Raw genomic sequence first — 69,963 nt, forward strand, 5'->3', positions numbered from 1 at the left:
CAAGAAGTCAGATTCAACAAATATTCAGGAAGCAAAATCTATAGATAAGGAGGATTTTCTAATACTGTTTTCTTTAGCTATCATAGAAAGACACTTCAACCTTCTTCCACTGAGACTATAGGTTTCTTTTCTTTTCTTTTTAATTGCATTTTCTGCTTAAGTCGGCCATATGCTTTTTAAAAATTTGCAGAAGTGGCTGGGCTTGGTGGCTCATGCCTGTAATCCCAGTACTTTGGGAGGCCAATGCGGGCGGATCACGAGGTCAAGAGTTCAAGACCAGCCTGACCAACACAGTGAAACCCCATCTCTACTAAAAATACAAAAATTAGCTGGGCGTAGTGGCGTGTGCCTGTAATCCCATCCACTTGGGAAGCTGGGGCAGGAGAATCACTTTAACCCAGGAGGCGGAGGTTGCAGTGAGCCGAGATTGCACCACTGCATTTCAGCCTGGGCAACAGGGTGAGACTCTGTCTCAAAAAAGAAAAAGAAAAAAAAAAAATTGCAGAAGTAAGTTATTATAACTGCAGATAGTGAATCCCATTGGTACTAGCATGTACATTTTTATGACTATAGTCAAAGTTGAAAATACTTCTATCAGGTTTCATATATGAGCTATAAGATTACCGGGCATTTTGAGTTTTCTGTGCAGTGTCTAATCTTAATACTTCTCGAATTGATAGAAGCATTATCCAGTTTATCATGGACAGTCTTGTTGTAATAGTGGATTGAGTTTTATGTTGTCTTTTAGATGTTAGTATTTCATACCAAGTTATAAAATTTAATCTCAGAAAAGGTCCTAGAGGGTCTCCCTGTGACAAGCATTGACCCTTTTTTGCCAGATCAGAAGAAAGTCAGGGGTAGGGGCACTGTGGAGTCTCGTGTGAGCAGCTATTTACCAAGCAGCATGGAAGAATTCCAGTTTGTAATAATTTACAGGATTTTACCGATGTGTTCTAGATGAATATCCATTTCAAGGGCTTATGTATAACACAAACGATGGCAGAAATAAGCCCAAATATTTCTGCTATTCTTATCAATGTGAACTGGTTAAACTCACAAATCAGAAACAGAAACTCAGATGAACTTTTTAAATCTTGTAAAAAAAAATGTCATTTCCAAGAGATAAACCTAAGTAACAATACAGAAAGAGTAAGAAAGGAGAAATAAAATATATACTAGAAAAATGCAATCTCAGGATAACAATATTAATACAAAAAGTACCTGAATAAGTCATAAAAGGATAAAACAATGTTAATTTGTATGAGCCTAATAATTTGCTCTCAAAATTGTATGGCTGGCCGGGTGAGGTGGTACATGCCTGTAATCCCAGTCACCTAGGAGGCTGAGGCAGGAGGATGGCTTGAGGTCAGGAGTTTGAGGCTGCAGTTATAATCACACCTGTGAATAGCCACTGCACTCCAGCCTGAGAAACATGGTGAGACACTGCCTCTTAAACAAAAATCAAAAAACAAACAAACAAAAAAAATGTATAAAGCAAAATCAGACTAAATTAGAGGGAGAAATTGACAAACTAAAATAAAAGTGGGAAACGTTAAACCCACTCTTTCAGAAATCAATGGATTGAACAGGACAGAAAAAAAAAAAAAACCACAAAAAAACCCCAGGAGATAAAAGATCTAAATAACCTGATTAGATGGAGAGCTATAGAGAGAGAGAGAGAAAAAAAAAAAACACATTAAAAAGTGAAGACACATTCACAAAAATTGGGACAGCCAAAAAAACCTGTATATGAGGCCACAAATAAAGCATTAACAAATTCTAAAAGAATACATTTCCTCATGTCCAAGCAGTAAAGTTAGAGATCAACAATGAAATGATTGGTTTACTTTTATTTAATTTTTTTTTTTTTTTTTTTTTTTGTAGAGACGTCTCTCACTGTGTTGCCCAGGCTGGTCTTAAACTCCTGGTCTCAAGTGATCTTCCCACCTTGGCCTCCCAAAGTGCTGGGATTACATGCCTGAGCCACTGGGCCCCTCCCCAAATGATTATTATTAGTTTTTTAAAAACTGAAGTTTGAAAACAAAAAAAGAATGGAAAATATACTTCTAAATAGTCCATGAATTAAGCATACAATACTAACATAAAAAACAAAATATTGGCCAGGCACAGTGGCTGACACCTGTAATCCCAACACTTTGGAAGGCTGAGGCGGGTGGATCACCTGAGGTCAGGAGTTGGAGACCAGGCTGGCCAAAATGGTAAAACTCCATCTCTACTAAAAATATAAAAATTAGCTGGGTGTGGTGGTGTGCACCTGTAACCACAGCTACTCAGTAGGCTGAGGCAGGAAAATCTCTTGAACCCGGGAGGTGGAGGTTGCAGAGAGCCAAGATCGTGTCACTGCAGTCCAGCCTGGACGACAGCGCGAGACTCTGTCTCAACAACAACAACAAAATCCAAATATTTATAACTAAGAGATAACAAAAGCATAGCATATTAAAACTTGTGATATTCAGCTAAAGCAGACTTTTGAGGGAAATGATAGTCATATATACTCATTAGAAAACAACAAAAGAGGCCGGGCGCGGTGACTCACATAAAATAAAAATTTTTTTAAGAAACGAAGCTTTATACACCATACTACTCAGAGCTATATAGCAAGTCACCATTTTTTACAAGGCACTCACCTTCCCTTACCTCGCCTGATGTTTCTATGAGCCCTGGGAAACAATGAAGCAGGCGTGATTTTGTGGATTTTTATAGGTCACGTTGAAGATTTTATAGGTGAGAAAGCCGAGGCTCGGAGGATGCACGACTTTCAAGTGTCAGAATCAGAACTAGAATAGATCCCACACATTTGAACACCGAGTTTGGTGTCTTTTCCTTCACACCGCGTTCTCTGGGGGTGCCTGGGCAGTGACCCCTGCCATTGGCCTTGAGGATTAGGACCTCAGCTCGGGTCCTCTGCAGAGGCTCCTCAGTCCCTAGTAGCTTGCTGGCACCTAGCTGAGGCTAAACGCAGGTTTATTGAAAATTATAAAAGGGTAAGCCCAGGGGTAGCTATTCACCATTCTGGGTTTGAAGAGCTCTGACGCAGAAAGGTGTATACATCCAGCAGGAATTCCACCCTACGTGATTTATTATCAACTTGGTATTCTAGGTATTCGCTCAGCCACGGAGAAAAATGGGCCATTCAAAGACGCTGGCCTTCGCGGTCGCTGTGGGGCTGTAGAGCTGGCGCAGGCGTCCATGCAGGGGGGCTGGGTCGGCGCCAGGAGTCCTTCCCGGACCAATCCCCGGGCCCAGAGAGAGTGCCTGGAGACATTACCACTCCAGGAACTTCACCCAGTTTTTTGGAGGCTTCACACCCGCGCCCTCAGTCCTGCCATCTCCTACGCCGCAGCGGGCGCCGCCACCAGGGTAGTAACCCACTCTGAGAGTCTTTCTGGTGGTGTCTCTGACCCTCTACTCTTCAGTTCCAGGCGACGTTTTCTCCGAGCTGCTCTGGAGACTTTGGCCTGAATTTCACCCTCATTCGCGGACTCATGTCCAAAAAATGTGGTCCAGCCCCGAAAGAGAGCCGCGCCTGTTGGTGGGGGTCGGGGGTGTTGGAGCGGCCACGGAATATGACTGAGCGCTCAAGGCCGGTTGTGAGGCCGGGGCCAGGATGCCCCAAGGCAAGGCGCTGTTCCTGCCCGGCACCAGCACACCTGCCCAGACAGGGAGAAGGTCAGAGCCTCCCCTCCAGCCCTTCCCGCTTTTATTGTTTGGAGCGACTTTAAAACGCAAATCGGGCCGGACGCAGTGGCTCACGCCTGTAATCCCAGCACTTTGGGAGGCCGAGGCGGGCGGATCATTTGAGCCCAGGAGTTCGAGATCCGTGTGGCCAACATAGTGAAACCCCGTCTCTACTAAAAATATGAAAATTAGCCGGGCGTGGTGGTGAGCATCTGTAGACCCAGCAACTCGGGAGGCTGAGGAAGGAGAATTGCTTGAACCCGGGAGGCGGAAGTTGCAGTGAGCCGAGATGGTACCACTGCACTCCAACCTGGGCAACAGAGGGAGACTCCATCTCAAAAAAAAAAAAAAAAAAAAAAAGGAAAATCGCACCAGCAGCTTGTTTGTAACAGTCAAACATAGGCAACAACCTAAATGTCCTTCAGTAAGGAGCTAGGTAGTGAAGAATGGTGAAGTGCACGATGGCGCGCAGTGTGTAGCGGATGGGAAGAACTAGGTCTGTTCGGGAGCGCTTCTATGGAAAGACCCTCCAAGATACAGTGAGTAAAAAAACATGTTGCAGAAAAGTACTGCAATATTGTTTTGTAAACAATATGTTTATGTAAACACACACACACACACACAGAATATTGAAGGGAGATATTTTGGAAGGACAAGCCTAAGAGTGGGCTGGGGGAGTGGAGAGAAGAGTGAATCTCAATTTTTATTCATTTTTTGAATTTTTTATTTTTAGTTTTTTAGAGACCGGGTCTCACTATGTTGCTCAGGCTAGTCTGGAAGCACTGTCTTCAAGCCATCCTCCTGTCTTGGCCTTCCAAAGTGCTGTGAGATTACAGGTGTCAGCCACCACACATTAAAAAAAAAAAAAAATTGCATACCTACCATATATGCATATATTACCTATGTGACCTTTTAAAAATAAGCTTTTTTTTTTTTTTTTAGAACGTCTTTAGATTTACAGAAAAAGTGTGAATACAGGGAGTTCTCATAAACCCGAGTTTTTCCTATTACTAACATCTTATTTTGGTGTGGCGCTTTTGCCACAATGAATAAACCAAAACTGACGCACTAAAGTCCCTATTTTATTCAGTTGTCCTTAGTTTCTACCTACTGTCTGTCCAGGATCCCGTTCAGGATACCACTTTACATGTCATTTTTATATCTCCGTGGGTTCCTCTTGGCTGTGACCGTGTCTTACACTTTCCTTGTTTTTGATGACCTTGCTAGTTTTCAGGAGTACTGGTCATGTATATGGCAAGGGCCTCAATTGATTTGTGATGTTTTTGTCATGATTATAGTGGGATTAGGTGTTCTTGGGAGGAAGACCACAAGCGGTGCATGCAATCAGTATGATTTACCCCTGTCGAGGTCACCTTGACGGCTGGGTGGTTGGTCAGGTTTCTCCATGATAGTCACTGACCGCTCCCTTCCTCACATACTGTGCGTGACCTTCCCCCCTCCACCACCACTGAGTGTTGATATGAAAGAAATGTGTTTGACCTTTTCAGTGTAAAAAGTTTTCTTTACCTTAAAGAGAGTCACTAACGACGCACACGGGGCTGGAGAGGACTTAGGAAATGCCCACCCCTGCAGGAGGGTGAATGCGGCTCTGCGCTGCACCGGGCGCTGCAGGGGGTTAGGGGCGACAGAGGGACCTCCAGAGCCGGAGACGTCCCGGAGCAGCTGCGCAGCCGGAAGGGCGCTGCTGCTCGCGGGCCCGCCCTGCCCAAGCCTCCTCTCGGGGCGGGGCCGCGCTCAGGCCTCTCCCCTTCCCTGCCCTTCCCCCGGCGCCTGGGGCAACCGCGCCCGCGGAGTTTTCCGCCCGGCAGGCTCCTCCTCCCGCCCCGCCCTGAAGGCTGCGGCGCCCGCGACTCCCCAGTGCCCCGAGTGCCCCGCGAGCGGGAGTGGGACACAGCCCCAGGCAGAACCCAGGCACCGCGTCCGGGACGCCCGCGGAGAGAGCCACTCCCGCCCAAGTCCCATTTCGCCCCTCGCGTCCCGAGTCCCCGTGGCCAGGTGAGTGAGGGTCCCGGGCCGGCCGGGGGACTGGGACCAGGCGGCGGCAGTGCACCGCGGCACCGCAGGTGAGGCCCGGGGCTGCCCCGCGCCCAGCCCAGCGCGGCCCTGCTGCTTCCTGGTTGCATTACAGGCGTGGGGGTGGGGGACAGAGGAGGCGTCGGCTAGTCCCGGGCTGGCCGTGTCGGCTTGGCAGCCCCCTCAATAAGCCTCGGCGTCGGGGGCTGCCCCCTTCTGTGCGGTCGGGGTGCACTCGCCGGCCCCCCCGGGCTCAAGGGTCGGGGTTTCAGTCTGGGCTTGGGTAAGGCCGGGGGCCGTGACCCTGGGCGCAGGAGGCAACGGGTAGCTGGAGGCATGCCGGAGGCCGAGCCCCGCAGCCCCGCGGGGTCCTCCGGGGTGCCCGCGCTCTTTCAGGCAAGGCTAGGGGAGAGCAAGCAGACAAGGCTATCTTCAGGAACTTTCCTCCGTAACTGTAGCACGCACATTCATGGGAGCTGCTACCATTGCAGTTTATTTGTAAGGAACTCTCCCCAATGTTTGAGAGAATGCGGGAGCCATCCCAGATGTTGTGCCTCCCTTCGCCCCTTCCCCAACTTTGATCCCCAGTTTCAGGAAGGGATTCCTGTACTTGTATCTCCCCATGGGTGCAGGCCAGGCCCTTAAGACTTAGAAAGGTAAAACGGTCTGTTGGTTTAAAGGAGACACGCGAAATTTGTCACCTAGAGACTTTGGAGGGGAAAAGTTAAGCCAGCCAGTGCTAGCCCAAGCTGGAAACAGTCGGCCCGGGGCATTTCTGTCTCTGCCCTCCAATCAGTGACCTCTCTGTAGAGATTGGGCGTTTGCGGTGGTTCTCTCATTTGTTCTCTGCCTTAGGCATGGAGTGGAGCTGTGAGGCCGAGCCCCTGCCCACGTAACAGGGACTAAAGGTTTGCAGGGTATGCTCACCCTTCACTGGCTCTCTCATTGCTTTCCTCATTCCTTTTATGCGGCAGTCAACTGTCGGGGATTCCAGGAGGATTAACAGGCCCCCTTTCCTAAACGCATTCTTTGTGCTGCAAGGTGTTCCCTGACAAGAGAGGCCAGGTGAGGTGCCAGGGCAGTTTGTTGCCCTGCCATTGGGTGCCCACTACTTCAGGCTCCTGCATACCTTGCTATCTTGTCTCTGACTATTGTCTGTGCTTTGGTTTCCTCATCTGTAAAATGGGGGTAATACTAATCCCTGCCTCACAGGTTTGTTGTGAGATTCAGTGCATTCATTCATTTAATAACCATACAGCGCTCAGATACAGACCAGTCAGAACAGGTGGTGACTGCTGCACCACACTTATGTGTCCCAGATGGGTGTCACCCAGATTAGCCATAAAGTGTATGAGGCAGGCCTGGGTCATAAATAATCAAGTGTAAGGGTCAATAAATAGTAGCACTGGAAGGTTCAGCTAAAGTTGAAATGCGCTTCTCCTGAACCATCTCTCTGGCTTAGCTCATGCTAAGCTCATGCTCTCTGTCTTCCTGGAATGCCCTCCCTCCCGGTCTGGCCCAGGATTCTCCACCCTCCTGGGAGCCATCCCGGTGCCTGCTGCCCAGCAGGAGGGATGGGATATGCTCTGAGCTCACTCAGCCCCTCCAGCACTGACTCAGTTCTCATCTCTCGCCTTGTGCGTAGTATTTGTGTGGCCATGTGGCTTATCTCTGCCCTGTCTTCTGACTCTGGAGGGTGGAGGCTGTTTCTGACTTACCTCTTGGTGGTAGCACTCAGGATGGGCCTTGCCTAATGTAGGTGCTCAGAAAATTAGTTGTCGTTAGTTGAACAACAGAGGCAGCACAGGGAAGTAGTTTCCCTGTGGTTAAAATATAGGACCTTGAAGCTGGATTTGGATAGGCAGAGAAATGTGGGGAGGGTGAGATGGAGATGAATTGGAACTAAGAGGTGGGAGTGGAAGCCCCATCTGATGCCTTTATGCATGGTATTATAGAAAGGGCCCACCCTGGGTGGACATGTCTAGAAGGCCAGGATCGATTAGTGATGCCTAGTTCACGTGATTGGGGAGGTGATGTGTGACTTGGGATGACAGGAGTGGGAGTTGAGACAGAATAGGTTAGTGTGGGTTCTTCTTGGGAACTGTAGAATAGAGAAAAGAAACTGGTGTGGGCAGGAGGTGAATGTGGAACCAAAATGCATGCGAATGCTGGAACATCAGAGGTTTCAGGACCTTTCTGGTGCACCCCCTCCTTCCTCCTGGATTCACCCCTCTTCTTCCTCTGTCTTTTTTGTTGTTGTTGTTGAGACAGATCTCATTCTGTCACCCAGGCTGGAGTGCAGTGGTGCAGTCTTGGCTCACTGCAACCTCTGCTCCCTGGGTTTAAATGATTCTCCTCCTTCAGCCTCCTGAGTAGCTGGGATTACAGGCATGCGCCACCATGCCCGGCTAATTTTTGTATTTTTAGTAGAGACGGGGCTTCACCATTTTGGCCAGGCTGGTCTTGAACTCCTGACCTCAGATGATCTGCCTGCCTTAGCCTTCCAAAGTGCTGGGATTACAGGAGTGAGTCACCGTGCCCGGCCTCCTCTCTCTTCTTTGCCACCGTCTTCCCCCATAAGCCTGAAGCAGTTCCTGGACTTGGTCCCATGGGGAAGCATCTGTGCAAGGGTGTGCTTCATCAGCACTGCCAAGGAAACAGACTTTTCACTTTCTGTGGATTTTTCTCTGCAACACTCTCTGATCCCATTACCCCCAGAATAGTGGGAATTTTGAGTGATACTTAGATAGGAAAGCTCTTAGGATTCATGAAGAAACTGAGGTTTTCTTGGTGGGAGTTTGTGCTTTTAAAGGGAATTGTTATAATTCAATGGAACTCTCTAATAACCGCTGAAACTGTTACACATTAGGCTTACTGATCCTATCTCCGATAACCCATGAAATAAAGACCTAATAGTCACATAGTTGTTTGTTATTTGGGAGGATCCTAAAAGTACAGCCTGAACAGTGACCCAGACCACAGCTGGCCTTGCCCATGCTAAAGTGAGGAAGGAATGGGTGGGGGCTGTGCTGGGTATCCTGGGACAAGCCACCCAGCCACACTGAGCCCCCCACACACAGAACAGTTCTGGATAATAAAATGCCTGCCTGGAATGGAGAATCAGATGAGAAGATGTTTGCAAAGGAGTTTGAGATCAGTTAGGGGGTGGTGATGACAATGTTGATATAGTGGGTGTGTGACTTGCCAGGAGCTGTGAAGCAGGGGGTGGAGCATGCGGTGGTCAGAGCCTGGTTCTGGATCTCTAGTTTTCCAGGGGCTTAGGCTCCACCTTAGCAGAAAAGAAGGAAAGGAAATTGAGAGGGAAGTCAGATGTCCCCTGCCCCTCACACCTGGGGGTGGCTGACTTGGAGGACTTGAAATGGGGGGAAATCCAAGTGAGGGCAGAGAGGAGAAATGTGGAGGCTGCCCACAGGGAGGCTGGAGAGCATATGGCACATCCAGCCTGGGGAGTGGCACCGCTGGGGGAAAGGGTGCATGTGTCGGTGGGGAAGGAGCAGTGATAGCAGATGTGAGCTTGCTGTGTCCACTAAAAAGGTCACGGCTATTTTTAGGAAGTAAGTGACAAGGCATGTTCCGGTAGAACTGCTCATTACTGAGAACCCACTGTTGGCCTCACCCTGCGTGGTGTGCTTAAAAGGAGAGACCGCCCCCACTCACCCTAGAGTCATCCCCCTGGTGTCCCTGAGACATGGGACACTGGATGAGGACCAGGTTTGGAGGATGAAGAAGATCATGTATTTGGTTTTGGACATACTGTGTTTGAGGTATCTTTGAGATACCAAATAAGCTGGTGGGTCTGGGGCTCAGGAGGAGTCTTGGCTAGACAGACATTTGTCTAGGTTGTGTTTGTGTTTGAAGTCATGGGCACAGCGAGATGGAAAAACTCACCTTGAACAGCTGAGTAAAGGAAGATGAGCCTATAAAGGACCCAGAAAAAGAGCTGCCTGAGAGGGGCACAGAAAGCCAGCACAGAGTTGTATCCCAGGAGCCAGGGTGAGTCTGCTTCGTGGGATGGAGTAGTCAGCTTGGCATCGCGACTGTGGTGAGTGACACGGAGAAGATGCAGCTGCCTTCGCTGCTTCGGTGGGATGATGGGAGCAGAAGCGAGGTTGGAATGAATGAGTGAGGAGTCGCAGGACATGAGGATCTGATGATAGTAAGTTTAGACAGGCTCTGAAATGGTGGCTTTGAAGGCGAGGAGGATGTGTTTGACCCTGTTGCCTCGATTTACCCTCCTGCTCCCTTTCCAATCCCAGAAGGGAACATGTGGATGGCCTGCCACTGACATCCCTCCCCATGGTGCTTCGTGCTCAGGCAGACCTAGGTGCCTGCAAGGGTTTGCTCCTTTCACAAAATGGATTCATTTTCATGAATAAGTGAATGAGTGAACGAAGCATGTTGCCCAGGCTGGTCTCAAAGCCCTGGCCTCAAGCAATCCCCCCACCCCGCCTCAGCCTCCCAAAGTGCTGGGATTACAGGAGCCACTGCACCTGGCTGGTATTAAATTTTCTTTGTGGCCAACTGCATGATAAATATTAACATGTTTCATGGGCGTGAAAGGAGAAAATAGGTACTCTGCGGGACACTGACTTTAGATAGATCTCTTAACTTCAGTTGCCCTTATATCCCTGCTTGCCTGGCTGTCAGATTCTGAGAGGTATAACAAAAACTCTCACTGTAGTTTTTTAAAGTCCAGCTCTATTTATATTTGTGGGAGTTCTAGCCTTTTTAATTTGGCTTTCATATTTCGTGTATACAGGCTTATCAAGCTGATCTTCCTACCTTGTGTCATTTGCCGGTTATTTAATGCCTTTGGTCTTTGGCCTTAAATTCCATATTGTCTATGTTTTAGGAGAATACATGGCCAAGGATCTGGAAGAATCTCTTTTCTTTACAGTCTTAAAATTAATAAATAAGTGCATTTTATAAGATAATAAGTGAAAGGCTCAGAAATTTTAACGCAGGCATCAGAGGACATTCAAGCCATGCCCCTTTAGTTTCTGTTCAGGCTCACACAGAGCAGTTAGTAATCAGGTCTCACTGATGATCATGAGCTCCCTGTCCTTGACTGTCCTGATGGTCCCCATGATAGCCAGATTTTTAGGAGGGGTGGATAAAGTGAAATTTGCTTGCAAACTCCTGGGACGTTGCCTGGGAGCCTCTTCTTTTACTTTGCAATTCTTGCCCGCTTCCTGTAGGTCCAAGGAGCGGACTGCTCTGCCTCTCATTTACGCATTTCCTTCCTCATTCGAGGCAGCAAGATGAGCTTTTGACAGAGTAGCCAGTACAAACACTTCCCTGGGCCAGAGGTCAGAAAGACTTGGGCCCCAAGTTGTAAGCTCGTCTCTGTGCTTGTGTTTTAAGCCACATAAACTTTCTCAGCGGGCTGGACTAGCTTACGCCTTGTTGTACCCTGAGATCCTAGTGAGTAGTTCTCCAAGTCCTGTGTTTACAGATAGAGGCAAATGCCAGAGAGAAATGGTTGGAAAACCCCTTGGCCTGCTAAGGCAGGATTATTGAAAAGTCTTCCACGTATGTACTTTTGAATTTTACATATTTTTTCATTTTTATTTATTTTGAGACCAGACTAATTTTTGTATTTTTGGTAGAGATGGGGTTTTGCCATGTTGCGCAGGCTGGTCTCAAACTCCTGGGCTCAAGTAATCTGCCCACCTCAGCTTCCCAAATTGCTGGGATTACAGACATGAGCCACTTAACCTGGCCAACCACTGTGCCCAGCCTATTTTTAATATTAATATTTCCACCTCTGGTTTTTCTTTGCATGTATTTGGTATGTCTTTGCTCAACCGTTAGTTTTAAATATCTCTTTCTCACTTAAAAAAGTTTATCTTGGCCGGGCGCCGTGGCTCACGCTTGTAATCCTAGCACTTTGGGAGGCTAAGGTGGGCGGAACACGAGAGCAGGAGATCAAGACCATCCTGGCTAATGTGGTGAAACCTCATCTCTACTAAAAATATAAAAAATTGGCTGGGCGTGCTGGCGGGTGCCCATAGTCCCAGCTACTTGGGAGGCTGAGGCAGGAGAATGGCATGAACCCGGGAGGTGGAGCTTGCACTGAGCCGAGATCGCACCACTACACTCCAGCCTGGACGACAGAGCGAGACTCGGTCTCAAAAAAAAAAAAAAAAGAAAAAAGTTTATCTTGAAAATGGAATCTTCATAAATAAAATTTGTTTCTCTTATAATCAGCACATGGTTGAGGGTGGATGGAGGTTGACAGAAGGCAATGATAACAACAACAAACCTAATTGCGTGGTTTCTGTCTTTGGTAGAGGAATTCTGACTGTTCACATGCCAGATATACTTGATTTTATTCTTTACATCTTGCTTATTATTTATTATACTTGCATGTTATTCCTTCCCTGATTTTTACTGTTTGGGTTAAGTTTCTCATCATCATCTTCCCCACGCCCTCTGTATTACGTTTCAGATTTGGCTGTGAATGAAGAGAGGATCCTCTCTCTCTCTCTCTCTCTCTCTCTCTGTCTCTCTTACTGTCTCACTCTTTCTTGAAAAATCAGAGTCGAAGTTAAGTGGGTGTTCCATGAAGTTGTCTAGGCACCAGGCTCCATACGGACTGGTGTCCCTAGCATTCTTGAGGGCTGTGGTTTTCAAACTTGAGCATGTATAAGAACAATCTGGAAGGCTTGTTAAAGCATAGATTCTTGGACTGCACCCTGAATCATTCTGATTTGGGAGGTCTGTGATGGGACCTGAGCATTTTAATTGCTTACAGGCTCTCAGATTGTGTAATGCCGCCAGTCTCCGGGCCACATGTTGGGTAGCACCATCCAGGTGCTTCCCTTACCTGCATGGCCCAAGACAGCTCACTTTCACATCCTCATGGCAGGCCCTCCTAGCTGCTAGGGGTCTGGGAAACAGTCCTTAGTTGGGGCTGCTCTGTGCCAGGCTATGGTGAGTGTTCTGTTACTAAAGCAATAAAGAACAGATGGTTGAGGAGGACAACCAGAAGTTTCTGGAACACCACCCACTGCTCTCCTGAATTTGAAACTACTACTGTGCTTATCAGTCTTGCTATTGGCTAAGCGTGTGTTCCTCAGGTTAGGAAGTGGGAATGGTTTCTCATGACAGTGGCAAGCCCGCAGGCAGTGCAAGCAAGGCAGCCTCTGTTCCTGTGGGCTGCTGCACAGACTGGCAAGCTGCTGTGGCTTTGCCGATGCCCCGAGAGTCATCTGCTGCTCCCAACCATCAGGTCTGGCATCCACGTGCTCCATCGCTGCAGCCACCACCAGATCTTCCAGACGCCATGGGATCCAGGGGCCCCCTCCAAGACCCAGTGGGATAGGGGTTATTTTTTTGTGCTACCTCCTCCCAACTTGCCTTTTTCAACCCCAAATGTGACACCTATGTGACTGTTTCTAGGAGAGTTTGAGGGCAGAGGCCCTTTGAACCCTGAACTGAGGTGGGATTGATGTTTGGTCTCCGTGGCTGGTAATATCCTTGAGAGATCAGAGCAGTGGTTGCCAACCCCCATTCTCTGTTGTCATGGGGAGGTGATCTGGAGAGAAACAGGGTCATAAGGCTCCTGTGGAGCGGCTGATTCTTTTCTGTGTGGCTTGATTATATGGGACATTATTTGGGAGGCAGCAGTTACTTTCTTCTCTCTTTCCGGGGTTTAACCTTTGTAATTCTCAAGTTTATTCTCCAGCCTGAGAAGGTGGGATGGAGCTCAGAAATATGTTGAGTGGTGGGGGGCCCATCTGGTTCGTAATGCACTGGCCTGGAAATCCAGAGATGTGGTTCTAGTGATTGTCCTGCCCCCAGCCAGCTCTGAGACCTCAGGCAGAGTCCTTCTGCCCTCTGGGCCTCAGCTCCCACCTCAAATAAAATAAACTGGTTGAATGAAGTGATTCATGAAGGCCCCTTCCAGCTCCAATATTTTAGGATTCTTATGTAATCCAAATGCTAGTGCACTGGGGATTGACTTTATCTTGAAGAAGTGTCTTTCAGAACCTGATTGCTTAAGTTCAGCCCCTTGGTGAGGCTCCAGACGCTGCCGTTGCCACTCTCCCAGCCTGTCTTGCCTGGAGTTTCTCCAGGCTGAGCTGCCCCAGGTGCCAGCCCTCAGAGGGAAGGTCTGAGGCGCAGCCTGGCTAATGATTAACATAGGCTGCAGCTATTTTAGTTCCTGGTATGTGGGTGGGGAGTTGAATGCTTAACAGCACCTGTGTAGATTTTTTGTTTCGTGCCTGGGAAAATACGGTCAGGGTTGGTGGAGTGCTGCCCTGAGGCTGGCTGGCTGGCTTCGGTGACTTAATGGCACCTGTGACCAGCAAGGGCAGGACACTGGGGCTCTGGAATGCCCGCCCAGGGCCCCCACTCCTTCTCAGTAGAACTGGGGATGTTCATACGCCCACTTACATCACTTAAGGTCCTGCCTTGGGGTGGGGGAGAGAGGGGAATGTCCTAGATGTGTCCTCCCTGCCCCCAGAATTCCTGGGGCCTATGTAATAGAGACACCAAATAGGTACCACCCAGAGAGTGGAAGAAATGAGTCAGGGTCCACCGGGGTTCCTGCCAGTATTCAGTATGTGTCAGGGGCCTCACAGTGCAAGCCCTGTGGCAGGTGGTGGTGGGGGACAGGAAGAGAGGCCTGTCCTACAGCCTGTAGCACTGATGCTCTCATGGGGAGGCCTGGGAAAAAAGTGTCTGGCTCTGGCACTTGGGTGTGTGACCTTTGCATGTCAAGAGTCAGCTCAGCCTTGGTTCCTTTGCTTATAAAATGAGGATGATAATACCTATCCAATAGGAGCATTGTGGCAGTTAATGAGCTAATATATAGGGTGGTAATATGGGTATCTATCCTAGGAGTTAGAAAAAGGGGAGCTTATCAGAACACTAGAGAAGATGGAAAACATTTTAGGACAAGTGCTGGGAGAGTTCCAGGAAGAGCGAGCATTGTGGCTGGGAGATCAGGGTGGGCTTCCTGAAAGAGATATGATATGGTTTGGCTGTGTCCCCACCCAAATCTCGAATTCCCACGTGTTGTGGAAGGGACTTGGTGGGAGGTAACTGAACCATGGGGGCAGGTCTTTCCCATGCTGTTCTCATGATAGTGAATAAGTCTAACAAGATCTGATGCTTTTATAAAGGGGACTTTCCCTGCACAAGCTCTCTTCTTGTCTGCTGCCATGTGAGATGTGCCTTTCACCTTCCGCCATGATTGTGAGGCCTCCCCAGTCACGTGGAACTGAGTCCATTAAACCTCTTTCTTTTGTAAATTGCCCAGTCTATATCTTATCAGTTATATCTTATCAGCAGTGTGAAAATGGACTAATACAAGGTGGAACTTCATCTGGACTCAGGGAAGGCCAGGAGACAGGAGGTCAGACCAACTAGAGCAGAGGTGTCCTGAAAAGGGAAAGTGCTGAGCTGGACTGGGCTAAGGATATGCATTTTCTGTGCTTCTCTCCATCATGCATGTCCCTGAGGTACCTTCTGTTTTCTTGCTGTTTCTCAGTGGCCCAGTGTGAGTGACTCTTGGCTCCAGACTGCTTGACACAGCTTAGGATGCCAGCTGCAGAAGGGTCAGCCCATTCCCAAGGGAAGGTGTTCTCTCCTCCAGAGTGAGCTGCAGGTCCTTCAACTTCCTGCTGCATGCGGCTGACTGGGGAGCTTGTCACCATCTGAAGAGCAGCCCTTGATAAGGGATATTTGGAAAGGTTTCCTGAGGCTTCTAGGCAGAGCAGGGGTGCTCAGCCATTTGGAGCTGGAATATACACTCTGTTAAGTCTCCCAGGCTTGAAGGGGCTGAGCTTCCAGAGTGGTTTGAACAGGCCCCGAGGACTGGCTGATGGGCATCAGGGCCTCTCCAGGAGAGCATCAGTGCTGCTCTCCCTGCTGCCATCACGCTCTTCAGTCTTCATCTCTCTTCCTCAGCCTGTGGTGAGAGAAGGGCCTGTGCTGGCCATTCATAAGGAGATGAGATGGCTCATCACACACCAACTGGAAGGGCCCTGGTAAACCTCTACTCCTGTGATCACAAATGCAGATTCCTGCAAGGACAGCCCCAGCAGCTGAAGGAGAGAGGGAGGGAGGTGCGCAGTTGTTGCCAGCCCTAGCCGAGTGTCACCATGCAGAAATGTGGGACCCTTGTTGCCAGAGTTCCCGTTTTAATAGTTTTGAAAGATTTAAGCCAGAGTCTCCCTTTTGCAGCCCTTTCCTCCCTCCAATGAAATGATGCTATTGAGCTCCAAAACTTTCAGGAGCCCCAGGTTCTGAGAGGCAGCATGCAGACCCCTGAGGCCCTGCAGGCGCACTCACTGAAAATAGGTGAGGTAGACGAGGCCAGGAGGGCTTAGGTTTGCCAAGGCCCCTCAGAGTGAGGCCAGTTTCTCAGAAGCCCCTATGCTCCACTCCAAGGGAACACATTTTCTGAATTCTGTGTCTTCCCCCGCACTCTTCCTGGGAGTGGCTCTTAAATATTGTAGTGTGTGTTTCCTGGAAGTGCGCTATTGTGTTTATCTCCCAAGCATGATGCAGGCCAGGACTTTATTTTTTTCTTCCCTATCCCGGGGAGTCTAGCCCAGCCCCTGGTGCCTCCATAAACCCAGGTAGGATTGCTGTGAAGCTAATGAAACGGAAGCTTCAGGCCCCTGAACTTGCAGCACCCTAGTGAGGGGCCGTGGGAGGGGCACTAGCAGTGAGTTCACAGAGTCCTGTGATTTGTAACATTCGCAGAAAACTAAGATGTTTTGTATTCTTTGTCCTGAAGAGGGCTGCTAACAGTGTGTAAGCTTCAGGCCCCACAAAACCTGGACCTGCTGCAGATGCTGGTACCAGTCTCACAGACTGGCTGCTAGTGTTTTATTTTAACTTTCCCCTAAAAAATATGTGCCTGTTTTTTCAGAAAGCAGTTGTAGAATGTAGTTCACCAGGCTGGTCAACATGGCGAAACCCCATCTCTACTAAAATTACAGAAATTAGCTGGGAGTGGTGGCGCACGCCTATAATCCCAGCTACTTGGGAGGCTGAGGCTGCAGTGAGCCGAGATTGTGCCACTGCACTCCAGCCTCGGTGACAGAGCAAGAGACTGCTTCAAAAAAATAAAAAAAGAAGAAGAATGTAGTAATATTCTCTTTTTTTTTTTTTTTTTTTTTTGAGACAGAGTTTCCCTCTGTTGCCCAAGCTGGAGTGCAGTGGCACGGTCTTGGCTCACTGCAGCCCCAGCCTCCCGAGCAGCTGGGAGTATAGGCATGCGTCTCCGCACCAGACTAATTTCTGTATTTTTAATAGAGATGGGGTTTTGCCATGTTGGCCAGGCTGATCTCGAACTCCTGACCTCAAGTGATCTGCCCGCCTTGGTCTCCCAAAGTGCTGGGATTACAGGTGTGAGCCACTGCGCCTGGCAGAAGTAATGTTCTCTTTCTAAAGTTAGATAACAAAGGATGCTTATTTTTTTATGCTTTATAATTCATCTATATGTTGTATTTATTGCTATATTATAAACATATTTTATAATAAAAAATGAAGAAAGCCAAATATGTTAATCCAAAAGGCTTATAATGAAGCCAGCAGTCCCCTGACACATCCTTCCTCTTTCCCTCTTTCTCCAGAGTTAACCATTTTTAACTCTTTATTTTTAATGAATAGGCTTATATGACTGTTTCTTAATTTATCAGTTTTGAAATATGTTGACTTCCTGCTTGATAGATTAGGAACCAATATATACATCAATATTTAATGTCTGCATTATTGTGACCGTAAATTGTATTGTTCGATGCTGTGCCAGTATTGTGCTGTGGTCACACATTAGGAGTACAATCCTTCCGGTCCCATTATTCCTCAAGTGGATGCTGTCCCCACTTGGGGGCCTGATTTTCTGTGTATCTATTGTTCCAAACTGGCCTAGTTGCTCCCCCCAGGCCCGCTGCTCAGCTGTTGTCCAGGGACATCTTTTTATAGTCTTCTGTGTTAGATTTTCCTGTTCCTAGATCCTATATATTTTATTTTCTTTATTTTCGTTATGTATGTTCTCATTTTGCTGAAATCATCCAGAAGTTCCTAAGAAAAGTGCATGGAAGGTAGATTTTGTTTTGTTTTTTGTTTTTGTTTTTGAAGCTTGTGTGCCTGCAAATATCTCTGTTCCTCCCTAATAGATAGAAATATCCATTCCAAATATCTCTATACAGTAGTGGTTAATTTAGCTGGCTATAGAATTATAAACTGAAAATAATTTCCTTCCCAAACACTGAACACATTATTCTGTTATCTTCTAGTTTCCAGTGTGGCTGTTGAAGTCCCGTGTCCTTCCAGTTCCCCTAAAAAGGACCCTTGTTCTTTCTTTTCTAAAGTTTTAGTATCTTTCTTTTGCCTCTTGTGTTCTCAGATTTCACAATGATTGCTTTGTTGACCTTTTTGCTTTGTGGATATAATATTTTCTCTTCCATCTCTGAGGATATTATTGATTATATTTTTGTCCTCTGTTTCTCACCATTGTCTGTTTCTTTGGTTCTCTTCCGTCTCTGAGGATATTATTGATTATATTTTTGTCCTCTGCTTCTCATTGTCTGTTTCTTTGGTTCCTTTTCTTCTGTTTTGGTCTCTCCCTTTCTTGGTATAGACTTTCTCAGATGTCCTGTGACCCTTTGCTGTCTATATGAAGAGGGAGACCATAAAAATCTGATTAAAGGGCATAGGTGAAATGTACAGGAGGGGCAGGATTTTATCACATCTCTTCCTCCTTCAGTGTGTTTCCTGGAAGGCAGTCATTCCCCAATATTGCAAAATTAATCTCTCCTCAGCCCTGGTCTTCCTACTGTACCTGCTGTTGCCTCGGGCAGGAAGCAGCAACCCAGGCTTGAACTCCCATGGGCCGCCCGCCTGATGGAACAAAAAGAATCATCCTAGAGAACTGGGCCTGAGTCTGCCAGCGGCTCTGAGGACAGGAAGCCTCTCCACCCACCCACCCTGCCCTGGGAACGATGAGCTCTAGCCTGGGAGTGGGGATTGGGCACCAGCCCTCTTAGGCTCCTGCTGTATCACCTTCACATGCCGCATCCCTCTCTCTGGTTGTCAGTTTTCCCGTTTGTGAAATGGGGTGAGGTGGGGTTGGTGAGAGTGAACTGAGTCGTCTGAGGTGCTGCACTGGCCTCTGGCATCCCGGTTGTGAGGTCTTGGCCGATGGGGTGTGATGGCCCTGCCTGTGCAAATCCGACTGGGCAAATGCTGACCGGGCGTGTGTAAACTGGCCACACGGAAGCCACTGAGGGCCCAAGTCCCCTGGTGACTCATGTTGACTGGTAATTCAAGTTAACACACCTGTAACGAGCCTGTTCCCGACACGTGGGAGAGGCGAGCACCTGGTTCCTGCTTCCATTGTTGGAAAGGGTTTTTTTGTAGTCTTGGTGGTTTAATACTTCCCTTGTTGAGGAAAACTGGCTGAGTTAGGTAGGCGTGTTCACAGAGCTTTCATGCAAAGAGAAGAGAGGCCCTTGGAAAGAGAATGCCATAGAAGGATCTGAAAGGGAAGAGAGAAGGAATGGTCACTGTATATATTAGTTTTCTTTAAAGTTTTTGTTGTTGTTGTTTGTTTGTTTTTGTTTTTTGAGACAGAGTCGCTCTGTCACCCAGGCTGGAGTGCAGTGGCACAATCTCGGCTCACTGCAACCTCTGCGTCCTAGGTTTAAGCAATTCCTGAGTAGCTGGGACTACAGGCGTGTGCCACCACGCCTGGCTAATTTTTGTATTTTTATTTTTATTTTTATGTTATTTTATTTTGAGACGGAGGTTTGCTCTTTTTGCCCAGGCTGGAGTGCAATGGCATAATCTCGGCTCACTGCAACCTCCGCCTCCCAGGTTCAAGTAATTCTCCTGTCTCAGCCTCCTGAGTAGCTGGGATTACAGGTGCATGCCACCATGCCCAGCTAATTTTGTACTTTTAGTAGAGATGGGGTTTCACCATGTTGGCCAGGCTGGTCTTGAGCTCCTGAGCTCAGGTGATCCACCTGCCTCAGCCTCCCAAATTGCTGGGATTACAGGCATGGATCACTGTGCCCGGCCAATTTTTGTATTTTTAGAGACATGGTTTCACTATGTTGCCCAGGCTGGTCTCAAACTCCTGGCCTCTTGCCATCCACCCACCTTGGCCTCCCAAAGTGCTGGGGCACGCGTGAGCCAGCGTGCCTGGCCAATAGTTTTCTTTAGAAATGTTTTTTATTGTAAATTAGCATTTATAATTATGTCAATTTATGGTGTACAAAGCGATGTTATAATCTATGAATACAATGTGAAATAATTAAAGCAAACTAGTTAATATATCCATCACCTCAAATAGTTTTCAACGACTAGTTTTCCATTACTGCTGTAACAAATTACTACAAACGTGTGGCTTAAAACCATGCAACTCTTTTTGTGGTAAAAATATACGCAACATAAAACTTACCATTTTACCCACTGTTAGGTGTGCAGCTCAATGGTGTTAAATACATTCACTTTGTTGTGCAACAGTCATTACCGTGCATCTCCAGAAGGTTCTCATTTCCCAAACTGACTCTGTACTCATGAAATGTAAACTCCCCATTCCCTCTTACCCAAGCCCTGGCCAACAGCAGTCTACTTTCTGTCCTTATGAATTTGACTACTTTGGAGACCTCATATAGGTGGAATCAGAAGTATGTGTTCTTTTGTGTCTGGTTTGTTTCATTTAGCACAATGTGTTGAAGTTTTATCCACGTTACAGCATATGTTAGCTTTCTTCTGTTCTGAGGCTGAATGATACTCTCTTTTTATGTGGAGATCTCGTTTTGTTTATCCATTCATCCATCGATGGCGCTTGGGTTGTTTCCACCTTTTGACTACTGTGAATTAGGCTGCTGTGAACATGGGTGTACAAATGTCTGTGGGAGTCCCTGCTTTCATTTCCTTTGGGTGTATAGGTTGAGTATCCCAAATCTGAACTATTCCAAAGTCCGAAACTTTTTGAGCTCTAACATGATGCTCAAAGGAAGTACTCATTGAAGCATTTTGGATGTTGGATTTTTGCATTTTGGATGCACAATGGTAAGTGTGATGCCAGTATTCCAAAATCTGAAATCATCTGGTCTGAAGACCAGCATGTCTGAAACACTGCTGGCCCCACACATTTTGAATGAGAGGTACACAGCCTGTATGCTCAGGAGTGAGATTGCTGGATCATAGGTATCGTAGTTCTAGGTTTAATTTTTTATTTTTTATTTTATTTTATTTTATTTTATTTTTTTGAGACGGAGTCTCACTCTGTCGCCCAGGTTGGAGTGCTGTGGCCGGATCTCAGCTCACTGCAAGCTCCGCCTCCCGGGTTCACGCCATTCTCCTGCCTCAGCCTCCCGAGTAGCTGGGACTACAGGCGCCCGCCACGGCGCCCGGCTAGTTTTTTGTATTTTTTTTTAGTAGAGACGGGGTTTCACCATGCTAGCCAGGATGGTCTCGATCTCCTGACCTTGTGATCCACCCGTCTCGGCCTCCCAAAGTGCTGGGATTACAGGCTTGAGCCACCGTGCCCGGCCTAGGTTTAATTTTTTGAGGAATCTCCATACTGTTTTCCGTAGTGGCTGCACTATTTTACCACATGGCTTTTTTATCTTAACAGTTTTATCTAATGGTCTCTTGGATCTCATGGTGCTAAAATGAAGGTGTTGGCAGGGTTGTGTCTTTGTCTGGTGGCCCTGGAGGTGAATGCTTCCTTGTCCTTTCCAGCTTTAGAGGCCATCTGAGTTCCGTGGCACTTGGTCCTTTTCCTCCATGGGTGGAATCCCTCTCATGCCTGGACTCTCTCCTGCTTATTCTTCCTTTTCATCCTTAACCCAGCAACAAAGGCTCTCTGCTTTGAAGGACCCTTTTCATTGGATTGGGCCCACCTGGATAATCTAGGCTAGCCTCCCCATTTCATGGCGGGTAACCTTAATCATGTCGGGACAGTCCGTTTTACCATGTAAAGTAACGCATTCACAGGAACCGGGGATGTCTTTGAGGGACTTAATCAGGGAAGCTGATGGTAGCTGAGTTTCAGGCTCTGAAAAGCCCTCCCTCTACCCCTTCCCTTACCAGCATTTTCCTGAGACCCTTGGACCCTAAGGGTTGGCTGGACACTACCCTTACTGTGTGGGCTGGGCTGGTCCCCTGGCGGGAGCCTGACACCAGATGAGGTTAGTGTATACCCAGGATCTGTGACCCTTTACTCCCTCTCCAAATGTCAAAGCCTGGCCTCTTTGGCCACTTGGGAGAGATCAACACTAGGTGTGTTAGTCACAGAGTGAAGATAACTGTGTCCTGCTTTACAAAGCGCGTTCCTGTTCTTTTTACTTTTAGTCCTCATAGTAATCCAAGGTAGGTGGGGTACATCAGATCTTTGCAGACAGAACGGAGGTTCAGAGAGGTTAAGTTGCCCAGGGAGGGTCACACAGCAAGCAGTTGCTTTAGGAACCAGACCTTGGCTCCAGGCTAATGCCTCGTAGGGACTGAGTTAAAATTAACTGAGCACCTGCTGTATGCCAATACCTGTTGTAGAGCTATATATATGAATACTATATTCTCACAGCTGTGTAATGAGATGGATGCATTTTTCCTCTTTTTACAGGTGAGGAGGAAGGCTCAGAGAGGTCAATCTTTATATCCAGGGTCACACAGCTAACAAGAGGTAGAGCTAGAATGGAATCATTGTCATTGGACTGTGAACCCTGTGTGCCATCCCGGTGGCCCAACAGCAGTGTTAGAAGATGATATCAGAGCTGTGTGGGCTGTGGTAAAACTCACGCAGCAGAATTGAGAAGTCCAGTGTGACTGTCCTGTGATGTTTGAGGCTCTTGATGGGGGAGTGTGGGCTGTGAAAAGATGGGGGATCTGGTTTAGAGTGTGTGAGAGAGAGTAATTGGGGTGGTAGAAGGGCCTACCGAGAATCTAGGGGTAGACACTGTGAAGCCAGTGTCAGTGAGACTCAGGCCCTGTGTCTTGGGTAACCTGCTGAGCTTCCCTTTACCTCGCACCGCAAGATGAGGGAGGGGCTTAGAGAAGTTTTTGCTTCCTTCCGGCAGAGCTGCTGGAAGGGTTGTCTTGTAGACAGTAACTGCCGCAGGGCTTGGAGTGTGGCACGTCCCTGTGGGCCCAGGAGCTCTGGGAGGAGCTGGGTTGGACTTTGCAGTGACTGGAGTGACCTAACAGCTAAGAGGGGTGGGATCAACAGGGAAGCCTCAGCCACCCTGGGACTTGTGCCTGATTGACATCAGCTCACTACCATTGTTCTGTTCGTCCCTCCTAGGCGGGCTCTGGGAGAAGCTCCCTCTGCTCAGGTGGTGTAACTGGCAGTGGCTCCCCCATGCGGAAGTGGGCAAACAAAGACAGAGACCTGCGTCCCCTCCCCACCCCTGCCACCTGCACTTACAAACACAACCCACTGTTTCCCTTTTTGGGAGTGAGTGTGTGAGTGTGTGTGTGTGTGTGTGTGCATCCATAGGTTCCGTCTAAATCCGTTCAGGCTGCTGTAATAAAATATCATAGACCGGGTGGTTTATAAACAACAGAAGTACATTGCTTACAGTTGTGGAGGCTAGAAGTTGAAGATGAAGGTGCCAGCTGACTCAGTGTCTGGTGAGGGCCCACTTTTTGGTTCACAAATAGGATAGTACCTTCTCCCTGTGTCCCCACATGGCGGAAAGGGTTGGGCCCTCTGGGCTCTCTTTTATAAGGGCGTGAATCCCATTCATGACGGCTCCAACCTCATAACCTTCCAGAGGCCCCACCTCCAGATGTCATCACATTGGGAGTTGGGATTTCAATAAATGAATTTTGGGGAGACAGAAGCATTCAAACTATAGCAGGTCCTGGCCACACTTTGGAGTCAGGGCTTGGGTGGGGGGCTTTTCCTGTCACTGCCACTGTGTCTGTTACAAGAACCCTAGCGTCCTCCAGGACCTGAGTGCTCATCACATGCTGGCCTGCGTGGCAGCCAGATACTAACACTGTGTCTCTGTCACCTTCTTCCTCTGCTGCCTACTTTCCACTCCTCAGAAATTCTGAATTGGACTCAGCATTTGACTGAGCATTGGCTCTTGTGTGAGCCCATTTGGTGTGAGTCAGAGATGACTCTGCCCACAAAGAGGAGCGGCCCAGCTTGCAGGGAAGCCTGCTCTGGAGGAGCGTGACAGAGAGAACTGCGTGTGATGCTGTGTGCTCTCGGCCTGCCTCATATGGAAAGTGAGTTCCTTCTCACTTGCCCCCACCCCCCTTCTCAGCACCTGGTCTGAAAAGGCAGGCAGTAGGAGAGAAGATGGCCCCGTCCGTGCCATGCCTCATTGAAGGTTCTGAGGACAGGCTCCAGTGCCCACAGGGTTGGAGCTTTTTGCAGGCCAAGGCCCTGCCTCTGTGGATCCCTCTCCCAGGCAGGTTTCCTCTCCAAGGGTCTTTCAGATCTCCCTGCCCTGTGGCCTCCCTCCACCATCAGTCTTGCCTCCACTGCCCCCTCTACTACTGGAGTGGAGCAGGCCCCCAGACACCCAGGCACGTGGAGGGGATGGAAAGAAAACAGTGCCAATTTCCTGTTGGTGCTTTCTCTATTGGGAGGCTGGAAAATCTAACACAGCCATGCCAGTGTGCTCCCCACTCCCATCCTCCACCTGTCACACTGCCCTGACCCTTCCCAATTCTGTGTTTCTCTCCCACCCTCTCCCTTCCCCCTTCAGTCCCCACAGTTCTCATCCTGGGCATTATCAAATGGCCCGGGATCTTCTCTTTCTTATTTTGTTTTGGAGAAACAGGATGTCATGATATGTTACATAATATAATGGGAACAAACTTGGTATTAAACTGTTACCATCCCCATTTTACAGATGGGGAAAACTGAGGCGCAGAATGGTCATGTAAACCGTCAAGATCGCATAACTGGTGGGGAGCAGGACTGGGATGTGAACGTGGGTAGTCTGGCTTCAGAGTCCATGTTCTTCTCACCATCCTCCACTGCCTTCAATGAAGTACCTGGGGTCATACAGTGAAACCAGACTTAGAAGCCAGGTATCCTGATTCTGAATTCCATGCTATTTCATCATACCAGTATCTCTAAAGCTCTATTCTTAAAATACTAGTTCCTGGGGCCAGTGGGCACTGTGAGGAAGTATAACGTAGTGGTAAAGTCCTGGGCTTTGGAGGCCGACTGCCTGGCTCAGCCATTCAATAGTTATAACCTTGAGCAAGTTACACAGCCTCTCTGTCCCTCAGTCTTCATTTCTGATATGAGAAGGATAATTTTAGTATTTGTCTTATAGGGTTGTTGTGAAGTTCAGTTCCACGTGAAGCACTTAACACAGCGCCTGGCACATAATAAGCATTCAATAAATGATGACTATTATTATGGCCTAATTAGTTTGGGAAATTTGAGGATAGAGTTAAGCAGGCACCTTTGTTCCAGGATTTATCAGAGCTTTTATTACACTATTGCAAATTGGCAGTTTCTTGGAAAGGGGATGTGTAGTTATAGTACATAACTATATGTAGTAAGCATTTTCTAAACTTTTCAAGCAACTAATCTCTTGCTCTTGTCTGCCTGTCTTGCTCCTTAAACTGCGTGCCTTCTAACTTCACAACTTGCAAGTTATGAAGCTGGCGTCAGAGAACACATTCAGGGCAGCACTGAGCTGCCCACCACACTGCCTGCTTCTAGGTGAGGCTGAGCTGGGCCTGGGCATCCCAGTTAGATCTGAGCAAGACTTTTGGGGGCAGTAGATGGTAGGTGTTCAGAAGCAAACAGACTTATAGTGAAAATGAACAGACCTGATGCCTGGAGGAAATGTTTGGAGCGTGTATGTTCTGGATACTTGGAGCTGTTCAGCTGTCATCAGTTGACTGTCATGCACTAGGTGGGTCCTGCTCTACAGAAGACCAAAATGCATATTGTGGGAGTGTGATGTCCTTGCTGAGAGCCTTGGATTTATAAGTGTTTATTATGCTCTTCCTTGCCCTGCAGGCCAAATACATCCTATTTGATACTTTAAAATAATCTTAGGAGCCAGTGAAGGAAGAGGTTATAAAGGAGAAAATTGACTAACTGGCAAAGCAGAAGCCAGTCCCCAGAACTCCATCTGTTCTTCCACTCAAGCTGCATTTATGAGGTGCACATTCAGCCAGATGCTTGGGTAACAGTGGGGAACAAGGCTGTGGGACTGCATTTTCAACTCTGGAAAACAACATTTGCAGATGGTTGGCAGCATCACCACTAGGTAGAGCTCAGTGGTCTTGGAAGAGCCCTAGGGAGGTTGGTTTTCTGGCCCTCTTGTATTGACAGGCGCCCCCTCAAACATTCATTCCAAGCTCGTACTCTTCCTAAGGTGAATCAGCACCTGAGTCCTTTGCTGGTGTAGAAGCCTGATCTTAGAGTCCCAACTGTATTAGTTATATAAACTCTGTCTGTCTGTCTCACACACACACACACACACGGTCCCTGATTCAAGATGGTTAAACTTACAGTTATTCAACTTTATGATGGGGTTACATCACTTTAAGAAGAGCTTATCGGGATGTAACAAGCTCCTCCACTTATGATGGGATTACAATGAGGCTACGGTTTTGATTGAGTGCATGTCACTCTTGCACCATCATAAAGTTGAAAAATCGTAAGTCGAACCATCATAAGTTGGGGACTGCTGTGTTGTCAGCATTAAATGCATTTTCAACTAGTGATGGGTTTATTGGGACGTAACCCCATCATAAGTCAAGGAGCATCTGTATGTCTTTTGTAAAGACAGCGTCTCATTATGTTTCCCAGGCTGGTCTCAAACTCCTGAGCTCAAATGATCTGCCTGCGTCAGCCTCCCAAAGTGCTGGGATTATAGGCATGAGCCACTGTGCCTGGCCTCTTCTTTCATTTTAAAGAATATATCAGCAGGGATTATTGGACCTGCATGATTTAAACTAGTGTCTTAGTTCATTTTGTGCTTCTCTAACAAGATATCACAGACTGAGTAATTTATAAGCAACAGTAGCTTATTTGGCTCACAGTTCTGGAGACTGAGAAGATAGTGAGGCTGCATCTGGCAAGGGCCTTCTTGCTGCTTCATAACATGGCAGAAGACATCACGTGGGTGAGAGAGAGCAAGAGTGAAAGAGAGAGCATGTTATACTTTTGTAACAAACACAATGGTGCTAAGGAGCCCACTTCCTCCATGCACATTAATCCATTCATGAGGGTGGAGCCTCTTAAAGGTCCCGCCTCTCAGAACCGTTGTACTGACCATTGAGTTCGCAGCACATGAACTCTGAGGGATACATTTAAACAATAGCAACGATATATTTACATTTTAAGGATACAGCCTTATGGGGAAGGTACTTTAAAAAATAAATTTGTGTGTGTGTGTGTGAAAACAGGTTAAGGATCTAATGTTTAAAAAAAAAAAAAAAAAAAAACTAATATACAAATGAATATTCCAGCCACCAGGCTGGGGAAGGCCAGTGGAAAATCATTCCACGAAAGCATCCATTTTAGTTCAGGCCTGCTTGGTTTGCTGCTAGGCCCTGAGGGGCAGGGGGTGTCACTGCTGTGTGGCTGTTTCTAGGCCGTTGCCTCTCAGCATTAACCTGGTATAGGCTCTGTTCCCAAATGAGCCCGGTGCTGTCCCTCTGGGGAGGACAGTCCAGAGTCCCAGGCATGGCACTGACACCATCCACCCCTCCTTTCCCTTCTGTGTCCCTGAAGTCAGGCAGGACACCAGCAAATGTGCATGGCCTAGCCTTGCTGGTGGCTGGAGCCCATATCTCCACCTCCCATTGTTGGGTAGAGACACAGCAAGGCTTCCCTTTTGGTAGGGGGATGACTGAGTGGGGGCAGTGAGGCTCTTCTTGCTCTGGCAGTTGCTTTCTGTCCCAGTGTAGCATTTCTAGATTCCTGTGTTAGGGGACTCCGGCTAGTACCCTTTTAAAGCCTGTGGAATTGAATGGTACACTTACGTACACAAAACACGGCTTTAGGGAACAGGCCCTTTTGCAGCCCCCGAGAAACACCCTCAGATAGCTGCTCTATGCTTTTGGCATTCACCGAACGCTTTGAGGCTGGCTTCTGATGCAGTGCTGTCATGCCAGACTCCTGTCGACTTTAGTAGGGGTGGCACCATGTTTGAGAGGCCGAAGAAGAGACCCCAGCGCCAGCGAACAAGGCATAGGGCTTATTGAGGGGACTTATGTATGGGGCGGTCCAGTGGTGGTAGGCTGGATGGGAGGACCACTACTGGTTGTAAAAAGCATGCAGTTTGTATGGCAAATTTTTTTTTTTTTAATGGAGTTTCGCTCTGTTGCCCAGGCTGGAGTGCAATGGCACGGTCTCGGTTTATTGCAACCTCCACCTCCCGGGTTCATGCCATTCTCGTGCCTCAGCTTCCCGAGTAGGTGGGACTACAGGCGCCCGCCACCACGCCTGGCTAATTTTTTGTATTTTTAGTAGAGACGTAGCATTTTAATTGAGCATCTTCCTTCCTAACCACCACCACCTGGCAACCTTCATTTAAAGTAGAACAAAGGGCCTTGATCTCCTGTATGGCCTGCATCCCATGGAATGGCTTACGGGTTCTGATGTTCCTTATAGATAAGGAATGGATCTCCAGGTCGGCCACAGTTCCTTAGCTCAGAACTCTGAACACACGTTCTTCTTAGACTGTAGGGTCGTTCTGGGTATGCTTAAGTTAAGTGATTGCTGTCAGGCGCATCTGCCATACAACTGTGGGGGTGCCCAGGTCTAGTGCATGTCCCTAGAGCTTGCTATTGTGAAGAAGAGTGTGTTAGTCTGTTCTCACACAACTATAAAGAAATATCTGAAACTGGATAATTTGTAAAGAAAAGAGGTTTAATTGGCTCATAGTTCTGTAGGCTGGGCCTTTCCCAGGTTGAAGGGCCCAGATTATGGGAGCCAAGGGACCAGCATTTTTAGCGAGCTCTCCAGGTGAGGAAAAGCATGATGCTGGCATCTACTTGGGGAGGCCTCAGGAAACTTACAATCATGTGGCAGGCAGATCTTAACCTGGCTGGAGCAGGAGGAAGAGAGGTGTGGGGAGGAGGTGCTACACTTTTAAACAACTAGATCTCACCAGAACTCTGTCATGAGAGCAGCACCAAAGGGGGAAATCTGCCCCCATGATCCAGTTAACTCCCACCTGGCACCACCTCCAGTGCTGGGAGTTACAATTTGATTGTATTGTAATTACAAATTACAATTTGGGCAGGGACACAAATCCAAACCACATCAACGAGTGAGATCAGATAAGCTAGAGAGTGTCCAATACCTTAAAGGAAAGGGTGTTTCCTAGAGTGTGGAGCACAGAACCAGTTACATCAGAATTACTGGGGACTAGGGGGTATGTGTGCTTGTTTACACTTCAGATTCCTGGGCCTATACCAGGTTAAAAGGCCCAGAATGGGCCAGGGCAGTAGAGTGTTTAGCGAGCTCTCCAGGTGATTGTCATGCGTGATGAAGCAGTGTGGCCTGCAGGGAGGCAGCATCAGCATCACCTGGGAGCCATTGGAAATGCAACTTCTTGGGCCCTGCCCCAGAGACACTGATTTAGAGACTCTGGAGGTGGGGCCCAGCAATCTGGGTTTTAACAAGCCCTATAGGTGACTATTTTCCAGAGCACCTATTTAACTGGAGAGGGCCCCAGCTGGATGAAATCAGGTGCACAGCTGCAGGTGGATGGTCGCAGTGAGGAAGGAAGGTCCTGAGAGGCAGGACCAGAGGCCAAAAGTTCCCCAGAGACAGGTTTCTAAGAATTGGACTAATCCCTAAGGAGGCCGGCTGCCTGCTGTGTGCAGGAGGCCCTCTCCATTGAGTCCCCGTGTCAAAGGGCTGTGATCAGAAGCAGGCATAGAGCAGGGGACATGCCCCAGCCATCAGAATTGCACCAGCAGTGTGAAGCATGTCACTTGCCCCATGCAAGGAAAGAAGGAGGAGAGAGGCAGTGGTCAGGGCAGAAGGTATGATTCTCATGGATGCCAGAGAGAGAGCGAGCAGATCTGCTGGCTTATAGCTCACTGTGTTGCCTCTCTCCTAGAGAGTGGGGGTTGAACAGGCTAGGGAGGGGGACATGAGGGCCTTAGAAATCCTGCCGAGCCCAGATTTGGCAGCCCTGGGGTGCCAGGAATGACTCCTCCAAGGACAGTCCCTTGTGGTGGCCTCTTTTGAAAAAATGCAGAGGTCAAAGTTACCAGAAGACTGGACTGTGAGCAGATTTCTTAATTTTCAAAGAAAAGGAGAAGAATGCTGCTTCTGTGAGTCAGAGAGAGTGTGCTGATCCTGCAGCCTCTAGCCGCCTAGAACGTGGATAGCTGGGGGGAAGATTGGTCGGCACTGGGAGCCTGTGTCCACCTGAAGGTCACCCCTGGCTATTGGGCTGCGTTTACTTTTCTTCTGGGGGTAATTAGGCAGATAAACAGGCTCTCTTCAGAGTAGATATGCTAGAACCCTCACTTGAGCACGTGGAGAAATGTGTACTGGGTGGTGGCAGTGAGTTGGGGGAGAGCTGGTTAAATGCCTGCACCCACATGGTGCCTGGTGTTTGATGTTGAACTGGGGAATTCTGAGTATGACAGTTCTGTAGTGTCCCTCGTTGGTCCTTTCATCGTGGTTACTTGGCAGAACACAAATGCCATGTCTGTTGCATCCGTGGATGTAAAACAAAGCTGAGAGAGAGGGGGAAGATGTTTGATGTTGAGCAGAATCCCAGAAGGTCTCAGCAGACTGGAGCAATGGGCAGAATCCAAGGGAGAAATTTCACAGGAGCCCATATAAGGTCTCTGTGGCCTGGAGAACCCACATGTACCAGTCCAGGGAGGTAGGGAGTAGCATCCACTGGAGGGAGAGGAAGGTCCTGCCCTGCACTCTTCAGACCATACCTGGGGCCTTTGGTTCTGAAAAGAACCAAAAGAGAAAGATAAGAGTGGGGTCAGGCCAGGCATGGTGGCTCATGCCTGTAATCTGAGAACTTTGGGAGACCGAGGCGGGCGGATCATCTGAGGTTGGGAGTTCGAGGCCAGCCTGGCCAACATGGTGAAACCCTGTCTCTACTAAAAATACAAAAATCAGACTGGCCTGGCATGGTGGCAGGTACCTGTAGTCCCAGCTACTTGGGAGGCTGTGGCAGGAGAATTGCTTGAACTCAGGAGGTGGAGGTTGCAGTGAGCTGAGATGGTGCTGTTGCACTGCAGCCTAGGTGACACAGTGAGACTCTGTCTCAAAAAAAAAAAAAAAAAAAAAAAAAAAAACAAAGAGTGGGGAGCAGACTTGAAACTATTTCAGGCAGAGAATGGTAGAGGGAAAAATGAGGCTATTCTTTCTAAGAAGGGAGGACTAGAGGTATATCTTGGGGAGAGGGGAAGACCCAGGGTTTCAGGACCACAGCTCACAGTGGGGTCGACCTGCCCTGTGGGGCTGTGCAGGGCAGAGCTCCTAGCCAGGAGGCAGATTTTGACTCCTGCTGGGAAATCCCTTAAAAGCCACCCCAGGAATGAACTCCACGAGTGCCATCAAGGCTGGCCTGCAGGCCTTCCAGGGTTACCAAGGCTGCCTGGAACTGAATGGACCCTGTGTGTGTTCTTTTAGTCTAGGAAGACCAGCCAGGACTTTGGGGGCCAAAAGGCTAGCCTCAAGTGAGCTCAGAAATCCGCACCTGAATTGGGCCTTTTTAGAAGTTTTTTAATGGGCAATACATGTGTGTGGCAGAAAGGCACGGGAAACAGATCTAAACCGGAAGCCTCATTTTCTAGCCCCAACTTTCCTCTTGAGAGGCAGCTAGTGTTAGCTCGTTTCTTGTGTGTCATTCCAAGGAGGTCCGTGCACGTATGCACACAGGAACCATTTAGTTTGTATGTTTCTGGGTTTTTTATTAGCTTAGTACATATACAGTACTGCACCTCGATTAATAATGGTGGTCATTTCATCTTTCCATGTCCAGAGCTGGCTAATTCCAGAAATAGCTACAGAGTATCCATTGTTGGATCTCTTGTGGTTTATTTAACCAGCCTCATTGGTGGAGGTTTAGGAGTTGTCGCAGATAAGGCTGTAGTAAAATTCATGTCTGTATGACGTTTCACACAGGTGTGTGTCCAGGAAAGACACTTACAGAAGTAGAGTTGCTGAGTCAAAGGTGTGCCATTTTAAATTTAAAGTTTTGACATCTCTGTATTTTATTTATTTATTTATTTTGGAGACAGAGTCTCGCTCTGTCACCCAGGCTGGAGTGCAGTGGCGCAATCTTGGCTCACTGCAACCTCCGCCTCCCAGGTTCCAGCCATTCTGCTGCCTCAGCCTCCCGAGTAACTGGTATTACAGGCACCTGCCACCACGCCCGGCTAATTTTTATATTTTTAGTAGAGACAGGGTTTCACCATGGCCAGGCTGGTCTCAAACTCCAGACCTCAGGTGATCTGCCCACCTCAGCCTCCCAAAGTGTTGGGATTACAGGCGTGAACCGCTGTGCCCGGCTGACATCTGTGTATTTTTAATTGGTGGTTTCCTCAGCACATTGGTGAAGGTAAACATCTTCAGCTCCTTTTCTGTAACTGCCAGATCTGTTCACATCATTTGACAGTTTCTCTAGTGGTTGTTGATCTTTTTCTTATTATATTAATAAAACTTTTTTCCTAGGTTTTTTTCTCATCTTTTTATTTATTTTTTTTTTAGTTTGTCTCTTATGCTGAAATTTTATTTTCTGCCTTTGGTTCTTGGGGCTACTTCTTTCATTGCATTCTTTGGCCTGGCTGGAATTTACTTGGTGTAAGGAACAGGGTGGTATCCAACTTTTGTTTCTCGGGTTTTTTCCTTGGCCTGGCTGTGGATGGAGCTTTTGGCTTCATTTCTCTGAGAGGGGGCCAGGAGTGGAGAGTGTCTTTGGTGCTCAAAGGTCCTGCCTAGTGGTGTCTCCAGAGAGGAAGGTGACAGAGACACCATCCGGCTCTTCCTGCTCACCTGTAGGGCAGTTCCTCCTATAAGAAGGTTCCTGGCCCACTGGTCATTTACATCCCCCAGGTTACCTCCTCACCAGTGAAGTCGGAGGGTTTGGCAGAGTCTGGGCAAGAAGGATCGAGTTGGGGCCGGGACGGGGAGGGCTTTGTACTGACAGCCCACCCAGCCTCAGGGACGTGAGTCACACCCTCTCTGAAGGTGATGCCACCGGGGACCTCATCCACCATGTCCTTAGGGGCTCAGAGAGACTGAAAGCTATGCAATGAGTAGGTTCTTGGTCCACACTACAGGAAGCCAATTCCAGCTCTCTCTCTCTCCAAAGCCATAGAGCTTTGCCTACAGTCACCCCTGGACCCACTGACCCAAACAAATGACTACACCCATAGGGCTGAAAACCAGACGCACCCTATGGGGACCGGTGGTACCTTAAGGAAGTTCTTTAGCTTCCTTAAAAACAGCATGTAGGCCAGGCACGGTGGCTTATGCCTATAATCCCAGCACTCTGGGAGGCCGAGGCAGGCAGATCACTTGAGGCCAGGAGTTCAGACCAGCCTGGCCAACATGGCGAAACTCCATCTCTACTAAAAATACAAAAATTAGCCGGGATAGTTGCGCCCTCCTGTTGGAGGCTGAGGCACAAGAATCCCTTGATCCCAGGAGGCGGAGGTTACAGTGAGCTGAGATCGCACCACTGCACTCCAGCCTGGGTAATAGAGTGAGACCCTGTCTAAAATATAAAAATAGGCCAGACGTGGTGGCTCATGCCTGTAATCTTAATACTTTGGGAAGCCAAGGCGGGCAGATCACCTGAGGTCAGGAGTTCGAGACCAGCCTGGCCAACATGGTGAAACCCCGTCTCTACTAAAAATACAATTAGCCAGGCGTGGTGGCGGGCATCTGTAATCCCAGCTGCTTGGGAGGCTGAGGCAGGGGAATCACTTGAACCCAGGAGGCAGAGGTTGCAGTGAGCCGAGATCATACCATTGCACTCAGCCTGGGTTACAGAGTGAGACCCTGTCTCAAAAAAAAATAATAATAAAAACTTAAAAAGAACAGCATAGGCTGGGCACGGTGGCTCACACCTGTAATCCTAGCACTTTGGGAGGCCGGGGCCGGCGGATCACAAGGTCAGGAGATCAAGACCATCCTGGCTAACACAGTGAAACCATCTCTACTAAATACAAAAAATTAGCTGGGCATGGTGGTGGGCGCCTATAGTCCCAGCTACTCAGGAGGCTGAGGCCGGAGAATGGTATGAACCCAGGAGGCGGAGCTTGCAGTGAGCTGAGATCGCGCCACTGCAGTCCAGCCTGGGTGACAGAGCAAGACTCTGCCTCAAAATAATAATAATAATAATAATAAAATTAAAATACTCAAAAAATAATAAAATAAAAAGAATAGCATATACCAGCCTGGGCAACATAGCAAGACTCTCAAAAAAAAAAAAATTAGCTGAGTATGGTGGCACATGTCTTTAGGAGGCTGAGGTGGGAGGATTACCTGAGCCCAGGAGGTCAAGGCTGCAGTGAGCCGTGATTGTGCCAGTGCACTCCAGCCTGGGTGACAGAGCAAGACCCTGTCTCAAACAAACAAAACCCAACATGCCCAGTTCTTCAAGATAGATATGAAGGGCAACTAGACTCTTATAGTTGGTTAGCATGGCCAGAACAGTGGTCTTCAAAGTGGGTTCCCTGGACCAGTAACATCATCTGGGAACTTGTTTAAAATGCAAAAACTGGTTCTACTGTCTCAGAAACTCTTGGTGGTGGAGCCCAGCAATGTGTTTTAACAATCCCATCAGGTGATTCTGATATGCATTGCAGCGTGAGACCCAGTGTGTAAAAAGAAACCACATACCCGAGACGAGCAGGTGTGATTGTTGAGGGAGGCTGCAGGTTTCCTCACATGCCTGCCTGCCATTGGGTGTCTCTGCAAACTGCAGCAGCAGCTGCTATTAGCAAGAACAGGCAGGTTGCACAATGTGGCTGGTGTCCCTCCTTGCAATTTAACTGGAATAGGACATTGCCAAGGGATCCATGTTCAGGAGGACTTCATGAGAGCAGGTGTCTCACCTCGCACCTGTCCAGGCCTCTCTTCTTCCCTTACTGACAGATCTGCAAATCACTTATTTCTCTTAGCAGCCTCTGCTGCAGAAACAGGGTGGTGCTGCCTCATTTGCCCTGGTTCTTCACCCTGCATCAGATGAACCTCCTGAGGGCGCTTTTTGCTTCTAGGAATGATGATTCCATACCTTACCAGGTCCCCTTGCCTGATAAACCAGAGGTTGGAGAATAAAGAGAGACAGGGGCCTCTGACTTCCCCTGTTGCTGAAGGGATGGCAATAAGGATACAGGAAGACAAATAGACAGACTTGGAGCCCTGAGAATGAGGCAGTGCGTCTCTAGCTCTGAGGTGGGAGAACAGACCCAGAGGCACACTGCACCCTTGCCAGCAGAGGCAGGAGCAAAGCTTCAGTGAGAGGGACTTTCAAGGGAACAGCCTGGTGGGCAGTGAATCCTGTTACTGTGGGTGGGTCCAGGGGTGTGGCCGCATGCTGGTGGGTACTGTTTCTAGCTGGAGGCGCCAGCAGGGGACAGTGAACTGGGCTGCAACAAGCAGGGCAGATGCAGCAGCTTCTCCTGCAGGGTCCCAGTTGTGGGGGTGGCTGCCCTCTTGAGAAGCTGGCTCCCACAGGCCAGCAGGGGCTGCCAGGCAGAGCCTGAATGTGCTTTCTTCTTCTCTTCCAGATCTAAGCATGAGCTACCCTGGCTATCCCCCACCCCCAGGTGGCTACCCACCAGCTGCACCAGGTAAGAGGGTCTGGGGTAGGGAGGAGAGTGAATGCTGCCTCTGTACAGTGGCTGGGAGTGGAGAGGGGAGAACAGTAGTTTCCTCCCTCCTCTCCTCCCCTCACAGCACAGCCCAGCAGGGGAGGAGAGGACAACAGGAGCAGAGGGACAGCCAGCGGGGGCAGGGGCTGGAGAAGAGCATTGAGGCTGAGGCCATGGGAGGCCTGGGTTTGAAACTGGCTCCAGAAAACCCTGGCCCAGGCCTGGGGCTGGGTGTCTTGCCTTACTCTCTAGTAACAGTAGGCAAATGCTGTCACTTTGAGACTCAGTTTTCTTCTCTGCAAAATTGCTTTAGGGATTTCTCCCTCATTAGGTGGTCCTGGATACTGATGAGATAGGCAGGCAGAGCCTCTGACGTGGTGCCCTCCAAAGCATTGCTAGGTGATAGTTGTCCCTTGCCACCTCTCCTACCCTCTGTTCAAGGTGTATGGGTTTGCAGCAACAAGATCCCCCTTGCCAAGAGAGGAAGTGGAGGCAGATGCTAAGGGTCGAAGGTCACTCATTCCCTGTTTTCTGCAGGAGCTGTGGGTAGTCACATGGAGAAGTCATCTTCTCTGGCCCTGGCCCCTTTTGGTCCTCAAATGAGATTTGGTCCCCACTATGGGAAAGGAAATAAGAGAGCTCATGGGACCAAGGGGAGAAAAGGGCCATTCCAAGGCTGGTCATCTTCAGGGTGCCTGAGCCGCTGCCCCTCGCCCCAGGGGACCCCCAGGCATCATTCATTTCTCTAGAGCTGAGGTCCTGTGGTTTGAGCACCACTGACCTGCAGGCCATTTACGTTCCCTCCCATTCAGCAGGTGAAGAACAAACTCAGACCGAGAGGTGGCTCAGCTGCTGTCCCAGAGCATGTTAGGGGCTGAACTGGGCCACTGCCCTCTGAACAAGCCCACCCCAGGTTGGCTGGCACTGGCCTCGGTTCCCTCTCTATAGTAGAAATCCTGCCACTGCCACCTTTGCTAGCACAGCTGAACAGCCTCTGAGTAGCAACAGAGAAGGAGGCAGGAGATTTAGGGAAGGTTCTTCCTGGAGGGTTTGGAGCCCTGGAGATGAAGAGCCGATCCGAAGCTGCCATGGACAGGAAAGCATCTAACAGGCCAGAGGCCCCATGGTAATGTCGAATGCCCATCAGGCACCCAGCTGAGCCCTGCAGGTGTTAACTCAGTCTTCGTCACAGCAGTCTAGGCATACACTCACTATGAGCCCGTTTGTCAGCTGAGGAAACAAGCCTAAGGAGGGTGAAAGCCTTGCCCCAGGGCACATACCGGTCCTGCTGGTTTCAGAGTGGGGTTTTCACCTCTGTTTCTTCCTGTCCTCTTGTGGGCTGGTATCTGTGTTTACCATGACCCAGCCCCGTCTCCCTCCAGCCTCTTATCCTGCTTCTCCCTGCCTTTTACAGACTTGTAATAGCCAACAGCCAAAGCCCCGCCCGCCAATGCCTTTGCATTACTGAAATCTCAGAGTTCCCTATGGTCACCTCTGTCATGGGCTCAGCGTGGTGTCCCACAACAGTCTGTCTTTGTCTGTCCTCCCGCTCCATGATGGTGAACTCAGGAGGGCAGAGCCTGCCTGGGCTTTCCCAACCTCCTTAATACCCCATAGAGGGTCTTGGGAGTGATTGGGGAACTCTACCTTCCTCCCTGGGAAGAGGGGAAGGTGTCCCCTCCTCTGCCAGTGGGCTAGGGGGAGACTTTCCCCCTGGTGTTTTCATGTGGTCTGTGGTGTCCCGAGGCTCGAGGCTCTACTGGGCCTCCCTTCCTGACCACCTGGGAGCTCGCATCTCTGCCTTTCCCCGTGTGGTTGGGGGACTGGTAGGGGCTAAATGGCTTGATGTTGCTTTCAGGTGGTGGTCCCTGGGGGGGTGCTGCCTACCCTCCTCCGCCCAGCATGCCTCCCATTGGGCTGGATAACGTGGCCAGCTATGCGGGACAGTTCAACCAGGACTACCTCTCGGGAATGGTGAGTCCAGCCTTCCTGCTGAGGCGGCCCTGGGGCCACACCTGCGTGGCCAGAGGAATCAAAGCTGCTGGCCTCTGGGGCTCCAGAATTGTCTGTGTGTGTGTTGCTGTGGCGTGTAGTGTGTTGAGCTGTACGTCAGAACAGGGTTTTCATCAGGCTTCTGCCACCTGCTCTCTGCCCCTGTCTGGGTCTCACTTTTCCCATCTGTAAAATGAGGGGGGGGAACCAGATGATCTCACAGGTCCGTTTTAGCCCTGCGGGGTTAGGGTCAGGAGGGTGGTGAGGGTATGTGCATGAGTGTGCATGCACGTGCTGTATATGAGTATCCACATTCGTGTACCTGCGTGTGCGTGTGTGTACATGTGGAGGGCTCTTGTGGTTAGACCTGGGTGGGTGTTTGGCAGGTGTCTTGGGCAGACATGCTACTTTTTAAATTTGTTGTTTTGCTTTTAAAATAATACATTTTATGATTTGAAAACAAACGTATGCTTAGGGGAAAGTATGCAACCAGTACACACCCTAATTTGTGCCAGGCCCAGTTCTAGGCACTGGGGATAAGTGAATAAAATAAACAAAAGTCTTGGCCGTGCTGCATTTATCATCTATGGGGAAAAGACAAGCAGTAACTTAAGTCAACGATGTGATGTTATTGAAAGTGTAGGTGCCATGGGAACAAGATGAGCAGGGTAAAGGGGTCAGGAGTGGGGGTGGGGTGATGGAGGGATAATGATTTTAAGTTGGCAGTAAGGTGGGTCTGGCTGAAAAGAGGATGTGTGAGCAAAGACCTGCAGCAGGGGAAGGAAGTGCTGTATGGATGTCTAGGGAATGCCAGTGCCCTGAGGTGCCAGGGGGCCTGAGGTGCTTGGGGACAGGGAGGAGAGGCCAGTGTGGCTAAAGTGGAAAGGCGAGGGGATGAGATGAGAAATGAAGTCTGGGGGTCCAGCTCTTGCAGGGTGTAGGAGGCTATTCATCCTGAGGATTTAGGCTTTTATTCCTGGTGAGTGCAGATGCACCTGAACATGCCTGCCAGAGGTGTCTGTGGGTAGCAGGCTGATGTGACCAACCCTGAGTATGGGACCCACATGCCTTCTTGGGCAGTGAGCTCTTAACCTTCACCCAGGTGGTCTGGGATGGGAGGAGCAGCCATGTGGAGAGGGAAGGCATTTCCCCTGCAGAAGGGGGTGAGGATCTCTGGTTTGCATCCAGCCGCACTGTTTACTGGCTGTGTAGCTTTGAGCAAGTAAACTCATTCTGTGGTCTGTGAAATAGGTATAACGGTACTTCATGTTCCACAGGCGGAGACGCTGTGAGGACTGACTTGGCTTAGATATGAAAAAGCGTGGAGGGACAGAGCGCAATGGGGCCCATTGGCCTCATGCTCTGCTTTGTGTCCTTGCAGGCGGCCAACATGTCTGGGACGTTTGGAGGAGCCAACATGCCCAACCTGTACCCTGGGGCCCCTGGAGCTGGCTACCCACCAGTGCCCCCTGGGGGGTTCGGGCAGCCTCCCTCTGCCCAGCAGCCTGTTCCTCCCTATGGGATGTATCCACCCCCAGGAGGAAACCCATCCTCCGGGATGCCCTCATATCCGCCATACCCAGGGGCCCCTGTGCCAGGCCAGCCCATGCCACCCCCCGGACAGCAGCCCCCAGGGGCCTACCCTGGGCAGCCACCAGTGACCTACCCCGGTCAGCCTCCAGTGCCACTCCCTGGGCAGCAGCAGCAACCAGTGCCGAGCTACCCAGGATACCCAGGGTCTGGGACTGTCACCCCCGCTGTGCCCCCAACCCAGGTGAGTGTCAGCCCACTGCCTCCCTCGGTCCAGGCCTGGGCCCCAAAGACTGGAGACACATGGTCCAGTAGATGGGGAGACAGGGAAAGGCGCAGGCCTCCAGTTACAACTTCTTGTTTTAACAAAGAGTGTCGGCCGGGTACAGTGGCTCATGCCTGTAATCCTAGCACTTTGGGAAGCTGAGGTGGGCAGATCGCTTGAGCCTAGGAGTTCAAGACCAATCTGGGCAAAATGGTGAAACCCTGTCTCTACTAAAAATAGAGAAAAATTAGCTAGGCGTGGTGGTGTGTGCCTGTAGGCCCAGCTACTCAGGAGGCTGAGGTGGGAGGATCATCTGAGCCCAGGAGACAGAGGTTGCAGTGAGCCGGGATCATACCACTGCACTCCAGCCTAGGCAACAGAGTAAGACCCTGTCTTTAAAACAAACAAACAAACAACAACAACAACGAGAAACAGAAAAACAAGGAGCGGCACCTTCTTGCAGACTCCCCACCTCTGGGTTGTGTTGCTTAAGGCCAAAGGGAGCTGCCCTGTTTCTCCCAGTGTGATGAGACACTCCACATGCGAGTTAGGTCAGAACACTCCTGGCGAGTACTCCTTATTCCTCTGTGTCATTCACTGCCTGGGCTGTGTGTTTTGTAAGAACTGCCCAGGCCACCTGTCTTAAGGCTTTGTGCCCAATAGCGTCTTCAGTCCCCTTGATATGCACCCCCCACAGACAGGTTTTGGAGGATTCTTAAAATTCCCTTTGGATAGGGAAAATGTTGGCAGTTCCTCCAGGGTTGATCTTGGCTCATTTTGGAGAACAGTTCATGTTTGCAGAGCCTAGAATTCGTTGTCATGGTTATATGGCCCAGCCAGCCAGCACAGGGGTAGTGGTATGTGCTTGATGACTATTTTTAGACAGAGGGTCTCCTTTCCTCCTTCCCTTCCATACCTACACGTTCCCCCACCCCGTGCCATCCTCCAGCCTCCCTCCCTTATCTTTTCCGTGAGCTGCCGCCATAATTGTGTTATAAGCAGTTTGTACCAGCTCCTAGGAAGACAATCCACTGGGAGACAGTATAACCTGGAAAGTTCAAATTTGCTGGGCTGTGCAGCTGTCAGGGTCTGGAGGAAGTCCGGCAGGTGCTAGTCTAGAGAACAGTGCCAGGGAACCAGTGCTAGATCAAGAGGTCGTCAGGCTGCCATGCACAGTTGTGGAGTCTGAATACCTGCATCCGCTGGAGGGTCCACATGGGCTCGCCAGCCCAGTTAGGAGTACCCACGTGTGCTCACGTGCTGTGGAGACCATCATCTATGAGAGAGGCCACAGCCCCTGCTCCTGAGGCCTGCCCTTCATCGGGAGCCTGAGCCCCAGCCCTGGAGAACCTGGGCACTGGGCAGATTTACAGCGTCAGGTTTCAGCTATAGGTGGGCTCCCAGCCACTGGAGCCAGGAAAAAGCTTCTGTACTAGAACACAAGGCCACATAACAGTCAAGTTAGGCAGACTCGGCGTAGAGTCCTCTGCGTTGTTGACTGTGGGTTCCTTTAGATACTCCAACTCTTAGAGAAAGGGCTGTTCCCAGAGTCTAGGGGTGGAGCAGTCTTGAATCTGGGGAAGGTGGCATGCATATCATCTTACCTGTGACTGTTTGTCCGAGTAGTTTGGAAGCCGAGGCACCATCGCTGATGCTCCTGGCTTTGACCCCCTGCGAGATGCCGAGGTCCTGCGGAAGGCCATGAAAGGCTTTGGTAAGAGACCCTGGGTGGCTCAAATCCTACCCCCTGCCCCCTATTTCTCAGGCAGTTTCACAGTGGCTCTGTGGGCTAGGGTAGCTGGGGGACGCAGACCTGGCCCCAGTGGTGATAAAAGAGAAGATGGATGTGGGATTGTGGCTGGCATGCCCAGAACAGTTGAGGCACCCAGGCCAGGGAAGTCTCAGCTGCAGAGCATCTCATGACCCCTACCCGACCCACCCCTGCTGCCTCTTCCTCCAGGGACGGATGAGCAGGCCATCATTGACTGCCTGGGGAGTCGCTCCAACAAGCAGCGGCAGCAGATCCTCCTTTCCTTCAAGACGGCTTACGGCAAGGTGAGCTGCGGGGTGGGGGCGCGGGACAGTGAGGCGTGTCCTGAGCTGAGCACAGCCCTGCTCACCCCTGCTTTTCCTTGGGTGGGCCCGGGTCTCCTGGATGGACAGTAAGGAGCAGGAGGGCATTTCCTTCTGCCCACCCAGCGGGTGACATCCTTGGGAGGTGAAGGATGCCACAGGGTGCCAAGGTTTGCTGAGAGGCTCCAGACATCTAGCCCTGGGTTCTAGCCCTTGCTCTGCCACATCTCACTAAGGTTGTGGCCACATCATTTTCCTTCCCCTGCCCTCTTCATGACCACCCTGGGGGGTTTAGCTGATGTAAGAGCTTTGCAGGGAAAGGCTATGAGCACTGCCCAAGTACGAGGGGCATGTATGAGCGCATTTTGAACTTCTGGGGTTTTGAATCTTAGAAAGGTAAAAATTGGGTAAATATTGATTAGATTCATGTTCTAGCCCAGTGCTTCTCACACTTTAATGTGTCACCGATCCCCTGGGCATCTTGGTAAAATGTGGTCGCTGATTCGGGAGGTTTGGGGCAGGCCTGAGAGCAGGCTTTTCTCTCGGGCCCCTGGGGGATGTCCGTGCCCCTGCTCCTCGAATCTGGGATATGGCTCTTAGTAGTCACCTCCTGTTGATTTTTAAAATAGACTTTTGTTTGTTTGTTTTTTTGTTTGTTTGAACATCCAATCAGGATTTGATCAAAGATCTGAAATCTGAACTGTCAGGAAACTTTGAGAAGACAATCTTGGCTCTGATGAAGACCCCAGTCCTCTTTGATGTATATGAGATAAAGGAAGCCATCAAGGTGTGTGTGTGTGTGTGTGTGTGTGTGTGTGTTTTCATGCATTCATGCATGTGGACACACAGCCCAGAAGGAGGCCTGGACAGTGTGCTGTGTTCTAGCCCACTCATTAGCTGCTGTTATCAGTATGGCTCCCAGGCCTTCCTGGGTTAGAGTCCACACGCTGTAGAAAAGGGAGTTCCCTGTGATTTCCCCAAGAGGCGAGTGATGCACCCGTCATCATCAGGGAGCCTTAAGTCTCTCTCCATCTTAAAGAAATGGTGGAGCTAGGGTTTGAAGGTGGCAAGTCTGTGGTAAGAAGAGGGGTAGGAGGCCATGGTTGGTATCGTTCCCATTCTTTAGGACTCTGTTACTAGCAAATGACAGAAACACACTTCGGTTTAGGAAGAACAAAGGTGGAGAATCAGTTATGTGGGTAAAGCCAAGCTGCCTGGCATGGAGAGGGTCAGGCCAGACGTCTCTCTAGTCTCTGCCTCTCCTGAGCGCCTGCTCTTCTAGCAGTTTCTGTGCTTCTCCTGCCATGGCTGCTTCATGCGGGGTTGGGGAGGGGTGCCTGTCGACCACTCTCCGCGTACCTATGAGACCCAGCTCCAGAAGAAACCAGGAGGGTCTCCAAACGGGCAGGTTCTGACGGGCCCAACTTGGGCTCACTGTTTCCTCCAGTCCTGTGGGTTTTGACTGAGGGGCGGATCCTGTCCATTCTGTGCAGTCCCACAGCTCTGTGTGCACCCTGCGGCAAGGGCAGGCAGCGCAGTCCCGAAGCTCGGTGTGCATCCCGCGGGCGAGGGCAGGCAGCGCAGTCCCGAAGCTCGGTGTGCATCCCGCGGGCGAGGGCAGGCAGCGCAGTCGCGAAGCCCTGTGTGCACCCCGCGGGCGAGGGCAGGCAGCGCAGTCCCGAAGCCCGGTGTGCATCCCGCGGGCGAGGGCAGGCAGCGCAGTCGCGAAGCCCTGTGTGCACCCCGCGGGCGAGGGCAGGCAGCGCAGTCCCGAAGCTCTGTGTGCACCCCGCGGGCGAGGGCAGGCAGCGCAGTCCCGAAGCCCTGTGTGCACCCCGCGGGCGAGGGCAGGCAGCGCAGTCGCGAAGCCCTGTGTGCACCCCGCGGGCGAGGGCAGGCAGCGCAGTCCCGCAGGCCTGTGTGTATCCCAACCATTTACTGTGTGGCCTTGGACCAGCCAGTACCCCTCTCTGATGCTCAGTTTTCTGATCCATGGGAGTGCCCTTTGTGTGAACCCTACTCATCACCACTGCCACTGTCAGTGTGCTTGCCTGGGCTGTGGAGAGGAGCTGACTCCCTTAAGCCTGGGAGTAGCCGGAGGGTATGTCTGTGTGTCAGGGGCCTCTGTTGCTGGGGTTTGGCCCTGGGGTCCGGGCAGCAGCATGGCCCCACTCTCCTTCCTGGGTGCTGGTGAGGCTGCTGGAACAAGCGCATGGTTGGTTGTATTCTCTGCCCCTGCAGGGGGTTGGCACTGATGAAGCCTGCCTGATTGAGATCCTCGCTTCCCGCAGCAATGAACACATCCGAGAATTAAACAGAGCCTACAAAGCAGGTGACACCACTCCCTCTGCCCTCTGCCCTCTGCCCTCTGCCCTCTACCCTCTGCAGATCCCTGTGCTCTCGGGACTATGGCCTCACTCTCTCCTAGGGCCTCTTACTCCTTCCTGGCCTTCTTATCAACCTATCATCTGCCACCCCCAACACACTAGGCTTTGACCCAAGACCCAGCCCTTCCTTCTGTGTATACATGGTGCAAATGACTAAAGTAAGGGAGCGCCAGGGAAAACCTGGATGTGGTTTGGGCCGAGACTGACTAGAGCCCAGGTCAGCCTGGAGGTCACAGGCTTGTATATCCCCGGAGGGCCATGTGGGCTGTTTGCTCTCTCGAGCCTGAGCCGAGACCTCCGGCCTTATTCTCCCACTACCCACTGTTGGTAGTGTTTTGCAATGGGCGGCTCCATAAACAGAGCTACAGGGTGGACCTTCCTTGCTTCTCCCTTTCAGAATTCAAAAAGACCCTGGAAGAGGCCATTCGAAGCGACACATCAGGGCACTTCCAGCGGCTCCTCATCTCTCTCTCTCAGGTACTTTTCCCATAACAGGGCTCAGGGCCCCCAAGCCATAAAAGTCAAAGAGATGGGATCCCAGCAATGAGGAAAGGGAAAAGAAATGGGGAAGGAATGGACTTGACCATACACCTGCTTCCTTTCAGGGAAACCGTGATGAAAGCACAAATGTGGACATGTCCCTCGCCCAGAGAGATGCCCAGGTGAGTGTGATGGCCAAGCCCCTGAACTTCCTAAAGCAGGTTGTACCCCGCTTTCTTGCTTCCTGAGAGAAGTGCCCTAGGGTGGAAAGAACAATAGATAAGCAGTGGGTTGCAGATGCCGCGAGTTTCAGACGTGCTGAACTGCTCAACTGTATGACCTAGAGCAGGTCATCTGACCTCCTCGGCTTCACCTTCCCCACCTATGGGAAGGAACATGTGAGATAATTAGTATTTCAGCAGTTGATAGATCATGGTTTTGGATGTGGGATTTCGTGTGACTGCGTACTTTCCCCATGTTTAGTTGCACATACCATTGTTTGCAAAGGGGCAGAATTTGCGCTTGCCTATTAGTTTTTTGAGGGTTTGAGCCTAGAAACCAGCTGCCACATTAGTTGAGCAGCCTTAGAATTCTGTCGTTGTCCACCTTGTGAGTTGCAGACAAAAGGGGAAAAGTCCAAAAAGTCCAGGCATCGGAGCTACTCTCTCGACAAGTTTGGGTTTCCCACTAATGAATTTCAACCGTAGTGTTATGGCAGGGCAGAGCCATGACTTCCTGATGGGGCAGAGTTAGCCATACCTCTCTGTCCCCCTTCACTGCCCTTGTTATCCATCGCAGGGCATTCACCAGGAGCTGCCAGTGGTCTAATTATCTCTACCATCTGCGGGTTTGGAATGAGACCCCAAGGAGTGCCCCCTTGTTAGGACTGGAGGAGAGCTACTCCTCTGGACTGGTCCTTTTGCTTTCCAGATGAGGAAACTGAGGCTCAAAAAAGTTGAGCACTGTTCCTAACTGAAAACTAGAGGCAGAGCCCGGACAAGGGCCTATACCTCAGTCCTCCGTGCCCAGTTAGCACCTGCCTCTGCCCTGGTCTCCGCCCTGCTGCTCCTGCAGGGGTCTGCCTTAGTCAGTGTCTCTCTGGCTGGTGACATCCATTCCCATTCTGGGAGTCAGAGCTGGACACCCCTGGGGCTCAGGGCTCTGGCTTTTGCTCCAGTGAGAGTTTTGCGTGCCAGTTTTAGCGGGGCAGAAATTGTCTTGTGCTCTGCCTTCTCAGTCCAGACCTGCTTTGGCCTCGTCTTGACCTGTGGGATCTCAACCCCTGATTGCTGCTTTCTGCTCTTTTTCAGGGCTGCTACCTGAGGCCTAGCAGGCACTTTAGAGGCCATCTAGTTCAGAGGTTACAAATTGGCAAATACTTTAGGCTCAAACCTTCAGAAGTTTACCAGGCTCTCCTGGGTGACCTGGGCCTGGGGTCTGGGTGTGGCCTGTGCCGCATGTACATCTTCCTCTCTCTCCAGGAACTGTATGCAGCCGGGGAGAACCGCCTGGGAACAGACGAGTCCAAGTTCAATGCGGTTCTGTGCTCCCGGAGCCGGGCCCACCTGGTGGCAGGTAAGGCAGGCCAGGGTCCCTCTGAGGCCAGTTAGATGAGGGCAGTTGGGATTGTGAGGAAACAAAGCTATGGGAACACTTGGCGGTTCCTCCCTGCATGGGGCTTTCGCCTCCTCAAAAGAGCCCCCTGGTGGGGCTTTGAAAGACACTATCAGAGGGTTTCCTGAGTTCTGGCAAACATCCAGTTCTGGAGGTTCCACCGGTGTAGAAACCTGGTGTCTTCGTACGTGGGAATGTGGAATGTCAGAGTTGGGAGAGTCCTTTGGGAGCACCCAATCCAGTGTTTTCCAAAGCCTGGCATAAGAAGCAGTGATAGCAATAATACTGGGTGCCATTCATTTACTCATTCATTCAACAGCTGTAAATCTCACTTCCCTATGGGTCAGTCCGTCAGGTGGTGGAGCAGGTGTAGGGCCACAGTGGGAGGCAGGACACTGCAGAGTCTGTGTTCCATGGGCTGCACCTTCTCATTTGGGGAGACCAACAGTAAACAACAATGAAATAAAATCTGTATCAGATGGTAAATCCTGTAGAGGAAAACAGCTGGAAACAGGTAGGGAGTGATGCTAGGGTCCACCGGGAGGTGCTTGGGCCAGTCCCCACTGAGGTCAGGACATTTGATTTAAAAACCTAAAGGAGATGCAGGGGCAGAGGCCTGCCTGGGGCTCCCAGCACGACTGAGAACAGTGAAGGGGGACCATGTGGAGCAGTGGAGTGAGCGAGAGGAGTGGAAGCTGCTGATGACTTCCTGGAGTTGGGTATTTATCCTGAGCAAAATAGGAAGCCAGTGGAGGGCCCTTAGCAGAGGATGCTATGCAGAATCCCTGGCTATGGTGCGGAGAATGGAGTGAAGGGTGCAAGACCAAGTAGCGAAGCCTGTTGGGAGGCTGCTGCAGGGACCCAGGGAAGGAACAGTGGTGGTAGGGGCTTGTGGTGAGGAGGTGTCAGGTTCTGGTCATGTTTGCTGATGAATTGGGCACGTGGTGTGTGGCAGAGACAGGGGTTGAGGATTACACAAAGTTTCTTTAGGCCAAGCAGTGGGAGAATGGCCCTCAACTGAGACAGGGGAGCTGTAGGTAGAGCTGGCTTTAGGTGCCTACAGGGTGGAGCTGCAGGGAGGCTGCTGGGTTGCTGAGTGTGGAGGTCAGAAGAGGTCTGGCCTGGACGTGAAAGGTAAGGGAACTGTGAGTAATCAAAGGTATCTGAAGCTCTGGGACTGCAGGAGGTCCCCTCGGGAAGGAGACTGGGGAGCCCACCGGTGTGAGGAGACTAAGAAGGAGCTGCTAGGGAGGTAGGAGGACCCAGAGGAAGGGGGTCCTAGAGGCCAGTGTGAGGTGGCAGGCAAGGACAGAGGATGGTGACCACACTGAGCAACTGGTGGGCTGTGGCCAGGGCTGCTCCAGTGGGCAGTGAGGGTAAAAACCCAGCAACCGCTCTGTGCTGCACACGACAGGCGCTGTAGCTCTCCCCATTTGCAGCTGTGGAAGCAGGCACAGGGTGGTAGGGAAGTAGGGGTGCACAGCTAGTAACAACTGAGCTGGGATTTGAACCCAGGCTACCCAACCCCAGAGCACACTTTTTAACCTCTGCACTATCCTGTAATGGAGCCTGAGTGAATGCATTTTCATCTTAATCATTATTTCTTTTAATGAGTACAGAACATGTAAGTAGTGCATCAAGCCCATGGCTTCACAAACATTACTTAGGAGAAAAGAGTGGCTGATTTGAAGAAGATATTGAGACAGATACAGATAGAGCAGAAATCACGACTTTAATATGCAAATGGAAGCTGAGACTCAGGCTGGGGAAGGAGAGTTTTATGTCCTGGATCAGAGCTGGAGTCAGGACCCAGGTTTCCATCATGCTGCCTGTCTCTCTAGGAGCCAGCCGTCCACTCCCATGGGTGCTTAGCATGTCCTAGATCGAGCTGGGCTGGCAGGGGTGGGCAGAAAAAGCCAGATTGGCTGGGGCATGCTGGGCCTCAGCTCCCAGGCAGGCTGAGGAAGACAGATGGATGCATGAATAAAGTCAAGGAATGGCAGAGACTGGAAGTGTGAGGGATTTGAGAAGAGGGGACACTGTGTTGGGGTGCTTGGGAGTGGGCCCTGGAGGGGTATTAAGGTGCGATTTGCTTAAGTAGATTGGCAGTCCTGAGAAAAGGACCACACAGGGAGGGACATCAGGTGGTGTGTGTGACTTGTGACGAAATCTCTGGCTTCCTTGAGAGCTAGGCAGGCCTGGGGATGTGCAGGGTGTGGGAGCAGAGTGGGAGGCGGGGGATTTGGGGGCAGAGGCCACCTCACATGAGTCCTCTGTTAGTCTGCTCATGCTGCCATGACAAAATACCACAGACTGGGTGGCTTAAGCAACAGACGTTCATTTTGTTGCAGTTCTGAAGGCCGGATATCCTAGAGTTGGGTGCCGGTTTCTCCATGGCCTCTTCGTGGCAATCAGTGTGCTCACAGGGTCTTCCCTCTGCATGTGCACATCCCTGAGGTCTCTGTGTGTCCTAATCTCTTCTTCTAAGGAGACCAGGCGGATTGGATTAGGGTACACCCTAGCAGCATGTTTTAACTTAATTACCTCTTTAAAAATCTTATCTCCAACTACGGTTGTATTCTGAAGTCCTGGGAGTTGGGACTTCCACATATGAACTTTGAGGAGACACATTTAAGTTTATAAAATAAGCCTCTGTCATCCCCCTAGTTTTCAATGAGTACCAGAGAATGACAGGCCGGGACATTGAGAAGAGCATCTGCCGCGAGATGTCCGGGGATCTGGAGCAGGGCATGCTGGCCGTGGGTAAGTGTCTCGGGTTTGCCTGCCCACCGTCCAGGGGCTAACGTGTTGTAAGTGTTCAGGCTGCTTGCCTGTCCTCCAGCTGATGGGTGACATCGTGAAAGGACCACAGGATCCAAGATCACTCAGCCCAGAGTGTCGAGATGCTGGGAAGTCATGCCGCTTCCCGGGTCCCTGTGCAGTTGAACCCCTAGCTGTCCCGGAGGTGTCTTGTGTGTGTTTGTGGTGCAGCTCTGAAGAAGGGAACTGCAGCGTGGGTATTAGTGGGAGGGCATCCAGCTGCTCTCCCGGAGAAGTATGACTCATATCCTGCCAAGTTTCCTCTAAAAATACATCCCTGCAGGCAGTTGTCAGATGTTTGTGATGGAAACACGTGGAAAGATTTTTACTTGCAACAGCGAAACAGGCCCATGCTGAGGAAAGCTGGCTTGGCTCCGGGATGGTAGTGTGCCTCTTACATTGCCCGTGTCCTCTAGCAGGGCCCGGTGGGCTCCAGGTCCCTCCCACTGTGCAGAGTTGGGTCCCTGCCCTGAGGCCCTCACAACCCCTCTTTCTACTCACCTGGGAAAATCAGTCTGCCCCTTTTTTCATTATGCTTTTTTTTTTTTTGGAGTTTTCTGGATGGGAGAGATGGAAAATCCTCATTTCCCTGCCTGCCCCCCACAGTAGGTCTCGTGACCTGGGAAGCCTAGGGAGATGTGCATTCCACTCGGCCACGGTTTCTCCGTGAGGGTCATGGCCTCTCCAGTCTGCCCCTCCTGCCTGAGCAGCAGCACAGTTCCTCATCACCACCCGCATTGCTTCCCTGTGCAGCTCCTCGCCCCACTAAGACCCCCACCCCTCTGACTCTTGGTCCTTTCATCACGGTGGTTGCCAGGAAAGAGGGTGGGTTGGTGTCCAGACTCTGCGTGTTTCTGTTCCAAAGAGCTGGAGCCAAGATCATGGGATAGTTGAGCCTGGAACAGAAGGAAGAGGAGAAAAGATGGATGCAGTGATGGATTTGACATCTGGGCCTCTAAGAGGACACTTGTAGACTCCATGCCCTGCTTGGGCTGAGAATTTTCTGCAGATCTGGTTATGCTGAGTTTCTCTCTTCTAGTGAAATGTCTCAAGAACACCCCAGCCTTCTTTGCGGAGAGGCTCAACAAAGCCATGAGGGTATGTAACTTCCATGTGCAGGTTGCGATACCTTAGCCCCGCCTGTGCCTAGGTCCAAGGGCTGAGGGTAGAAGGCCTGGGGAGAGCCAAATCTCAGCCGAGAGTTCTGAGGACTTGGGTAGGGAGGGGACTGGAGGACCCAGGGCGGGTGGGAAGGTGAGGAGGCCTGGTGCTCATGCTCTTGGGGGGACTCTCTTTAGGGGGCAGGAACAAAGGACCGGACCCTGATTCGCATCATGGTGTCTCGCAGTGAGACTGACCTCCTGGACATCAGATCGGAGTATAAGCGGATGTATGGCAAGTCGCTGTACCACGACATCTCGGTATGGCCCTGCTGCAGGCAGACTGGGCTCCCTTTTGGCATCCCAGTCTCCTGTGGAACCTCCCTCCTTGGAGTGGCTGTATGCTTGGCCTCTGTGCTATGTGTGGGCATCTTGTTTATGGACCTCAGACTTGCTCATCCCATTGCCCCTAAACTTCTGAGGGCAGGTGGGTCATGACCTTGCAGCATCAGAGAACACTCGGGACCTCCTCAACCTTGACCACAACCTTCAGCGTCCCAACCACCCTGTGATTCCTTGATCTGTCAGTGAGAACTCATGTCCCAAAGGCTCTGTGGAGCTCTGCTCTCACTCGCTGACAAAGCACTTCTTGCACTCAACTTTATGGCATAGGCCACATAGTAAGGCTGTTCAGAGCGAAGGCCGTGGGGGTCACGCCACTTGGAGTCCAGCTTTTCTACTTGCTAACTGTGTGACCTTGAACAGCTTCCTTAAACCTCCCTGAACCCCAGCTCCATTGTCTTTAAGATGAGAAAATAATTGTTCCTTCCCGGGAATGTTGTGAGTATTGAGTGAGGCGATGCAGGTCAAGTGTCTGTTAAACACTAGCCACTGTTATATCGCTGTGTGACAGAGCCAGTCTGACAAAATACATTCTCGGCTACATGGTCTAACACTCAAATTCTGAACTCACGTGAGCCTTGAAATTGCACTGTGGGGACCACGTCTTCCCACCTTAGACTCCGTAGCATTGAATGATGGTGGGCATGTCATCACAGGAAGCTTACTTTGTTTCCTTGGCTGTATGAATGAAGCCGTTGGTAGAGAATTACTAATTCTAGGCTGGGCACAGTGGCTCACGCCTATAATCCCAGCACTTTGGGAGGCTGAGGCAGGTGGATCACTTGAGGTCAGGAGTTCGAGACCAGCCTGGCCAACATGGTAAAATCCTGTCTCTACTAAAAATACAAAATTAGTTGGGCGTGGTGACGCGTGCCTGTAATCCCAGCTACTCGGGAGGCTGTGGCAGGAGAGTTGTTTGAACCCGGGAGGCGGAGGTTGCAGTGAGCCAGGATCACGCCATTCCACTCCAGCCTTGGCGACAGAGTGAGACTTCATCTCAAAAAAAAAAAAAAAAAAGGTTAATAATTCTTTGCAGAGTATCTCCTGCATGCCAGCAGGCTGTGGACATCTGGAAGAAGCCACATGCCTTGCCCTCAAGTTGCTTAGGGTGGAAGGAAATGATTAGAAATGAGCCAAGCCGAGCCTGCACTCTTAGAGTCAGTGCAGTGGCCTCAGACAGAGGAGATCCCTGGGACTGGGAGGTCCGAGCCTTCCACTGGACAGTCATGTGTGAGGAGATTGCGTTTCCTAAGCAGGACACTGTGTTGCGTTACATTGGTAACCCCAATTTCAGGCAGCATAAATGCACTGGGAAAAGAGCAGTATTGGTTAGCCCTGGGAAGTGGTTTTTAGGATGATTATATATATATATTTTGTGGGTATTCATTTGACTTGGATAGTTGTGGTGAGTGCTGCTTTCCATCTTCTAATGGGGGCCTGGGGAAGGCTAAATTCCATTTTTTAAGGTCTGCAGGAGCTGCAGCAGGGGAAAATTCCCCAGGATGGGGCTTCCTACCTATAAGGGTGCTCAGGGCTGAAAATCAGGAGCCAGAAGGCTGAAAGTGACCGTACCTCCCTTAACGGATGTCTTCCTTGTTTCTGTGGCCAGGGAGATACTTCAGGGGATTACCGGAAGATTCTGCTGAAGATCTGTGGTGGCAATGACTGAACAGTGACTGGTGGCTCACTTCTGCCCACCTGCAGGCAACAGTGGTGCCAGGAAAAGGCCAAAAGAATGTCTGTTTCTAACAAATCCACAAATAGCCCCGAGATGCACCGTCCTAGAGCCTAGGCCTGTCCTCCACCCCTCCTGACCTGTATATTGTGCCACAGGACCTGGGTCAGTCTAGAACTCTCTCAGGATGCCTTTTCTACCCCAGCCCTCACAGCCTCTTGCTGCTGAAGTAGGTGTTTCATTTTTCTGACTCATGCAATCATTCCCCTTTGCCTGTGGCTAAGACTTAGCTTCATTTCGTCATTTAATTGTATATTTTTATTTGGAGGCATATTTTCTTTTCTTACGATCATTGCCAGACAGATGCATACAAGTCTGTTTGCTGCATACACATTTCTGTTGAGGGCAACTGGTTGGGTGAAGTGCCGTGTCCCCGCTGAGGAGAGAAAGGGAAGCATGCCTGGGAGGGTAGCCTGTGCATCTGGTGAGTGTGTCACAAGCTTTGTTACTGCCAAACTCACTCCTTTTTAGAAAAAAAAAAAAAAAAAAGGGCGAGAAAGTCATTCGTTCCATCTTCCTTGCAGAAACCACGAGAACAAAGCCAGTTCCCTGTCAGTGACGGGGCTTCTTGTAATTTGTGGAATGTGCCTTAAACCTGAATGTCTGTAGCCAAAACTTGTTTCCACATTAAAAACCAGCCAGCTCTCGAATGTTCTGGAAGTGTCTTCCTGGTACCAACTTGTTTTCTTCTGCTTGATTGTGCTCTGTGGCTCAGAGTTCTCACCTTATCAGCCAGTGAAAATTCATGTAACCTTAGATAGAGATTTGTGTGCAGGAAACCCTGAGCATACAATAATTTGCGGGGACTCGTAAGGACATGGGAAGGGAGGTTCCCGAAATCCAGGCAGGGCACCCAGACACCTGAAAGGCAAAGGGATCTTGGTTGGTTGCAGGTGCAGTGAAGTCCCCTGAAGGTGTGGTAGGAAGAATGTAGTCCTTAACCCAGGTCCCAGGTGGGAAGAAAGGTGTGTGCTAATTCCTGGTGCCCCTCAACGGGGGCCAGAGAGAAGGATGGAGACAACCCAGAGAGTTACAAGACTAGCACCTCCCCTCAGGGTGCCTCCAGGCTGAAAGGGGCTCCTGGCTGTGGTCTCTGGGGACCCCGTGCCCCTTGGTTGGTGGTGTGGGGGAGAGAATCCATAAGAGAGTTTCTGAGAATTACAGTGTCATGTCCGGAAGCTAGAGCTTGCCTTGCATCAGGGGTCTCCACTCACTCCTTTTCCAACCTCTTGTGTTGAGGTTTAGAAAAGAGAGAATCGACTAGGCACTGTGGCTCATGCCTGTAATACAAGGACTTTGGGAAGCTGAGGTGAGAGGATCACTTGAGCTCAGGAGTTCAAGACTCGCCTGGCCAACATAGCGAGACCCCTGTCTCTAGTAAAAAATTTGGCCAGGCATGGTGGCTCACGCCTGTAATCCCAGCACTTTGGGAGGCTGAGGCGGGCAGATCACCTGAGGTCAGGAGTTTGAGACCCAGCCTGGTCAACACGGTGAAACCCCGTCTGTATTAAAAATACAAATTAGCCAGGCATGGTAGCACATGGTGGCTGTAATCCCAGCTATTCAGGAGGCTGAGGCAGGAGAATCACTTGAATCCAGGAGGCAGAGGTGGTAGTGAGCTGAGATCACACCATTGCACTTTAGCCTGGGTGGACAGAGTGAGACTCCATCTCAAAAAAAAAAAAAAGTACCTGTCGTTGTAGTGCATTCCATGTAGTCAGCTACTCTGGAGGCTGAGGCAGGAAGATCCCTAGAGCCCAAGAAATGGAGGCTCTAGTGAGCTGTGATTACACCACTGCACTCCAGCCTGGACAACAGAGTGAGACCCTGTCTCAAATGAGAAAAAAAACAAAAAGAAATGACAGAATCCAGAGAGACTAGGCTAGATCAAGCCTGCTGGGTCCTGGCAGGAGCCCCAGGGAGTAGCTCATCTGCAGACATTTGCTTTAGTACTGCCCCTTAAACATAGAGGAAGAATGACATCCAAAGGGTGTGGAGCAGCCATGAGCTGAGAACTAGCCTGGTCTACCTGGGATTGATGGCAGGTCCTGGTCAACACGTCGGATCTGCATCACAGTCCATGCCTGAAGCCCGAGCTGAAGCCCCATCCCTGCTGTTCTCCCAAGAACTCCTCTGCTAGGGCAGGCCCCTTGCCCTTGGGTGCCAGGTGGGACCTGCCTGATGGGATGGGGTGCTTGCCATATACAACTTGCCATGAGCTCAGGGTGACCCTGGTGGCCTTCTGAGTTGTGATGGGGCCTAGAACCAATGTGCTCTGATGTGACCATATTCTGTGACGTTGCCTTGCCCTGTTGACTCCAAAGTTCCCAGCCTGGTGCCCAGCAGGCAATTTTGCACTTTACAGACACATTTACTTCGGTTTCCAAAGTGTTTTTAGACATTTGAATTTGTTGCCAACATTTAAACATTGAGAGAGTTCATATTTTTAAAAATCTGGAATTCTGGCTTCTCTTGAAAACTCAGAAATTCTGGCACCACGGGGCTTGCATTCCTGCATGGCTAGAGCTGAGTTGCAGCTGCCGCTTTAGGCCTGTACCCCTTATTTACCATAGGCTCCCTCTTGTGTTACACTGAGCCCATGTTACCCATTTGGCTCCTGCAGGCCTTTGGGTTTGAGACCCTGGTCTACACACTTGGGGACCACCTGTTGTAAGGTACATGGATGTGCTTTGGTCAAGAAATAGACCAAGGTGGACATCCGGGCCAGAGTGACTCAACGAGTTTAGGTCACAGGTGTGTACTCCACTTGTTATATAACCTGTTTGTGTAAGTTCATACTTGGCTCAAAGCCACTATTGTTTGGAAAAGGTATAACTGCCCTACTGACGCTGTACAGACGTTCTTGGGCTTGGATGGGCATGGCTGCACATGGCATGCACTGGCACCCAGAGAGTGAAGCTACTGACCACCGTAAGGGAGAGCGACCATCTGGCAGATAGACAGAGGGGAGCCAGGACACGGCTTGGCTTGTGCCCAGATGGGGAGTTAAACCGCTGACCCTGTAGCTGGCCTTGCAAGCCAGGGAGTGCACCTGCAAGCATGGCGGCTGCAGGAGCCACAGAGCTGGCTGCTGAGAGGAGCCGCAGATCTGGAGAAGACAGCCAAGGTAAAGGTGGACAGTGTGAGAGCTGCTGGTGAGATAGCTGCTGAATAAAACTAACATTTTACCTGCGTACGGCCCGCCAAGTTTTCTTTCAGCTATCGCCCATCCACCCACTCCCCTCGAACCTCAGCATGGGCTGGAACCTGACCCTGGCTGTGACATTTGGCATACTGACACCTCTGTCTGTCCCAGTCCTGGTTCTCCCTGCCTTCCTGTTCCTCTCCCGGCCCTCATGGTCATTCCCAAGGGATCCAACCCATGTTGAGTATGGGCTGGAGGACTTCATGAATGCCTCATGATCTTCCCAGAGGCAAAGGCACCTCCTGCCTTCCAAGGTCAGTGGGAGGCTGGGATCAACATTGTTTATTATGCTTACGACAAAAAAGATAGGGAGAAAGACTTGCAGCCTTACAGGTCATCTTTCTGGGATAGAACACAGTGGGTCTTTTCCTGCCTCCTGAATATGTTAGTCAAGGCCAGTCCATGCTACACATCTAATCTGACTTCTAAAATAGCAAGTGGAGGATGAAGCACCAGATGAATTCAGCCCTGGGAGAATTTTCAGCAGCTGTGGGGGCACTGGAAGAAACACTATTAAATAGTTTTGCACCTGAGACAAATGGCCTTGCTCGCCTCACCCTAGTCCTGGTGGCATTTGTCTCAGGTGCAAAATTTAAGAAAGAAACCTTGGAGTGCTCACCCTGTGGCTGGGTAGATGATCCCGAAGTGGTGGTTTTCAAGCCTGAGTGTGTATCGCGATCATCAGAGGAGCTTGCTAAAGAGCAGTTCCTGGGGTCAGACCCTCACACATTTTGAGCAGGTGTGGGGGCTGGGAAACTGCATCTGTAACCCTCTGTAATCTAATGTTTATCTAAATACTACTGTGCTCACACAGAGAACTCCCCAAAAGTCGAGGTGTTCCTCCAGAGGGCAGATGAGCAGATGGCAGACTCTGGAATTCAGTCAGGTAATGAGAGATGAGATGAGGCACTCCTAGCTTTGGGAAGAGGGAGCTGAAAGATGAACCTTTGCAGGTGCCCACAGTCAAAGTGGTGTTTTAATGCCATGCCATGCCCATCTTCTGTTGGCCTTGGCAGGGAATTACAGTCCTAGCTTAGGACCTGACCCCTTATTTCTGCTGTAGGCTCTTTCCTGCCCTGGCTGAGATGGAGTGGAATGAGACCTAGAAACAGATCAAGCTAAATACATGTCCTCAGACAGATAAAGGTTTACATTTTCACCCCCGTCAAATCGGAAAGCTCTCTGCCTGTGTTTTTCTAAGGGACAGGGACATCATTACTCAGTCCCCAACCTGGCCTCATATAGGGTCCCCTGTCAGTAAAGGAGTCAGTTAAGCCCACCAGGTATACCAAGGACTCTTACCTTCAGCCCCTACTCCTTGGAAAGCTGCCTAATATTGGTGTTTAGCCTGAGCCTGACTCCTTCTCAACACTAAGAGCTGATGAAGTCCTGAAGCAGAAAGAGCTCTGACCTGAGAGTCAGGCATCCTTATTCTGATCTCAGCTCAGCTACTGATTTGCTGTGACCCTGGAGAAGTCACTTCCCGTCTTTCTGACCCTATAAAATGCAGGGTAGACTAGAGGAGAGCTTCTACAACTTTAATGTGGTCAATGAAATGGAATAGAAAATTCCACAAGTCTGTCCTTCCACAAAAGTAGCAAATAAAGTGGCAAAAACTCAAACAAATGTATGGGAACTCTGGAAACTAATTGAAAGTTTACAGCAATCAGGTGAATACCTAAGAATAAAAGCTGGATTTAGTAAGAGAGCTTTGTTGTGTTTTAGCTTACACTGGCCCCAACCCCCACTCCCCAGCATGGCAGCAGCATCGAAAACAATATCCCTCATTCCCTGTATAGGTTCCTGTCACTGGAGGTAGCAGATTAGACCTTATTCTCAAGAAGTATGTTGGCCGGGCGCGGTGGCTCAAGCCTGTAATCCCAGCACTTTGGGAGGCGGAGATGGGTGGATCACGAGGTCAGGAGATCGAGACCATCCTGGCTAACACGGTGAAACCCCGTCTCTACTAAATATTACAAAAAACTAGCCGGGCGAGGTGGCGGGTGCCTGTAGTCCCAGCTACTCGGGAGGCTGAGGCAGGAGAATGGCGTGAACCCGGGAGGCGGAGCTTGCAGTGAGCTGAGATCTGGCCACTGCACTCCAGCCTGGGCGACAGAGCAAGACTCCGTCTCAAAAAAAAAAAAAAAAAAAAAAAAAGTATGTTTATTTTGATTTGTCAGGTTGCTCCCTGAAGGACTGGTTCAAATGCCTTGCTTTTATTTTGCCTAATTTGGAACTCTCCCAAAGTGAAGATGGCAGCCTGGAAAGACATTTCAAGGTCAATGTATTAGTGGCTCATGCCCAGGGGAAGGAATAACATTTGGAGCAAACAGGAGACAAATTGAAAAGTTTCAGGAGGAAAGTCTAGGAAATAAGATTGTTTGAGGGAGAATAAGGACTTTAAAGAGCTTCCACATGTTCCTGGGAATCTAGAAGGCCATACACATGCCTAAGGCTGGGCATGTGCTTGAAAAGACTTGAGAGGGCCCTATGCTCTCTCCTCTGCCTGACCTTCAGGCTCTGTGCACGCAGGAAGTGAAGGCTAAGGCATAGTTATAAACTGCATGGGTGAAAGTTGAAACGTGTGTCCCAACACAGAACACATCTGCAAATGCTAGGAGGCTTTTTGTTGTTCAAAAGAAATCTTTTGAATTACTAGCTGACCACTAAGCTAACCAGAGACTTAGTGGTCACACCTGACAAAGAATACAAACGAAAAAACTAAAAACATAGTTCAAGAAAATAACAGGTTGGGCACAGTGGCTCACATCGGTAATCCCAGCACTTTGGGAAACTGAGGCAGGTGGATCACTTGAACCCAGGACTTCGAGACCAGCCTGGGCAACATGGCAAAACCCCATCTCTACAAAAAATACTAAAAATTAGCAGGGCCTGGTGGCACACACCTATAGTCCCAGCTGCCCAGGAGGCTGAGGTGGGAGGATCACCTGAACCTGGGAGGTCCAGGCTGTAGTGAGCCATAATCCTGCCATTGCACTCCAGCCTAGGTGACACAGTGGAGGAATAATTTTATTTCCAAACTTGCTACGTTATAAATAATATTCCAAATGTCCAGTTTTCAACAAAAATTATGAGGTATGCAAAGAAAGTATGGCTCATACATAGAAAAAAAATCTGCTAATAGAAACTGAGGAAAGCTCAGACATTGGATTTAACAGGCAAGACTTTAAGTCAATTATTTTCAAAAACGTCAAAGAGCTAAAGGAAACCAGGAGAATGATATCTCACCAATATTGATAAAGAGACTGGAATTATAAAAAGGAACCAAATAGAAGTTCTGGAATTGAGAAGTACACAAACGAAAAATTCACTGGAAGGGTTCCAAAAAAGACTTAAAAAGGCAGAAGAAAAAAATCAGCAAACTTCAAGATAGGTCAATTGAGATTACCTATTCTGAGGTGCAGAAAGAAAACAACAACAAGAAAGTTAACTGAGCCTAAGACACCTGCAGGATACCATCAAGTGTACCAATATACACCTAATAAGAATCACAGAAGAGTGAATGTGGAAGAAATTTTTAAAGAAACAATGGCTGAAAACATAATAAAAGACATTAATCTACACATACAAAGAGCTCAATGAATTACAATAGGGTCAACTCAAAGAGACACTCAGTGTGACATTGAGACACGTTATAATCATACTGTCCAAAGACAAAGCAAATCCTGAAAGCAGAAAGAGCCACTTGACACGTACAAGAAATCTTCAATAAGATTAGTAGCCAGTGTCTCATCCAACATTATGGAAGTGAGAAGGTGATGAGGTGACATATTCAGTGTGCTGAAAGGAAAATCTTGGGTGGGCTTGATACTTGTAGATATTCATCTGTGTCTGAGCATTGAAGAGTTAGGTATTTATGGTAGTCTTCACAGTCTGTGCTTGTTTGTACCTGTCCTTGGGAAGGCTTTCCAGATATTTGAATGGCTTGGGTGCTGTGATCTAAGCTGTATCTGCTTAAGGATTCACCCCAAGCCCAATAACATTTTGGTTTTTTTTAGCCTCATAGAGGTACTGCCTTGATGGTCTTGAACAAGATTCAGGATTCTCTGGATTACCATACAGAGACTCTTGTTCTATTCCCTTACTGTCTCCCAAACAAATGGAGTCCCTTTCTCTGTTCTAAGCCGCCTGAAGCTGCAGGTGAAAGGACATAAGCACCCCTGTGGCCACCACCACTAGGACTGCACTGGGTCAGACCTGAAAGCCAGCACAGCACTGGATCTCACCCAAGGCCTTCTATTACCACTCCCTGGCTACTGCCTATGTCTGCTCAAGGCCCTGGGGCTCTACAATCGGCTGGTGGCAGAGCCAGCCAGGCTTGTATCCTTCCTTTCAGAACAGCAAGTTCCTCCTGGCCCCAGGTGGGCCCAGAGGTGCCATCTGGAAGCCAGCAACTAGAGTAAAAAATCTTAGAAGTCTACCTGGTGTTCTATTATACTGCAGGTGAGCTGGCACTGAATCCACAAGATGCAGTCCTTCCCTCTCTTCCTTCCCCTTTCCCAAGACAGAGGTGCCTCACTCCACAGCCACCCGCCACCACAGGCCACAGGGAGTGCTGCCAGACTGCTGCTGATGTTCCCTTAAGGCCCAGGGATTCTTCAACCAGCTTGTGGTGAATGCTGCCAGGCATGGGACTCACCCTCCAGGGCAGTGGGCTCCCCTCTGGCCCAAGGTAGGTCCAAAAATGCCATCCAAGTCCTGGAATTGGCAGTCCCAAGAACCATGTGGTGCTTTACTCTCCTGTGGCTGAGCAGGTACCTAAGGTGTAAGACAAAGCTCACTTTACTTTTCCTTTCACTTTTCTCTAGCAGGAATCTTGCCTTTTAACCACCACAGCTGGGAATGTGCTGGCTGAATCTGAACCTGAAACCAGCAAGACTCAGAGTCTCACCCAAGGCCCTCAACATAGTACCCGGGTATCTCTGCTGGTTATTCAGGGACCAAGGGCTCTTCAGTTAACAGGTAATGAATGCAGCCAAGACTGGGTCCTTTCCTTCGAGGCAGTGGGTTCCCTTCCAGCCCAGGGTGTGTCTAGAAATGTTGTCCAGGAACAAAAATCCTGAACAACATGCCAGCAGACTAAATCCAGCAGCATATTAAAAGCATTATACATCATGACCAAGTGAAATTTATCCCAGGAATGCAAGGGTCATTTAATATATGAAAATCAGGCTGAGTGCAGTGGCTCACTCACGCCTGTAATTCCAGCACTTTGGGAGGCCGAGGTGGGCAGATCACCTGAGGTCAGAAGTTCAAGACCAGCCTGGCCAACATGGCGAAACCCTGTCTCTACTAAAAATACAAAACTTAGCCGGGCATGGTGGCAGGTGCCTGCAATCCCAGTTACTTGGGAGGCTGAGGCAGGAGAATTGCTGGCACCTGGAAGGCAGAGGTTGCAGTGAGCTGAGATCGTGCCACTGCACTCCAGCCTGAACAACAGAGCAAGACTCCATCTCAGAAAAACAAACGAACAAAAAAGATGTAATGCATGTAATTAATAAAATGAAAGGGGAAAATCACACATGATCATCTCAACTGATGCAGAAAAAGCATTTGAAAAAACCCAACATCCTTTCGTGATTGAAAAAACACTCAATGAAATAAGACTAGAAGGAAAATGTCTCAACCTGCCAGAAGGCATCTATGAATAAGCCACAGCTGATATTGCAGGTGGGAATGTAAAATAGTACAGCTGCAATACAAAAGAGTTTGGTGGTTCTTCAAAAAGTTAAACATAACAGTTACCATGTGACTCAGCCGTTTCATGCCTACATATAGACCCAAAACAAATTAAAAAACAAATACTCACACAAAAACTCATATATGGATGTTCATAGCAACATTATTCATAATAGCCAAAAAATGCAAACAACCCAAATGTCCATCAATTGATGAATAAATGAATAAAATGTGGGCCGGGTGCAGTGGCTCATGCCTGTAATCCCAGCACTTTGGGAGGCCGAGGCAGGCGGATCACCTGAGGTCAGGAGTTTGAGACCAGCCTGACCAACATGGTGAAACCCCGTCTCTACTAAAAATACAAGAATTAGCCAGCCGTGGTGGTGCGCACCTATAATTCCAGCTACTCGGGAGGCTGAGGCAGGAAATCGCCTGAACCTGGGAGGCAGAGGTTGCAGTGAGCTGAGATCATGCCACTGCACAACAGCATGGGTGACAGAGTGAGACTCTGTCTAAAAAAGAAAAAAAAAAAGAATAAAATGTGGTATATTCATATAATAAAACATTATTCATCCATAAGGAATGAAGTACAGATACATGCTACAATACAGATGGCCCTTGAAAACATTATGCTCAGAGAAAGAAGCCAGATACAGCTAGGCTACATATTGTATGATTCTATTTACAGTAGTACCCCCTTACCTTCAGAGGATAAATTTCAATACCCCTGGTGGATGCCTGAAACCACAATAGTCTCTAATCCTATTATACTATGTTTTTTCCTATGCATGCATACCTATGAAGTTTAATTTATAAATGAGGCACCATAAGAGATTAGCAACAATAGCTAAGAATAAAATAGAACAATTAGTACAATATGCCAGCTTCCATGAAGGGAGAGTTGCATAAAAACAACAACCATATGCCAGCAGCTCTGCTCTTCCACTTTGGGTCTTGATTAAGAGAAAGAAGGGTTGCTGGAACACAAGCACTGTGATACTATGGCCATTGATCTGATAACTGAGAAGGCTGCTAAGTGACTAACAGGCAGGAAGTGTAGACAGCGTGGACCATGCTGGACAAAGGGAGCACTGACGTCCAGAGTGGGATGAAGTGCGATGGCGAGAGATTTCATCAGGCCACTTAGAATGATGTGCAATTGAAAACTCATATATTGTTTATTTCTGGAGTTTAATATTTTAGGACCATGGTTGACTGCAGGTAACTGAAACCACGGAAGGTGAAACCACAGATAAAGGGGGACTACTGTATTTAAAATGTCCAGAATAGGCAAGTTCATGAAGGCAGAGACCAGTGGTTTCCAGGGGAGTCGGGAGAGCAGGAATGGGATGTGACTGCTTAAGAGATACAGAGTTTCTTTCTAGAGGGAGAACAACATTCTGGAACTGGTGGTGATGACTGCACAACTTCTGAATGTACTGGAAACCACTGCATTTGTACAATTTATTTATTTATTTTTAATTAATTAATTTTTTTTTTTTGAGACAAGGTCTCTGTCACCCAGGCTGGAGTGCAGTGGCATGATCATGACTCACTGCAACCTTGACCTACAGGGCTCAGGTGATCCTCCCACCTCAGCCTCCTAAGTAGCTAGGACTACAGGCACGCGCCACCATGCCCGGCTAATTTTTGCAATTTTTGTAGGGATGGGGTTTCACCATGTTGCCCAGGCTGGTCTCAAACTTCTGGGCTCAAGTGATCCTCCTACCTTGGCCTCCTAAAGTGCTAGGATTATAGGCGTAAGCCACCACCTCCAGCCTTGTACAATTTAAAATAGTTAAAATGATGAATTTTACATTGAATTTCACTTCTTAGGAAATTTTTTAAAAAACAATAACAAAACAAACCACTTTAACGGACACATAAATTCCCTGGGGGTCTCATTGTAATGCAGATTTGGGAGTCTGGGTGGGTCCTGAGATCCTGATCCCCTTGCTTCTCACCTATGGCCACATTTTGAGAAGCAAGGCCACTCGAAGGGCCCCCACCTGTGTGAGTCAACCCCTGCTCCATCTGCCTCTGTAAATAAGGAGGGCTAAAGCAAAGATGGCGGGTGTGGGCGTGTCCCCAGGTCTGAGCCTGAAGGGGGTTGCAGGCCTCCTCCAGGCATGAAAGTGGAGGGAGAGGGGGCTATAGTTAAACGGGTTACTCTGTCAGCAGACACAGAGGAGACCAAAAGAATAGTTTTAATTTCACATGAAGCTGAGGAAGGACGGCGATAGGACAGGGCTGCCTCTGTGGGTGCTGCCTGGCAGGTGCACCACCTCCAGCTGCTGGGCTCCAGCTCCGGGGCTCAGAAGCCATCTGAAAGAAAGCAGAGGCCTCCAGTGAGCAAGCTGGGGCGCTGCAGGGTACCCGCCCCCGGGGTGTCCAGCAGTTCTTTCCCTTCCCTCCCTAGCCCCCGGGAACTCCTGTGCGCGGGACACAGGGATCAAGGAGACCGCAGAGTGCAACCCCATCCCTGCCTGATCAGTCGGGGTTACCCGTCTTCCCGAGAGGGTTTTGGGGTGGAACAGGAGTGGCTCCTCAGGGGGAAATGGAAGGAGCCAAGGAGCTCCAGTGGTGAGAAGGCCAATGAAGGAGGCAGTTTCTCCGCGCCGGGGTTGTGCTGAGATGGCATCTAGGGCTGGCTCTTCCAGAACCTCATTTGACACTGGGCGGCAGCGACCGGGTGGCGGGGGCCGGGGTCGGGGAGCAGGGATGATGTCGTCCCTCTTCCGACCCCAGGGAGCGCTGGGGCCCTCCCTGCCTGCCAGGCTACACCTGTGCGGTGGAGCAGCCGTCCCCGTCTCGCCTGCCCAGCCCCAGAGGACAGCAGCCCAGAGGCGGTCCTCTGCCACCTGCACTGCTCACCTTCTCCGAGGAGGTCGGGAGCGGGGCTGAAGGGTCCCGGGGGCAGGTTCCAGGCCAGCTCCTCCAGCAGGCCCAGCAGGCCTTTCACCTCTGTCCCCAGGTGATCCACGGTCTTCTCTACCATCTAGAGTGGGAAAGGGGGTAAAGTCGAGGACAGGAGTGGTTCCACGTTCTGCTTCATCAGCCAGGTCCTAAGAGCAGCTGGCGATCCAGTGCAGTGCAGTGAGAAAGGACTAGGCTCTGCGGGACCTGGGTTTCCTTCACTCAGGCTCCACCCCTACCTGCCTCAGTTTCCCCAGATGACAATATCCTAGGGGTCTCGCTCTCTAAGGTTCCTTCCTTTTTGGCACTCAGTCACAGGTTTGGATGAAGCGCCTGTGGAATACTCTCCCTTTTGGCCTTTGCAGGCTGGAGCTCACATTTCTTTTGTTGTTCTGCCCCCTGGTGGTGTCTCTGCCAAATGACAAGTTTAGGATTCTTACTCAGGGTTCTTAATGATTTTTCCCTGTGTGTGCCATGGATACCACTGGCAGTGTGGTGAAGCCTACAGACCTCTTCTCAGAATAATGCCTTAAATGCGAAAAATAAAACATATAGAATTACCAAGGGCACCAATTGCATTAAAATATTCAAGTATTAGGCCGGGCGTGGTGGCTCATGCCTGTAATCCCAGCACTTTCGGAGGCCGAGGCAGGCAGATCACCAGAGGTCAGGAGTTTGAGACTAGCCTAGTCAACATGGTGAAACCCTGCCTCTACTAAAAATACAAAAAGAAGCCAGGTGTGGTAGTGCCCGTCTGTAGTCCCAGCTACTCGGGAGGCTGAGGCAAGAGAATCACTTGAACCGGGAGGTGGAGGTTGCAGTGAGCTGAGACCACACCATTGCACTCCAGCCTGGGAGGAGTGAGACTCTACCTCAAAAAAAAAAAAAAAAAAAAAAAAAAAATTAAACTTTTTGGCCCAGCATGGTGGCTCACACCTGTAATCCCAGCACTTTGGGAGGCTGAGGTGAGATCACTTGAGGTCAGGAGTTTGAGACCAGCCTGGTCAACATGGTGAAACCCCATCTCTACCAAAAGTACAAAAAATTAGCTGGGCATGGTAAGTACAAAAAATTAGCTGGGCATGGTGGTGCATGCCTGTAGTCCCAGCTACTCGGGAGGTTGAGGCACAAGAATCACTGGAACCTGGGAGGCAGGGGATGCAGTGAGCCAAGACTGTACCATGCGCTCCAGGCTGGGTGACAGAGACTCTGTCAAAAAAAAAAATTAATTTTTTGAGTAATATATGTATTGGCCGGGCAAAGTGACTCATGCCTGTAATCCCAGCACCTTGGGAGGCCAAGGTGGGTGAATGGCTTGAGCTCAGGAGTTCAAGACCAGCCTGGGCAGCACAGCAAAACCTTGCCTCTACAAAAAAATACAAAAATTAGTCAGGCATGGTGGCACATGTGCCTGTAGTCCCAGCTACTTGGAAGACTGAGGTGGGAGGATCGCTTGAGCCTGGGAAATGGAAGTTGCAGAGAACCGAGACTGCACCACGGCACTCCAGCCTGCTAGACAGAGAGAGACCCTGCCTCAAAAAAAAAGAAAAATGTATTTATTAACTCACTAAATCACATGATTTAACATCAGGCCTAACCACAACTGAAATTTTGACACAAGGGTAAAAATTATATGTTGAGATATTCATAGCTAGAGGCAGATGAAATTATCTGGATTTCTATTGATGACAAAGTTATAGTACTGTTAATACCACAGCTTGCTGTCTGTATTTATGATTAATGGGACACTCAATTTCAGTTAAAGGCTTGTGACAATAAAGATGTAAACGTTTCCCCACACAAGTTAGGAATCGTGGCTATATAACAAAACAGTGACTGAATTTCCACCTTCCCATCCAGTAACGATGTTGAAATATCCGGGTGGGGATAAGCAAGGTCTTAGGAGAGGCAGACTCCATTGGGGGCTGGGCAGCCTAGCAACCCAGATGGGAGGGTGATGTTGGACAAGGTGGTCACAGGGCAGGATTGGCCTGGATGTCCTCACATTCCAAAGCAAGCCTGCATCTGCCCATAAAAACACCATTCTAGAAGGTGGTCCTGAGCCCGCATGCCCTTCCAAATCACCCTGTTACCTCCTCCATGACATCTAGACGGCGTTGCACAGCCATATGTCTGTCACACACTGTGCTGTGAGCTGAATCTCCTCGTGGAGGGCTGAAGGGTTCTGCAGCTGTGGGAAAATGAGTCTTTTCACTGTGGGACCCTTAGTTTTCCATAATGCCAGAGACTCCTGTAAACACTGGGCTCGAGTGGGGTGAGTCCTCAAGGCAAACGCAAGAGCAAGCAAAGGAAGGCCCAGGTGGGGGTCAGTGTGCGAGTGTCAGCCATCTCAATCCCACCAGTCTCTACAGTCACAGCCACCCACAGATCCAGATGAACTTCCTCAAGGAGGTGAAGACCAGGGAGGAAGGCAGGACGGGCTTCAGCCAGGGAGCTGCAATGATGGAGGGGTCTGAAAGAGCATGGCTCACTGTGTAAGCCCTGCAGGCAGCCTGCAGTGGCTGGAGATACAGGGTGGGCGGGAGACAGACTGGAGAGGGAAGTCCTGGAAATGAAGCCAAGGGGGTAGAGTTTTAACCCAGGGGCTTTAATAAACCAGTTCTGATGCTTGTTTTGTTTGTTTGCTTGTTTGTTTGTTCTGAGACAGAGTCTTGCTCTGTCGCCCAGGCTGAAGTGCAATGGTGCGATCTCGGCTCACTCCAACCTCCGCCTCCTGGGTTCAAGCGATTCTCCTGCCTCAGCCTCCCAAGTAGCTGGGATTACAAGTCCTGCCACCACGCCCTGCTAATTTTTGTATTTTTAGTAGAGACAGAGTTTCACCATGTAGGTCAGGCTGATCTCAAACTCCTGACCTCAGGTGATCCGCCCGCCTCGGCCTTCCAAAGTGCTGGGGTTACAGGTGTGAGCCACCATGCCAGGCCAAGAGGGTTTATTTTAACAGAAAAGTCACAGGGTCAAACATGAATTTTTAAAATAGAGGGAATAGATTGCAGGGAGATGCCTTTGAAGGCAGGAGGTTACTGCAGCAATCAGGATAAGAGGGGTGAAGGAGAAGTGATAAGCAGAAGCAGGAGCTGTAGGAATAGTGGGGAAGGAAATGAGAGGAGATATTTTAGTACCAGCATTGACGCTGGAAACCCATTAGTAACAGCTGGCACGTGATGAGCGCGTACCATGCACCGTGTAGGGTGCTAACTTAACCTCTCCAACAACCTGTTGTTATGCCCAATCTACACATAGGAAAACTGATGCACAGAAGGGTGAAAGGATGTGTCCAAAGTCACTACTCATAAGCAGAGGATCTGCCATTCAACCTGCTCAACTCCTGATTCACTATTGTTCTTCTTGAGTTAGCTCTTCCAGGCACCATCAACCCTCACAGCAGAAGTCTGAGAGCCCTGATTCCAAGTTCGGGTTTCAGAGTTGGTAACCCTGAGATGCCTGTGGGGCATCAGGGTTGGCTGGAACCTTGGAGAACGCTGACACTCAGGAAGGAGGGTGCTGCCCCAGAAGTCAAGAGAAGCCAGGAGCTTTATAGATTCTACAGAGGATGAAAAGGGTCAGCATGACCAAAAGCAGCGGGGAGGTGTAGCAAGTTAAGGACTGGAAAGAGAGCACAGAAAGGCCCTGCTAAATTTTACCCCAGCACTTTTAGGAGTGGTGGAAAAGCAGAGTTTGGATTACTGGGAGATGAGAAGGGAAGGTGAGGTTGGGGGTAGAAACTTGGAATCTGGAAAATTCCATGAAGCTTGGCTGTGAAGGAAGGGAGATTGGATCGCAAGGTCTAGAGAAGTATTTATGGTTGTCATTTTTGTTTGTTTGTTTGTTTTTAAAGTATTGGAAAACACACCATGCTTACAGCCTGAGGGACAGGAGGAAGACAGGAGAACCCAAGGAATGCACTTCCTGAACTGATGGGAGGCCCTGGATCCAGAGCAGGGGGGACCACATCTGGAAGGAAGACAGAGGAAATGCAGCAAAAACAGGCAAAGGCAAACCATCTAACTAGGGGCCAAAAAGTGGAGTGAGCTCCCACCTGATGGCCTCTGTTTACTCTGTGCAATAAGATGGAGATCACGTAGGGAGGAGAGCTAGATGTTACAATGACAAGAATTCTTTGAGTAGGTTGCTAAACACAGACATTAAAATAGTGACTATGGTGTCTGGAAATGGCAGCTCGTGCCTGTAATCCTAGCACTTTGGGAGGCCGAGTGGGAGGATCGCTTGAGGCCAGGAGTTCGAGACCAGCCTGGTCAACATCGTGAGACCCCATCTCTAAAAAGAAAAAAAATTTTAAGTTAAAAAAAAAATGGTGGCCATGATGGGAACATTTACACCACTGAAATCAATGACCCACCCCCCTTTATTCTGAGAGCCAGTCTATCAGTGCACCACTAGGTAAGGGACTTGAATAAAGAGAGGGCTTTGAAAGAGGATGTGCAGAATGAGGGATGCAGTGTGGGAGGACCATGCAGAATGAGTTGGCATCAACAAGGAATCCTGGAAGCACGAGTCCTCCCCCAGCAACGCTCCGTAGTCTGGGCGTAGAGCAGCAAAGACAGATGGCTGGATGGAGCTGAAACCTAGGAGTCTGCAGGATGGATGTGGTGGAGGCAAGGGGCCAAGGAACTGAGATTTGGCCAGTCAGGGGTTTAGGACAGGAGCCCTGGAATCCAGCTGGAATAAGGAAGGAAATGAGGCCAAGAAGGGGGCCAATAAATTGGGAGAAACGGGAGCTGAAGAGACGGAGGTCTTAGGAATCACACGAGGAACAAGAGGTAAAGAATATTGCAATTTTAGCTTTTAGAGGTAGAGCAGCTTCAGATAGTGACAATATTAAGGCTGTGGCCATGGATGTGAGCATTCAAAGCTCAATGGGGGGAGACAGTTATGGAACTTGATCTCTCTACGTGCAATGCTTGTAGCTGTAAGGCCTTGGTGTTGGAAGGGTTGGCCAAGGGGCCACCTGCAGTTGTCTAGAAGTGGGGCAGGTCTTGAGGTAAGACAGAGCTGGTGATGGATGTGTAACTCTGAGAGGCCGAGTGATTTGCCCAAGATCACACCATCTGCAAATGCCTGGACCTCAGGCACCCTGACCTCCCAGCCTCATCTCAGCAAGGTGGAGCCCCCTACCCTGTGAGTTTCTGATTCCAACTCTATCTAGCTCTCAGCTCTTCCACTCAGGGATAAGAACAACACCAGGGACAAAATGTCCTTCCACTCTGAGCATCTTTTGTGGAGAACAATCTGTTTTTCAAATTATCCTTTCCATTATTTCCCTCCACTGAACTTAGAAAAGACTTTTCAAAAGATAATGGTGTTATTGTTGAATCTGGGGAGGGAGGAGGACATCATAATGGTGCTTTGGTTATTTTTTTAAGGAGAGTCCTTTAAAGACGTATACTGAAATATTTACAGATGAAAGGCTGTGCTGTGTTGGATTTACTTCCAAAGTAAATAATTCAGGCCTCGGTGGGGATGGGGGAGAGGCATGCGTGGATGTTTAGAGCCAACAGGATGGACTGAGAGTTGCTAATTGTTGATGAGCACATGGGGTCGCATTCAGCGATTCTGTCTACTGTTGTGTGCACGGTTTGAAATGTTCCATAACACAAGTCTGATGGGGTTGTCAGCAGAAAGCAGCAGCCATCGTGGGCTGCAGGCATCCATGTAAAATATTCAGAGACAGAGAGGCCCCTAGAGGCTATGCTCTATCCTGGCCCCACATCCTGAGAAGGCCCTTGAGAGGCAGGAGCAAGTCTAGAGGAGGCTATGGGAAGGGACTCCATTTTTTTTTTTTTTTAGACAGGGTCTCACTCTGTCACCCAGGCTGAAGTGCAGCGGCACAGTCATGGCTCACTGTAACCTCTTCTTCCCGGGTTCAAGCAATTCTCCCACCTCAGCCTCCAGAGTGGCTGGGACTACAGGCGCACACTACCATGCCTGGCTACGTTTTGCAATTTTTGTAGGGATGGGGTTTCACTGTGTTGCCCAGGCTAAGCTCAAACCCCTGGGCTTAAGTGATCCGCCTGCCTCGGCCTCCCAAAGTGCTGGGATTATAGGTGTGAACCACCACACCCAGTCTGGGACTCCAAATTTTAACTCAATTGTCTCAGCTAAAACTGGGCTGCTCAGCTTGGAGAGGAAAAGCTCTGAGGGGGCCGGAAGAGCTGTTCCCCACAGATAGAGTG

The 69,963-nt window shown here is 49.7% G+C and overlaps 2 protein-coding genes across 7 annotated transcripts in view; one reads left to right on the plus strand and one right to left on the minus strand.

The window, feature by feature from the left end:
- Positions 1-5,446: 5,446 nt before the first annotated feature.
- ANXA11 (annexin A11) lies at positions 5,447-52,580 on the plus strand. Of its 5 annotated transcripts, none has more exons than XM_007962796.3 (15): positions 5,447-5,715; positions 35,449-35,511; positions 37,391-37,506; positions 38,906-39,298; positions 40,946-41,033; positions 41,280-41,374; positions 42,066-42,179; positions 43,634-43,724; positions 44,177-44,256; positions 44,385-44,441; positions 45,741-45,834; positions 48,541-48,636; positions 49,733-49,791; positions 49,992-50,114; positions 51,805-52,580. In XM_007962796.3, exons 2-15 carry the CDS (start codon positions 35,457-35,459, stop codon positions 51,862-51,864), a joined length of 1,521 nt encoding a protein of 506 aa, XP_007960987.2. In that variant the 5' UTR covers positions 5,447-5,715; positions 35,449-35,456; the 3' UTR covers positions 51,865-52,580. The 5 variants fall into 5 exon arrangements, with proteins under 5 accessions (XP_007960987.2, XP_007960988.2, XP_037864917.1 ...); XM_007962797.3 differs by lacking the exon at positions 5,447-5,715 and adding an exon at positions 5,746-5,783; XM_038008989.2 differs by lacking the exon at positions 5,447-5,715 and adding an exon at positions 9,726-9,747.
- Positions 52,581-61,989: 9,409 nt separating this feature from the next.
- PLAC9 (placenta associated 9) overlaps positions 61,990-69,963 on the minus strand; it is a 12,954-nt gene continuing 4,980 nt past the window's right edge. Inside the window, exons 2-4 of one of the 2 annotated variants that reach the window (XM_007962798.3) lie at positions 65,845-65,942; positions 63,710-63,833; positions 63,027-63,160 (exon numbers count right to left, since the gene is read on the minus strand). In XM_007962798.3, coding sequence (XP_007960989.3) covers positions 63,150-63,160; positions 63,710-63,833; positions 65,845-65,942 — 233 coding nt within the window. In that variant the 3' untranslated portion in view covers positions 63,027-63,149. Of the gene's footprint in view, positions 63,161-63,709; positions 63,834-65,844; positions 65,943-69,963 lie in introns of both variants that reach the window. The other variant, XM_038008991.2, reaches the window with a different exon arrangement.

The sequence above is a fragment of the Chlorocebus sabaeus genome, chromosome 9 (assembly GCF_047675955.1).
Source record: "Chlorocebus sabaeus isolate Y175 chromosome 9, mChlSab1.0.hap1, whole genome shotgun sequence".
NCBI classification, from domain to species: domain Eukaryota; kingdom Metazoa; phylum Chordata; class Mammalia; order Primates; family Cercopithecidae; genus Chlorocebus; species Chlorocebus sabaeus.

What these genes read in the sequence shown, in the direction of transcription:
- ANXA11 (XM_007962796.3), top strand. Translation starts at nt 35,457, where the DNA reads ATGAGCTACCCTGGCTATCCCCCACCCCCAGGTGGCTACCCACCAGCT. An exon ending in CTACCCACCAGCTGCACCAG is followed by an intron (nt 35,512 to 37,390) that starts GTAAGAGGGTCT and finishes TGTTGCTTTCAG; the next exon opens with GTGGTGGTCCCTGGGGGGGT. An exon ending in AGATAAAGGAAGCCATCAAG is followed by an intron (nt 42,180 to 43,633) that starts GTGTGTGTGTGT and finishes CTGCCCCTGCAG; the next exon opens with GGGGTTGGCACTGATGAAGC.